The following is a 72,089-nucleotide window of genomic DNA, read 5'->3' on the forward strand; positions in this document are numbered from 1 at the left end:
GATCCACCCGACAGATCCGAAGAAAACGACGTCCATCGCAACAAACATGGACCTCGCATAGGAAAGCACGCTCGTCGAGTACCTCCGTGAGAACTGGAGAATCTTCGCATGGTGTCCAGCTGACATGCCAGGAGTACCCAGGGAACTTGCCGAGCACCACCTAAACTTGGATCCAATTGCGAAACCAATCAAACAACCTTTGCGGTGTTTTTCGGAACAAAACCGCAAGGCTATGCTGTCGGAAATCGATAGACTCAGAGAAGCTGGTTTTATCAAGGAATTACATACAGAAGCCACGTGGGTAGCTAACCCAGTGCTGGTGCCGAAGAAAAACACAAAAGTCCTTCGCATGTGCGTCGACTTCACATGTCTCAATAAACATTGTCCAAAGGATCACTTTCCCCTCCCAAGGATCGATCAAATTATCGACTCCACGGCAGGATGTGAACGTCTTTCCTTCCTGGATGCATACTCTGGTTATAACCAGATCAGATTGAAAGAAGAAGACGAGGTCAAAACAGCGTTCATCACACCGTACGGCGTGTTCTGCTATCGAACAATGCCCTTCGGTTTGAAAAACGCGGGAGCAACATATCAGCGGATGATGCAGAAGTGTTTGGCAACACAGATTGGGAAGAACGTACAAGTATACATCGATGACGTCGTCATAACAACAAAAAAGGGGGACACGCTAATCGAGGATTTGAAGGAAACTTTCGACAATCTCGATAAGTTCTGTCTCAAGTTGAACCCGACAAAGTGCTCTTTCGGCGTTCCTGCAGGAGAACTTCTCGGGTTCTTAGTTTCAGCAAGAGGGATCGAAGCAAATCCCGAAAAAATCCAGGCCATCGTAACGATGAGGAAGCCAACAAAGTTGAAAGAAATACAGCAGTTAACCGGGCGAGTCGCAGCTTTAAGCAGATTCGTCGCCAGGTTGGGAGAAAAGGCGTTACCGTTTTACGCCTTGATTAAACAGGGAGAGAAGTTCCAGTGGAATGAAGAAGCAGACAGAGCCTTTGAGTATCTCAAACGCAAAATTTCGACACCTCCAATCTTGGTTGCGCCTGATACGTCTCAAACGTATCTATAATTTCTTATGTTCCATGCTACTTTTATGATGATACTCACATGTTTTATACACATTATATGTCATATTTATGCATTTTCCGGCACTAACCTATTAACGAGGTGCCGAAGAGCCAGTTGCTGTTTTCTGCTGTTTTTGGTTTCAGAAATCCTAGTAAGGAAATATTCTCGGAATTGGACGAAATCAACGCCCAGGGGCCTATTTTCACACGAAGCTTCCAGAAGACCGAAGGGAAGACGAAGTGGGGCCACGGGGCGCCGCCACACTAGGGCGGCGCGGCCTACAGGGGGCCCACGCGGCCCTGGCGTGTGGGGCCCCCGTGACTCCTCCGACTCTGCCCTTCCGCCTACTTAAAGTCTTCGTCGCGAAACCCCCAGTACCGAGAGCCACGATACGGAAAACCTTCCAGAGACGCCGCCGCCGCCAATCCCATCTCGGGGGATTCAGGAGATCGCCTCCGGCACCCTGCCGGAGAGGGGAATCATCTCCCGGAGGACTCTACACCGCCATGGTCGCCTCCGGATTGATGAGTGAGTAGTTCACCCCTGGACTATGGGTCCATAGCAGTAGCTAGATGGTCGTCTTCTCCTTATGTGCTTCATTGTCGGGTCTTGTGAGCTGCCTAACATGATCAAGATCATCTATCTGTAATGTTATATGTTGTGTTTGTTGGGATCCGATGGATAGAGAATACTATGTTATGTTGATTATCAATCTATTACCTATGTGTTGTTTATGATCTTGCATGCTCTCCGTTATTAGTAGAGGCTCTGGCCAAGTTTTTACTCTTAACTCCAAGAGGGAGTATTTATGCTCGATAGTGGGTTCATGCCTCCATTAAATCTGGGACAGTGACAGAAAGTTCTAAGGTTGTGGATGTGCTGTTGCCACTAGGGATAAAACATTGATGCTATGTCCGAGGATGTAGTTATTGATTACATTACGCACCATACTTAATGCAATTGTCTGTTGTTTGCAACTTAATACTGGAAGGGGTTCGGATGATAACCTGAAGGTGGACTTTTTAGGCATAGATGCATGCTGGATAGCGGTCTATGTACTTTGTCGTAATGCCCAATTGAATCTCACAATACTCATCATGTCATGTATGTGCATTGTCATGCTCTCTTTATTTGTCAATTGCCCAACTGTAATTTGTTCACCCAACATGCTATTTATCTTATGGGAGAGACACCTCTAGTGAACTGTGGACCCCGGTCCATTCTTTTAATCGAATACAATCTACTGCAATACTTGTTTTACTGTTCTCTGCAAACAATCATCATCCACACTATACATCTAATCCTTTGCTACAGCAAGCTGGTGAGATTGACAACCTCACTGTTTCGTTGGGACAAAGTACTTTGGTTGTGTTGTGCAGGTTCTACGTTGGCGCCGGAATCCCTGGTGTTGCGCCGCACTACACTCCGTCACCAACAACCTTCAACGTGCTTCTTGACTCCTACTAGTTCGATAAACCTTGGTTTCTTACTGAGGGAAAACTTGCTGCTGTACACATCATACCTTCCTCTTGGGGTTCCCAACGGACGAGTGCTTTACCGTCACAAGGAAGCTACTTTCTGGCGACGTTGATCCCACGTCAACTCCCACGTCAGCAGCTCTTTTTCTGGCGCCGTTGCCGGGGAGATCAAGACACGCTGCAAGGGGAGTCTTCACAATCCAATCTCTTTACTTTGTTTTTGTCTTGCTTTATTTTATTTACTACTTTGTTTGCTGCACTAAATCAAAACACAAAAAAATTAGTTGCTAGTTTTACTTTATTTGCTGTCTTGTTTGCCATATTAAAAACACAATTTTTTTTAGTTACTTGCATTTTATTTTTGTTACCATGTCTAGTTCTGCACTTGTTACTTCTTCACCTGAAGAATTAGTCTTCACTTTTAAACAAGGGGATGAGGAGAGTTTTAAAGATGCTTGATCCAGAATTTTTACTTCTTATCGCAAAACTGAACCACAAATGACCCTAAGTTTACTCCTTAGTAACTTTTATTTTGGGCTTATGATTCGCTATAGATATGCTTTGGATGCTTTAGTGGGAGGAGATTTCCTTCATTGCAATGGGGATCAAGCTTTTAATGCCATAAAGAAGTTGGTTGCATCACATGATTCAGCTAATAACTTTGATTCAGCCCTTATTAGCATTTATAATAGATTAAATACTCTTGAGACAAGTGCATCTTGCTTGAATGAAAATTATAGATATGTTCGTAACCATCTTGATCAAGTTTTAGTGAACTCTGAACCTTCATTATGGGATCCTACTATTAAAATTGTTATCGGTGACCAAACTCTTCATGCCAATTGAGATATTATGTCTAAATTTTGCCTAATGCCTAAGAGTATTCATGAATCTTTGAAACTTTGGGATTTCGTCGAAGGGGGAGAAGGAATAACTCTTATTGATAACTCTGTTATAAACCCTAAGGGAATAGCTGCAGGTGTGCATACAACCATTCTTGGAAGAAAAATATCCATTGATTATCTTGTTATTGAATGTGTAGGAACAGGACAAATCACACTTGGAAGATCCCTGCTGAAACTATTGGGAGCAGTCATAGATATGGGAGAAGGCACCATGAAATTCACCTCTACACCAGGGGGAAGACATATATTCCCTAAAGCAAAGGGTAAGAAAAAGAACAAGAAAGGTAAGGGCAAAGCCCAAGGTAAGGTTGATACACCATCTCTTGATAATACTTGATACACACTTTCTGCGCCTAGCTGAAAGGCGTTAAAGAAAAGCGCTTATGGGAGACAACCCATGTTTTTACTACAGTACTTTTGTTTTATATTTGAGTCTTGGAAGTTGTTCACTACTGTAGCAACCTCTCGTTATCTTAGTTTTATTGCATTGTTGTGCCAAGTAAAGTCTCTAATAGAAGGATGATACTAGATTTGGATTACTGCACAGAAACAGTTTTCTTTGCTGTCACGAATCTGGGTCTAATTCTCTGTAGGTAACTCAGAAAATTATGCCAATTTACGTGAGTGATCCTCAGATATGTAAGCAACTTTCATTAGTTTTAAGTTTTCTCATATGAGCAAGTCTGGTGCCTGTTAAAAATACGTCTTTACGAACTATTCTGTTTTGACAGATTCTGCCTTTTATTTCGCATTGCCTGTTTTGTCATGCTTGATGGATTTTTCGATTCCATTGACTTTCAGTAGCTTTGTGCAATGTCCAGAAGTATAAAGAATTATTGTGTCACCTCTGAATATGTGAATTTTGATTATGCACTAACCCTCTAATGAGTTTGTTTTGAGTTTGGTGTGGAGGAAGTTTTCAAGGATCAAGAGAGGAGGATGATATACACTATGATCAAGGAGAGTGAAAGCTCTAAGCTTGGGGATGCCCCGGTGGTTCACCCCTGCATATATCAAGAAGACTCAAGCGTCTAAGCTTGGGGATGCCCAAGGCATCCCCTTCTTCATCGACAACATTATCAGGTTCCTCCCCTGAAACTATATTTTTTATTCCATCACATCTTATGTACTTTGCTTGGAGCGTCTGTTGTTTTTGTTTTTGTTTTGTTTAAATAAAATGGATCCTAGCATTCAATGTGTGGGAGAGAGACACGCTCCGCTGTTGCATATGGATAAATATGTCCTTAGGCTTTACTCATAGTATTCATGGCGAAAGTTTCTTCTTCGTTAAATTGTTATATGGTTGGAATTGGAAAATGATATATGTGGTAATTGGTAGAATATCTTGAATAATGTGATACTTGGCAATTGTTGTGCTCATATTTAAGCTCTTGCATCATATACTTTGCACCTATTAATGAAGAAATACATAGAGCTTGCTAAAATCTGATTTGCATGTTTGGTCTCTCTAAGGTCTAGATAATTTCTAGTATTGAGTTTGAACAACAAGGAAGACGGTATAGAGTCTTATAATGTTTACAATATGTCTTTTATGTGAGTTTTGCTGCACCGCTTCATCCTTGTGTTTGTTTCAAATAACTTTGCTAGTCTAAGCCTTGTATCGAGAGGGAATACTTCTCATGCATCCAAAATCCTTGAGCCAACCACAATGCCATTTGTGTCCACCATACCTACCTACTACATGGTATTTCTCCGCCATTCCAAAGTAAATTGCTTGAGTGCTACCTTTAAAATTTCCATTCTTTATCTTTGCAATATATAGCTCATAGGACAAATAGCTTAAAAACTATCGTGGTATTGAATATGCACTTATGCACTTTATCTCTTATTAAGTTGCTTGTTGAGCGATAACCATGTTCCTGGGGACGCCATCAACTACTCTTTGTTGAATATCATGTGAGTTGCTATGCATGTCCGTCTTGTCTGAAGTAAGGGAGATTTACCACTCATTTAATGGTTAGAGCATGCATAATGTTAGAGAAGAACATTGGGCCGCTAACTAAAGCCATGAATCATGGTGGAAGTTTCAGTTTTGGACATATATCCTCAATCTCATATGAGAACATCAATTGTTGCTACATGCTTATGCATTAAAGAGGAGTCCATTATCTGTTGTCTATGTTGTCCCGGTATGGATGTCTAAGTTGAGAATAATCAAAAGCGAGAAATCCAATGCGAACTTTCTCCTTAGACCTTTGTACAGGCGGCATAGAGGTACCCCTTTGTGACACTTGGTTAAAACATGTGTATTGCGATGATAATCCCGGTAATCCAAGCTAATTAGGACAAGGTGCGGGCACTATTAGTATACTATGCATGAGGCTTGCAACTTGTAGGATATAATTTACATAACTCATATGCTTTATTACTACCGTTGACAAAATTGTTTCTTGTTTTCAAAACCAAAACTCTAGCACAAATATAGCAATCAATGCTTCCCTCTGCGAAGGGCCATTCTTTTACTTTTATTGTTGAGTCAGTTCACCTATCTCTCTCCACCTCAAGAAGCAAACACTTGTGTGAACTGTGCATTGATTCCTACATACTTGCATATTGCATTTGTTATATTACTTTGCATTGACAACTATCCATGAGATATACATGTTACAAGTTGAAAGCAACCGCTGAAACTTCATCTTCCTTTGTGTTGCTTCAATACCTTTACTTTGAATTATTGCTTTATGAGTTAACTCTTATGCAAGACTTATTGCTGCTTGTCTTGAAGTACTATTCATGAAAAGTCTTTGCTTTATGATTCAATTATTTACTCATGTCATTTACCAGTGTTTCAAATCGCTGCATTCATTACATGTGCTTACAATAGTATTGATCAAGATTATGTTGGTAGCATTGTCACTAAGAAATTATCTTTGTTATCGTTTACCTACTCGGGACGAGTAGGAACTAAGCTTGGGGATGCTTGATACGTCTCAAACGTATCTATAATTTCTTATGTTCCATGCTACTTTTATGATGATACTCACATGTTTTATACACATTATATGTCATATTTATGCATTTTCCGGCACTAACCTATTAACGAGATGCCGAAGAGCCAGTTGCTGTTTTCTGCTGTTTTTGGTTTCAGAAATCCTAGTAAGGAAGTATTCTCGGAATTGGACGAAATCAACGCCCAGGGGCCTATTTTCACACGAAGCTTCCAGAAGACCGAAGGGAAGACGAAGTGGGGCCACGGGGCGCCGCCACACTAGGGCGGCGCGGCCTACAGGGGGCCCGCGCGGCCCTGGCGTGTGGGGCCCCCGTGACTCCTCCGACTCTGCCCTTCCGCCTACTTAAAGTCTTCGTCGCGAAACCCCCAGTACCGAGAGCCACGATACGGAAAACCTTCCAGAGACGCCGCCGCCGCCAATCCCATCTCGGGGGATTCAGGAGATCGCCTCCGGCACCCTGCCGGAGAGGGGAATCATCTCCCGGAGGACTCTACACCGCCATGGTCGCCTCCGGATTGATGAGTGAGTAGTTCACCCCTGGACTATGGGTCCATAGCAGTAGCTAGATGGTCGTCTTCTCCTTATGTGCTTCATTGTCGGGTCTTGTGAGCTGCCTAACATGATCAAGATCATCTATCTGTAATGCTATATGTTGTGTTTGTTGGGATCCGATGGATAGAGAATACTATGTTATGTTGATTATCAATCTATTACCTATGTGTTGTTTATGATCTTGCATGCTCTCCGTTATTAGTAGAGGCTCTGGCCAAGTTTTTACTCTTAACTCCAAGAGGGAGTATTTATGCTCGATAGTGGGTTCATGCCTCCATTAAATCTGGGACAGTGACAGAAAGTTCTAAGGTTGTGGATGTGCTGTTGCCACTAGGGATAAAACATTGATGCTATGTCCGAGGATGTAGTTATTGATTACATTACGCACCATACTTAATGCAATTGTCTGTTGTTTGCAACTTAATACTGGAAGGGGTTCGGATGATAACCTGAAGGTGGACTTTTTAGGCATAGATGCATGCTGGATAGCGGTCTATGTACTTTGTCGTAATGCCCAATTGAATCTCACAATACTCATCATGTCATGTATGTGCATTGTCATGCTCTCTTTATTTGTCAATTGCCCAACTGTAATTTGTTCACCCAACATGCTATTTATCTTATGGGAGAGACACCTCTAGTGAACTGTGGACCCCGGTCCATTCTTTTAATCGAATACAATCTACTGCAATACTTGTTTTACTGTTCTCTGCAAACAATCATCATCCACACTATACATCTAATCCTTTGCTACAGCAAGCCGGTGAGATTGACAACCTCACTGTTTCGTTGGGACAAAGTACTTGGTTGTGTTGTGCAGGTTCCACGTTGGCGCCGGAATCCCTGGTGTTGCGCCGCACTACACTCCGTCACCAACAACCTTCAACGTGCTTCTTGACTTCTACTGGTTCGATAAACCTTGGTTTCTTACTGAGGGAAAACTTGCTGCTGTACACATCATACCTTCCTCTTGGGGTTCCCAACGAACAAGTGCTTTACCGTCACAAGGAAGCTACTTTCTGGCGACGTTGATCCCACGTCAACTCCCACGTCAGCAGCGCCAAAAGAGAAGGAACCTCTGTTGCTATATATTGCAGCCACACCTCAGGTGGTAAGTACAGTACTTGTCGTGGAAAGAGAGGAAGAAGGAAAACTCCATGAAGTGCAGAGGCCAGTATACTTCGTCAGCGAAGTTTTATCGCCTTCAAAACAGAGGTATCCTCAGTATCAAAAGCTAGCATATGGAGTGCTTACAACAGCAAGAAAATTGCGACACCATTTTTCGGCACACCCGATAATAGTGGTCAATGAGGCACCCTTGTCCAATATACTCAACAATCCAGAAGCTAGGGTCGTGTCTCCCTTTGGGGAATAGAACTTTCCCCTCGGGACATCACGTATGAAAAAAGAAAGGCAATAAAGTCACACATTCTACCAGACTTCATCGCAGAATGGATGGAGCTACAAAACACAGGACCACCAGATCTATCGAGAACTTGGACCATGAATTTCGACGGGTCCAAGGGATTAGAAGGAGCTGGAGGGCGACAAGCTGAAGTACGTTTTGAGGATGACTTTTCCAAACGCATCTAACAATGAGGCAGAATACGAAGCCCTCATACACGGGATGAAGATGGCGAAAGCTTGTGGCGCAACTCGATTAAAAATCTTTGGCGACTCGCAATTGGTAGCTCAGCAAGTCATGAACCAATGTGATGCAGTCAACGATAGCATGATAGCATACAAGGAAGTTTACAATGAGCTCGAGAAGCTGTTTGATGGATGCGAAGTAAATCATATCAGCAGGCTGAGCAATGATGAAGCCGACGTTCTCGCAAACATCGGGTCACAATGCCTTGCAATTCCACCAGGCGTATTTTGGGAAGAGATAACAGAGAGGTCTACGAAGTCAACAAAACCAAAAAAGAAGGAGAAGGACAAGAAACCCTCGGGGGCTATCAAAGAAGCACCAGAGGAAGAAGAAGAAGAGGAACAAGACCTGGTTATGATGGTACAGATACCATGGATGCAGGTGTACATATCATACATCCTAAAGAAAGAGATACCCGACGATCCAGTTGAGGCAAGACGAGTTATTAGACGATCTAAAGCTTTCACTGTGGTCAAAGGGGAATTATACAAACGGAGTATTTTGGGAGTACTACAAAGGTGCGTCACACCCGAGGAAGGAAGGATGATCTTGAAAGATGTACACGAGGGAATTTGTGGTCACCACGCGAGCAGTCGAGCTATTGCAGCCAAGGTCTTTCGAGCTGGATTTTACTGGCTAACAGCAATCGAGGATGCGAAGGAGATAGTACAAACTTGCGATGCGTGTCAGAGATTTGCCGCGAAACCCCACTCCCCGGCAGCAGAGCTGATGCCAATACCATTGTCCTGGCCCTTTGCTCAATGGGGGCTCGATATGGTGGGTAAATTACACAAGTCCTGGCCAGGAGGAAAGGAGTATATGCTCGTAGCTGTCGATAAATTCACAAAATGGATAGAAGCGAAGCCAATAAACTCACCAGACGGGGCATCTGCCGTCAAGTTCATAAAAAGCATCGTCTTCAGGTTTGGAGTGCCTCATAGCATCATCACGGACAATGGTAGTAACTTCACATCCCATGAATTCAAGGATTATTGTGGAGAAGTGGGTATCAAGCTACACTTTGCGTCGGTTGCGCACCCACAAACTAACGGCCAAGTCGAAAAAGCCAATGGCATCATCTGCAATGGCATCAAGAAGCGCTTGTTAGCACCACTGGAGAAAGCTCGACACACCTGGCCAGAGGAGCTGCCCAGTGTGTTATGGAGTATACGAACAACACCAAATACAACGACACAAGAAACGCCGTTCTTCTTGGTCCATGGAGCGGAAGCGGTGTTGCCAATCGAAATAGAACACGATTCTCCACGAGTCGTGGAGTATGACGAAGAAGTGTCAAGAAAAGCACTAGAGGATGACGTCGATGCACTTGACGAAGCTCGAGATGAAGTACTTTCACGGGTAACCAAATATCAGCAGGACCTGAAGAATTACCACAGCCGATGTTTACGACCAAGATCCTTTCAGGTGGGAGACCTAGTTCTTCGGCTCACGCAAAAAAGTCATGAAAAGCTCGAGTCGCCATGGCTTGGCCCTTACATCGTCACAGAAGTAATCGGAGGAGGAGCATACAGGATAAAGGACAAGAAAACAGGGGTGGTCGAGCAAAACCCCTGGAACGTGGCGCAACTCAGGCAGTTCTACGCCTAGAGTCGAAATATAGTCCTTGTAAAAATACAATGTACTGAAACGCCCGCGAGTTTTCAGACGCACTCTTTTCCTTTTTCGGGGCACCGAGTGGGGCCGGGAAAGGTTTTTAATGAGGCGGGCTCGCGGTGCTGCAATATAGTAAAGATAGTTGAGATATACATTTCTTCGACACGCTCGGGGGCTTATGCCTCAGACTTGCAATATATATATTTCCAAAAAATATTTTGCCTTGGTGCATAAACACCTCGCAAAATAAACATAGATACAAGATAGCGATCAACAACAGAGACACGGGGGCTCATACCCGCAAATATAGCATACACAATATAACTTAGCTGCTTTGGTTCAAAACCTCGCACATACAATATAGAAATTCGCCACCACAACACCCGGAGGCATGATAAGGAAATTTATGGACTTTACAATATATAACATATTTACAACATACAAGAGACAATTCTTGAGAAAAATTCAAAGAAAAAGAGAAGTCAATGATGGCCCAGTATATTATCTATGGTCATCCGATTTGAAGTACGAGTGCTATGTTCAGCATAGCTGCCTTTCACGAAGAACTCAGAATCCAGCCGAAGAAGTTCGTCCATCATATCTTCGGCTACAGGGGTTACATAATCGTCAATTTTGCTAATATCCCTTTTCTTTTTCGCCATCTTCGCCAAGCACTTGGTGACAATTTGGCTCATATCAAACTTAGGATGGCAGATTTTGATCATAATCATAGCAAATCTGGCACCAGCAGAGAGCTGCGCCCGAACAAAGTCATGGATCTTCGGAGCATCTCGGAATTTCTCCATCAAGCCAAGAAGAGTATCGGGTGCTTCATTCCGAGGAAACATTGTTTTGAAAACCAAAGACAAGGTTCTAGTACAGAAATCCAGGAAATCGCGAACCTGACAGGCGCGGTCTTGAAATCTGACAATCTGTCGGGTCCTTTCTGGAGTGGCCCAGAACAAACAGCCATGGTCAAGGGAGAGATTGACGAGCAGGTTGGTCCTCGTGTTTACCCTGTCATCTTCAGCCGCAGCATCGAGAAAGGAACCTATTTGACGACAGCATAAAGATCTCAAAAAGGATACAACAGAAAGATAGAAGGAGCTTTGGTTCGAAATAAAATACCAGATATATCGGCAGCGGCCTCATTCATCAACTCAAGCATGGAATTCTCTCGAGAAGTTGCTTTTTCAGCTTCAGAAACGGCAGCTTCTTTGGCAGCCATGGCCTCTTGAGCTTGTTGAAGAGCAATTTTTTCAGCTTCGGAGGCCTTGCGAGATTTTTCCATCATTACAAGTGTTTGCCTCTTTGCATATTGAAGCTGATGTCGAAGTTCTTCCAAATCTTGCGACAAACTCTCACTCGAAGAATTTTCACCGAGTTCAGTATTAATGAGAACTTTCTTTCGAGTGAGAGGTAGGCAAAATATCGGAAGGAGCATGAGTTGGAGTATAGTTATCAAATATCAACTGAAATTAAAAAGATTCGACATCAATCGTCAAGCAAAATAGAATTCCATTGATCTTCAGAATAATTACAAAAGACATTACAAGAAAGCTAGCGGGAAAAGTGTCGCCAAAAGCTACTTTGGCGACAGCCTCAAAAGGAAAAAAGAAAAAGGAAAAAAGATAGGGGAGGAAAGACAATGCGATCTACTTGACCTCCGGCTTCGATGAACTTGGAGCTGGAGTTGGTTTGAATCCAAGGAAAGGCAAGGATTTTCTTTGAGTTGGGCTTGGCGGCCTTGATCAAAGACACCCATGTCTTCGTTTCCATTTTCGGCATGTCACCAACCTTGGCCCAGTCGACGTTTTGCTGGCTGCTAGCAACCAAGGCAATAGTACCTTCAACACCAACCTTCAAGCCTTCTTGTCGAAGGTTGTGCCCAAGATCCTCTTCAACATTGAAGCACTTGGCTAGTTCGCCGAAGGTCTTTGGCTCTTCTTTCTTCGGGAAGAAGAACGGAAATAGCTTCGCCAGGCTTGAGTCAGCATCTTCCATGCCTTGGTGCGCTTCATCTCCGTGAATCTCGAGGAGGGAGAGCGCGTCGAGGAGGGGGTCATTCTCAGGAAATTCGAGTTCATACGGTTGACGCGTCCTCCCTGATGGTGGAAAACATAGCTTGTCAAAAAAGGAATACCAAGACAATCATGAACAAAGAGAGTTAAGAGCACTTACTAACAAAATGTCGACTCTGCGACGATAAGCGCGAGATAATTTCTTTCTCTCGGGCTGTTTGTTGGGTGATGTGGTCACTCAGAGAGGTTTCCGCGTTGAGAAGTCTTTTTCGAAGATCTTCAACAAGGACGGCATTGGATTCAGCCTTCTTGCGAGCCTTTTCGCTCTGCTCTAGTTTTAGAGCAAGAGCATCAGCACGTTTGTTGGCTTCTGCAAGGTCAGCTGTAAAACAGGCGACAGTAACAATTGTCGTGTTAACAACCATGATACAGAAGATACAAGCAGGAAAAAATAACAAGATGGTACCTTTCAGCGAGTTTGAAAGATCACGGTACCCGACGAATTGGGTACCAAGGCGAAAAAATTTGTTCATCAAAGGCTGAGGAGAGAACCAGATAAAGAAAAATCAAATACAGTGCAAAAAAGAAGGGGTTGGAAAGCTACAAGCCAAAATAGATGTGCGAAGAAAAAGAAGGGAAGAAACTTACGTCATTTAATGAAGAAGTCGTGAAACCACCACTTAGTTGGGTGGGTTCTTCGACTGGCTCAACCCTTGCTCTCTGCGGTGAAGGGGCTCGGGGGCTTGCAGCTGGAGCAGTAAGTTCGATACCTTGTTGAGGTGTCGAAGTTTCATCTCCATCTGGTTGAGCTTCCGAAACGACCAAAGTGCGAGACGTGCTCGTTCGAGCAGTCACATCAATGGCGGGATTATCTCCCTCTTCATCACTGCAATAAGCAAGTTATAGTATAAAAGAGACAATATAGAAAAAAATTCGAGAACAAATATTAAAAGGAAACTTACGAGCTGATAAGGGTAGCTTCGTAAGGGTTTAAAGTTGTCCCTCCTTCAGTGGGAGCAACTTCTTCGGCAGCTTTGGAGGTGCCAGTGTCGACAACTTCAAGCCTTTTCCTTTTGTTTCCCAGGGAAACAGCATAAGGAAGGGATTGCGTCGACTCGCTGGCGTCAGATTCAACTTCTTTTTCAGAGGAAGCCGCAGATTTGCGAGAACCAGCGACTTCACTCTCAGGGAGAGTAGTACCCTGGTTGTCTTCAGCGACAATAGCTTGTTCTTCGACTTCTCCATCTTCAGGAAGAGGAGGAAGGGAAGCCAAAGTTGGATGGTTCTACAGAAAAATAGAGACAAGAAAATTTACAGAGATATCAATAAAAATTTACCAGTCGAAAAAAGCAGGAAAAGTTCAGGGAAAGACAAAAAATTGAGAAGACAAAATACCCGGGGGAGAGGATTGGTGGCGCTGTATGGTTCCACACGGCAAGAGGATGGAATAGGATCCTTCTTGCTGAGTGAGGAAATTCTTCGAATAAGCTTCTCCAAGTCCTTCACGGAAAGATCCTTGGAGAGCCAATTAGCATCGTTTGCACCAGCATAAGTCCAAAGGGGATTTTTGCGAGCCTGAAGAGGCTGCACCCTAATCCTAAGGAAGTAGGCGGTGATCTGGATACCCGACAGTTCCTTGCCTCGGGTATTTTGAAGCTGGTGAATACGGGACATGAGGGCCTTTGTCGCCGTTTTTTCTTCTTCGGAAGCTTCAGCATCCCAGGAACGGCGGCGAAGAATCTTGGCGCTTCCGTCAAAAGGGGTTATGTTGTGCTCGATAGAATTGGCACTTTCTTCGTGTATATAGAGCCACCTTTTGCGCCACCCTTGGACAGAGTCAGGGAATTTGACGTCGAAGTATTCAACGTCGGAGCGGACGCAGATAACAACGCCGCCTATGTTGTAGGTGGCGTTGTGGGAGCCATTGCGGCGGAGACAGAAGATGCGCTTCCATAGAGCCCAGTTAGGAGGGACCCCGAGGAAGCACTCGCAAAGAGTGATGAAAATGGCGACATGGAGGATAGAGTTGGGGGTCAGCTGGTGTAGCTGAATCCCGTAGATAAAGAGAAGGCCATGAAGGAAATCATGGATTGGGGTGGAAAGACCGCGGATGAGGTGGTCGACAAAACTAACCCGATACTCGATTGGCGGAGCAGGGTAGCTTTCTTCACTGGGGAAGCGGATGGCGCCCTCCTTCTTCATCAGTCCCAGCTTCTTCAGCATGTTCACGTCTTGGTTGGAGATTTTAGACCTCTCCCACTCGAGGTCTTTAGCGGCCATCTTCGATTCAGGAGTGTTGTGGCGAGTAAGTCGCGCGCGTGGTGGCATCAACGGCAACGAAGGAGCAAAGCTTGTGCGTGGGTGAGCTCAGAGAGAATTGGGCGCAATGAAGGTTTTTTGCAAAGGGGAGCAGAGGTGCGGCGTGAGCGAAGGTATGAACGGAGGTAGAAGAAGGGTTTATATAGGGATTTGGCGAAGCAATGCACCGTTGGATGGAGAAATCGTACGGTGGAAAATGATCTTGTAACTGAAGGGTAAACAAGTATTTTTACTGGGATGGAACGGAACAGGCGCTACAGTACGTGCGCCAGGAAAAGCGGAGGACGTGTGCCCCCCACTTGCACGACGTGTCAACATGGCAGAAAAAGAGGACCCACAAGGCAGGGAGAGAATAGTATTCAAGCTTTCTGGATGCAAAGGTCGTGGCTATCGTCAGTTATGAGGTCACTTTGACCAAGGAAGGAAATTTCGACATGAAAAATAAAAGAGAATTGGCGACAGGGAAAATTATTGAATACTTCGGGAGCCTTTGATCAAATACAAGTTTTTGCCCAAATGCTCGGGGGCTACTTTGAAAAAAGTAAAATTCGAGTATGACAATATAGAAATTGCGGGAGCCTATGATCAAACGCAAGCATTTGTTCATAGCCTCGGGGGCTACTCCCATCGGGAGCGCTGTTCGCGCACCCGATAGATATAAAAGTTCGAGAAGGAATGACAATATAGCGACACGACGTATTAAAGTGTTGAGCCTACAACCAAGCACTAGTTCTTGGCTGTAGCCTCGGGGGCTACTCCCATCGGAAACGCTGTTCGCGTGCCCGATGAAATTATAAAAAGAGAGAGAAAAAGAAGAAAAAGGGAGCATATTTCGAGTTATGAAAATAACTCTACATATACTCCCATCGGGAGAACAATATAAAGTCATCCGTTGACTCAATAAAATGTGCTATTCCAGCAGCCGAATAAGCACTCGACAATATATTCTCAGAACGCCAAAGTTGCGAACAATTTCTGAATGCCGCAAAACTTTGCGAAGGTAAGACCCCAGATCCGTTCTGTGTGGCGTGGCGCCGTCTCTGACGTCGGTTTGCTACTTTTTTCCGTATCAACAGATACGAAGAAAAATCCTAACGGACGCGTTGGGTACCCGATAAATATGACTGGGACTCGACAGAATGGTAAGACTTTAAGCGGCACCTGTCGAAGTTTGCACCAGTATCCCGAGATCATGTCCAGGGACGTGATCTTGAAGTAGGTTTTTGCGGATTGCCACTAGAGCAGTTAACTAGTACCTGATCCGTCAGATGAACTAGCCCCAATTACCATTATCCCTGTACAATATAGAAATTTATATGCAAAGATATATAATGAAATTCAAGGTTATTGAATAAATATAAAGGTGGAGATTTTCCTTGACTCTGTGATTCAAACAAAATCTCGGGGGCTACTGACATAGGCATCCCCAATGGGCCTGCCGAAGATGGTACCCGGGATTTATTCAAGGCCCACGACCCGAAAGATAAGAAGATTCGGAAGCCCAATATGTTGTTATGGAAAGATAGAGTTGTAATAGGAAGTGTAAAGTGTAATCTTGCGGGACGGGTCGGAAACCCTCTCGAACTCTGTAAACTTGTACATCACGAATCCCTCGGCTCCGCCTCCTATATAAGGGGGAGTCGAGGGACAAAGAAAAGATCGGATAATTGTTTTCTAAACCTTAGTTTTGCAATCGTCGAGTACTTTTCGGCTGAAACCTTCGAGATCTACTTGCCCTCTACATCCAACGAAACCCTAGTCTACTACTTGTAGACATTGACAAGTTGATACCTTGTCAGCAAGTTGGGCCAGACTTGGGCTGTGCCCCGGGCCAATTGTTTTATTTCAGAGATGTTAAGAAGGATATTTTGCTACGCCCCGGGCCATGGTCCTGGTTGCCATGGGCCTAGGTCCACCTCTGCACCCACCGATTCAACTAGTCCAGGGTTTTACCTCAGTGAATCCCCACTCAAATGGCTTTAATGTTTGAATTAGACCGAAATTAGATACTACCTCCATCCCAAGGCTTAAGGCCTATTTTTTTCTTCAGAAAGTCCAACTATGTTAAGTTTGACTAAGTTTTTATAAAAAATCATTAACATGTCAAATACAAAATTAATATTATTAAATAGATAATGAAATATATTTTCATGTGCTATCTACAAAATATCATATTTATCGATAGATTATTCTAAAATTTTGGTCAAACTTTAGTTGCTTTGACTTTTTCAAAAAAATATAAGCCTTAAGTTTTGGGATGGAGGTGGTAGTTGAAAGTGAAGACTTGGATTGGAAGTCGGTTCAATTTAGCTAGCCCCTACAAGGTCAAGGTTTATTTCTGGACTTCACTATGTTTAAAACTATATTTCATTCGTTCTGCATTTTAGGATGTTCTAGTTTTCCGGAATCGTATGTAGTTTTTATTGAAGGATTCTGAACATTTTATAATTCGGGACGTGGTAGTAGTTTAAGATATGTTGAAGAAAAAACTAAGGTAGTAAACAAACCCTTATTTGATTATGTTCTTCCGAAGGAGAGTGTTGGAATGAGCAAGCAAAAAAAAAAGCTAAATCTACTCTGGCTTTGCGTATATATGTAGCAAATTACGGAGTACACACAAATGGTCAGAAACGACCGTCTACAAGATATATCCATGAATGCGGCTAGCATGGGTGCGGATATCCCAAGTTGCCAACTGAAAAATGTATATCCCGCGCACCACGGCGCCGCGCCGGAGACGGGAGACGGAGATAAAAACTAGAAGGTCCTCGTCGTCGGCGACGTCCCGCGGCACCTCGTGCGTTCATACGAATTGAAGTACGCGTTGAGCTCACCCGCCCGAGCGCGCCGGCCTAGACACGCGGTCATGTCACCGTACCGTACGCCTCCTCTCCCTACCTCCTATAAAACTGGATAAATCCGCACCGCAAACCATCACTCGGCCACTACAGAATTTGACTTTTTCTCTCCCACTCCGAGCGAGCTGAACGCACGCACCCCCGGCATGGCCGCCCGACTCGGCCTCGGCCTCCTCCTGCTCCTCGCCGTCGCGGCGGCGGCCGACGGGCTGCGGTTCCGGCGAAAGAGCGGGACGTTCAAGGTGCTGCAGGTGGCGGACATGCACTACGCGGACGGGCGCAGCACCCCGTGCGAGGACGTCCTCCCGGCGCAGCAGCGCGGCTGCTCCGACCTCAACACCACCGCCTTCCTTTACCGCCTACTACGCGCCGAGAAACCCGACCTCGTCGTCTTCACTGGTCCGCGACCCATTCTTCTCCCAATCTTTCCATGCTTCGTTAAATACAGTACTAGTTCGATTAGCTGCTGTTTCGTCGGTGGCACTACTTCCTCTCTCCTCTCAACTTAGAATGTATATTAGTTTCAATTAAAAGTTAAACTTTATAAAATTTGATTAACTATTATATGAAAACACATTAACTTTTATAGTCCCAAATGCATGTAATATAACATGAAAATATACTACCTCCGTTCTTATATCATTTTCGAAAAAGTCAAACCTTCTAAAGTTTGACCAAGTCTTAACAAAAATACTTCAAGTTGCTGTTTCGTCAGTGCCACTACTTCCCCTCTCAGTAACTCACTTCTCTCAAATTAGAATGTACTATATTAGTTTTAATTAAAATTTAAACTTTATAAAATTTGATTAACTATCTAAATGAAAACATATCAACTTTTATAGTCCCAAATGCATACAATATAAGTATATAACATGAAAATAAACTACCTTCGTTCTTATATCATTTTAAAAAGTCAAACCTTCTAAAGTTTGACCAAGTTTTAACAAAAATACTTTAAGTTGTTCTTTCGTCGGTGCCACTACTTCCCCTTTCAGTTGCTCGCTTCTCTCAACTTAGAATGTATATTACTTTTAATTAAAAGTTAAACTTCATACAATTTGATTAACTATTATATGAAAACATATCAACTTTATAGTCCCAAATGCATATAATATAATATGAAAATATACTACCTCCGTTCTTATATCATTTTTGAAAAAGTCAAACATCCTAAAGTTTGACCAAGTTTTAACAAAAATACTTTAAGTTAATGTTTCATCGGTGCCACTACTTCCCCTTTCAGTTGCTCGCTTCTCTCAACTTAGAATGTATGTTACTTTTAATTAAAAGTTAAACATCATAAAATTTGATTACCTAATATATGAAAACATATCAATTTTTATAGTCCCAAATGCATATAACATAATATGAAAATATACTACCTCCGTTCTTGTATCATTTTCGAAAAAGTTAAACCTTCTAAAGTTTGACCAAGTCTTAACAAAAATACTTTAAGTTGCACTTCTCTCAACTTAGAATGTATATTACTTTTAACTAAAAGTTAAGCTTTATAAAATTTGATTAACTATTATATGAAAACATATCAACTTTTATAGTCCCAAATGCATATAATATAACATGAAAATATACTACCTCCGTTCTTATATCATTTTTGAAAAAGTCGAACTTTCTAAAGTTTGACCAAGTCTTAACAGAAATACATTAACATGTAAAATACAAAAAAATATAAAAAAATCAACACTTGTAAAGTTTGACCAAGTTTTATAGTCCCAAATGCATGTAATACAATAATATACTACCTCCCTTTTTATATTATTCTAAAAAGAGTCAAACCTTGTATTGGTTGATCAAGTTTTTTTAGAAACTATTTTCGTACGATGTCTACTGAATACCATATTTGTTGATAGATTTACTAAATGTTTAGTCAAACTTAATTCAGGTTGACTTGTTCAAAAAAATATAATCCTTACAAAGTTGATGAATGTATATTTTTCATGACAGTTCTAATAACACTAAGTTAATGATGTAGGTGTTAATACTATTTTCTATACATTTAACTAAAACTTACAAAGCTTAAATTTAGCTGAAACATATAGGCATCTTAATTTAGAAAGAAGGGAGTATGAATTATTGAATTCAGCAATTTAGAAATGCTGCACGTGCAATTTAGCAATTTCGAATCCAGCAATTTGTTCCGGTGCACAATCAAACCTGGACCGTATAAACACTTCCCTTTGTTTCCGTCGTCGTGTTGTTTTTATGGGCAATCTTTGCTGATGTTCCCAAGGCTGCAATTTTGGCAACCGACTTATTTAGATTTTTTTTAATTTTTTTTTAGATTTTGCTACTCTTAGAAAAGGAATGTGAATGCATTTGGAGACATGGTAATTGTGCATAGATGAGTTTGCTTTCAAGCAAAGCATGACAATAAAAAACTCTATCAAGTAAGGGTTTGTTTATGTCATAGTTGACTGAGTTCTTAAAGAGAAAAATGCAACCGCAGTTTGAATTGTAGTATCTTTTTAGGTGATTGAGAGTTAAAAAAAAAAATCGCACTCAACCAAGATATAGCAAAACTGATCAGATAAAGAGATTTGCTTAGGTGATTTCATCGTCAGTGTTTCTTGTTCAGGTGACAACATCTATGGCCCGGACTCAACCGACGCGGCCAAATCGATGGATGCGGCGATTGCTCCTGCCATTGCCATGAGACTGCCCTGGGCTGCTGTGATGGGTAACCATGACCAGGAGAGCACCCTGTCACGTGAGGGCGTGATGCGACACCTTGTAGGCATGAATAACACCCTTTCACGCTTCAATCCAGAAGGGCTAGAGATCGACGGCTACGGAAATTATAACCTGGAAGTTGGCGGGGTTGAAGGAACGCCGATGGCTAACAAATCAGTGCTCAACTTGTATTTCCTTGACAGTGGCGATTATTCTACTGTGCCGTCGATCCCTGGTTACGGTTGGATCAAGACTTCACAACAAGCTTGGTTCAAGCAAACCTCTGCGAGTCTCCAGGTGAATAATTTGGCGATTTGTCGCCATCTTGGTTATATAGTACTCGTACTTTCTTCTGCCATACTGAGTATTGTGTCCCTATATTGACTAGTACTATTTTCTATTAGCCACAACACATTAATTATCTGTTGAGCCATCTTAATTCTGCAAAATTCGTCAATAATTTATTCTGAAGATGTAAGTTTAAAAAACGTTCATGCTGTGTCAGCATAGATGATATACATCTGTTCTCTCGCACTGTATTTCTGAAGTTTCTGGATACAGTTCGTTGCAAAATGTTTTGCTGTTAAGTTGGATATAGAGAGATAAAAGAACTTGATGACTGTAATTCTGGTACGGTAAGCTCATTTTGTTGGTGCTATACTGCTATGTACATATCCTCCTATGTTAGAAAATATAATAACAGAACTTACAAAATGCAGGCAAATTATACGAACGAACAACCCAAACAGAAGGAGGCAGCACCTGCTCTTGCATACTTCCACATTCCATTGCCAGAGTTCGGAAGCTTCACAGCATCCAATAGGACAGGAGTAAAACGGGATCCTATCAGCTCAGCGTCAATCAACTCCGGCTTCTTTACCAGCATGGTGGAAGCTGGAGATGTGAAGGCGGCCTTTGTAGGACACGACCACTTAAACGACTTCTGCGGGAACCTCACCGGCATTCAGCTGTGCTACGCTGGTGGGTTCGGTTACCATGCGTACGGGATGGCCGGATGGTCAAGGAGAGCAAGGGTGGTGTCTGTGCAACTTGACAAGACACAAGACGGCAAGTGGCAAGGGGTGCAGTCTATCAAGACATGGAAGAGGCTTGATGATCGGCGTCTCACCACAATCGACACCGAGGTCCTATGGAAAAGAGGCTCTAATTAATGGTAAGTCCCTCTTCATGATGCTAATTCTGGCAAACATAAACATACTCCTGAGTAGCTGTGTTAGTACAGTATGAGTGATCTGGAAGGACATGTCTCATAAAACAGACTGGAAACAACAAGTAACATGATCCACTCTCTTGCAGTACTATATATGAAACAATTATATATCTTGATTGAGCGAACATATGTTTTCAGAACCCGCAACTTATCTGAGTGTTGCCAATTGACAGGGAGTCACAAGAAGTATCGTGATGGAAGCTGAGTTCAGGATGGGAATCTACACATAACACATCATGTACACTGTTGGTACTCAGCTAACATACGAAGGTTGTAACTATGTAAACGAACACACATATAGTACGCCACTTGTATACAGGCCCGGTCCTGAGGTTTTGAGGGCCCGGGGCGAGACAAAAAAACCAGGGCCCTTTATACATACTTAATGTTATAACACTTGTATCCGAAAATATTAATACAAAATACTATGATATATATTATATTAAAAAATCGAACATAACTAGAAGAAAACTCATTGATGATGGTATATAAATATTACTCTTGTCGATTATCATAGTGACTCTGCGTTTAGTCGTGCCGTCATTATTCGTGATGTGCTGAACTCGATCGGAAGAGGCCGATTCAGCGGAACTGTTTTCGCGTTGTTCCGTAATTTGTGGGATGTCGAAGTTTTGAGTGAGATTTTTTTCTAGACAATGGGTGTGGGAGATGGTTCAGTGGAAATCGTGGGTGGGTAGAAAAGATGATTCTACACCGTGCGATATGAGTCGATTGAGGGCCGAGATTCAATTTTTCAACGGCGCTTCGTGCCTTTATAAGTAGTAGAGATAGAGATTAGAACAACTAACCAAAACACTAGTAAAATAATCAGCGACGTGAAAAGTAAAATAAATTTTTGTTAGGCAAAAATGAGTTGATTGTCTGCACTCACCGGCCCCATCCCACTTAATATTCTGGTAGCTAACATCAAAGAAGAAAAAGTTGGCCCAAAACAAAATAGGCTCAAGCAACAAAAGAAGTAAAGCCCAATTATCGGTCCACTTAGAGAGCAGCCTGTTGGTAACGATTCATCCTTTCTTCTACCTGAAACATACGAGAAAACACATCTGGACCTGCTCTAATGGTGGTGCCCCATGAAATCTTCCTCTATACTGGCTACTGCCTATGTCACACCTAACGGGCCCCTTTGATCCCAGGGCCCGGGGCGGCCGCCCCGCTCGACCCCCCTCAGGGCCGGGCCTGCTTGTATACACAGGTTTTCACCGGTGTAATTGTTCTCATTAGGCTAAAAGTGGATCATGGATTTGTTGTAGTTAAGTACACATGTCATTCTTTGCAAATGGCATCAATTGTCAAAATAAAATAAAATAAGAATACTGATTATGCTAATGTGGCTTCTCTTTTCTCTCATAGGTTTATTACCTGCAAGGTGTTTCAGTTGTTCAATAGAAACAAGAATCCATGAATTATTTGTGTCATGCTGCTTGAGTGTACTTACAAAATGTTTTCATTATGTTACACTTATGGAGGCTTTTTCTTTGAGTGTGTGCGCGCTGATACATGCATTTTGCATCATCATCGTCATTACTGGATCACGTGTTTAGGATGTTAATTGAATTGATCTTGAGTTATTTTCCCATTTTTAGACTACTTACGAGATTGTCTTCCAAAGTCGATTTCTATTGGTATTTAACTCTAGGAGGCAGAAAAACATATTTTCGTATTTCGCCACTTGAAAGAACTTACAGAACTCAAATAAACCGAGGAAAACTGCATAGAAAGTTTTTCACGAGGACCAAGGATGTCAGCACTGGAGGGCCACGAGAAGAACCACGGACCTTCCATGCCGTGCATTGGTTCCCCCGGTTCCCCAAGTATCGTCTCACTTTCTCCTTTTTATGTAGCTCTCTATCCTGAAGAAAGTCCTCCTTTTTCTCATGAGAGGGCATATCATGCTATCTCGCGGCCACCACGGGTGGGAAATCAAAACCATCGTAGGATGGGGCCCCTCTCCATTGAAATCTTCACTGTCTCCACCATCAACACAATCACCATTTTTGAGATTGGTGTCACCCCCCTCGTAGTTTGTGTAGATGGAAACCCAGCACCTCTTTGGTGTCTTGTGCATGAATGTACTTGGCTTATTGAGATTTTTCTATGGTGAATATAATTTTTCAGATTGTGCTGTAATCAATATGGTGATCATGTCCACGTTTTAACATTGTGAGTATTTTCCCATGTTTGTGAGGGCATAGGATAACTTATCCATGATTTTTATATATCATGCTCTAAGTATTTGGATAAATTTATATATTTTGTGGTTCCATGATTGTAATACACGAACGTTTGATTGCATGTTACTTCATCTCTGTGGGATCATAGGACTGCACCTTAAAGTAGGGAAAAATAGGAGGAATGGTTGGAGTTGACAGAAACCACATTCCAATCCTTAGACTTGCAATAGGGGATTGTCGATCACGGGCCCTAAAACATAAAGCGGTGGTTGGACTTTTGTCTCAGTAAATTATATGATTGCTCACATAAATGGCCTTAGGATCAATCACTAGCTAGAGGTGTACTTACTCATATGTATGGCATCACATATTCTAGGCTCCGTACATTCAAAATAAAATTTACAAGATATTCATCTACAAATCTATGTGCTTAATAACTCAATGTTGTCCTTAAGAAGGTTTGACTCACATGAGTGAAAATCAAGCTTGTCCTCTTTGTTGCATAGATGATTGTGATTTTTCTAAAAAGAACAATATATTTTAGCACTTGTATTTTACCTTTCTTGTGTTTTATTTTTTTAGTAACTTATACATCAAAATAGTAAATTCTTTGCATCTTTTATTGTTTACATTTGTCAATCTACTGAACCAATTCCTTCATATTCTCGTGGGTTTGACCCTCACCACTGATCAGAAGGTACTATAATTGATCTCGTATAATTGTGGGTCAGGAAGATAAAAAAAAATTATCATCGTTGGGGAACACAATGCTTTTGGTAAGTTAATTTCGTAAGGTTGCATAAAAGCTATTTTATTGTTTCTATTTGTTGTTTGTTTAAGTTGTTATGGCAGCGGCTTGAAAAGTCCCCAAGTCATTTGATGTCCTTTCATTCCTCTTCATGTCGTGAAAGATATTATGAAAGATCGGTTTTCAGGTGATGAAAGTGAGGGACCAGCGGGTCATTTACTAAAGATTGAATCAATGTGTATTCTATTTGAACTCTTGGGAATTTCTCACGATGAAGTAAAGAACAAAATATTCTATCTATCTATGAAGGGTGAAGGTAGAAATTAGAATCATTCTTTAAATCATACATATAGACTTGATTGGGAATATCTTAAAATCTTTTTTTTTTTGCGAAACATGGTATAAATGCAAACACCCACAAGATACAACCATACACTCATTGCTATGTACAGAATCATACACCCTACTTCTACGAGCACCTTAGAGAGTTTGAACCCGAGAAACTGATCCGACAGATCTTGAGATTGATGAAGAAACTGATCATATGAATCTTGAGATTGATGAAGTCACCATAGAGGCCTCGTGGTTGGCGGAACGTCGCCTTCCAGTGGAAAAATATTTCACATGTATGAGACATCAAAGCGTCAAACCTAGAATTTGATCCATGTCACTGTCCTCGTAACCATCCAACCACAATTTAGATCTCCTTAACAACACATTTTATGTGAAGTATTACTCACATTTGAAATTTGAAAGCTTACGATGATTGTTTACATATATAACTTTTGGCCCTATTCTGGATAGAGTATTGCTCGACCTTAGGGAGATTAAAAGGTCTTCTTCCGAAAAATCATTCTCGTGGTTTCTCAAAAAGTGTTATGTTCACAAATTTACATGCGAGGAAAGTGTTATGTTCACAAATTTACATGTGAGGTTTTCTCAATGTGATAAAGATTTCTTCTTTTGGAGATAGTTTCATGAATGGATCGTAGCGACAAGAGGGGGGTGAATGACGCTACGACAAGTTTTAGCCTTTTTAAATTTTAGCGCAACGGAAGGTAAAGGTGATAGCTTTAGCGATAGCGGTGTTCCTACAATGATACTAGGACAAGTGCAACAAGTAAAGGAAACAACAAGATAGTAAGAGTAAGGAGCGAGACAACCGGAGGGCGCGGAGACGAGGCGAGGTTTGTTTACCGCAGTTCCTTCCACAATAGGAAGTACGTCTGCGTTGAGGAGGTGCTAGTCTCACACAAGAGACTAGACGGCCACACCACGAAGGAAGGCCTCACCTTCTTCCTCGAGAGAGCTCCACGAAGGTGCTCCCCCTCTTCCGCTAAGGCACCGGTCGAGGCGGTGATTCCTTCACAAGGTTGGGGCGAGCTCCACACACAAGGATGCTCCCAACACCCTATGGAGCTAGTACATCACCAAGCTAGCTTCCATAGCTCCACATCTCCAATGTTCCACCATAGGAACTCTACCACCAAGATCCACTAAGGAGTACCACGAATTTGCGAACTTTCTTCCAGTAGAATGATAGATCAGGGTCTCCTCCACCACTCCTCAAAGTATGGGCAAGATTGGTTGGATGGTTGGAGAGATCCCCTCACTTTGAGCTCAGCAACAATGAAGGAGAGAGAGAGAAGAACTAAATTGGGTTGGAGAAGAAGGGGCCCTTTTATAGGTCCCTCCAAATCCAACCGTTATGTGCTGCTTTTGCCTAAGCGGTACTACCGCTTCTGGGAAGCGGTACTACCGCTCTGAGTTCGAATTCCCACAGAACTTGTCCACGTGGACACATAGCGGTACTACCGCTTGCGGTACCGCAACAGGGTCCAAACCTTACTGGACTCGAAGCGGTACCGGAGCGGTACCACAGCGGTACTGCCGTAACGTGTTAGGGTACTTGAGCGGTACCGTGGGCGGTACTACCGCTTGCAAGTGGTACTACCGCTCAAGGTACCACAAAGGTACCGTAACCTGGTCTGTGGGTCAATCTGATGTGCAATCCTCAGAGCGGTAGCTCGGGGCGGTACCTGTAGGGGTAGCGGTACTACCGCTCCTGGTACCGGTAGTACCGCTATGGCTAAAGCAGCTTTTTCCTCTTTTCCTCTCCTACCATGTTACCTCGCGACACACACAAAAAACCAGAAAGCCTAAAAACTACGCTTTGGTTTTCTGATCATAATGTGTTCGGCGAGGGCACCGTACACCTTGCAAACCTATCAATGACAAACTTTGTGCATGGTTAGAATTGTTCGAGTGTTGTTATCAAACACACAAAACACGGGATATAGATCTTGCTCTTACAATCTCCCCCTTTTTGGTGTTTGATGACAACACACGAATTTGCAATAATTCATAGGATATTATGATAAGGTATTTGGTTTGCAAGAGTAGATGAAACTCCCCCTAGATGTGTGCATATTTAGAATATGCATTTGTATACAAATGCACATATCCTAGAGAGAAGCTCCCCCTAGATTCTACAAACCAAGCACAAGTGCTAAGAAGAACATATGACAAGATCATGTAGCACAAGCACACTATGGAGGCAAGTATAAGTGCATATAGGAGAGTTTGGGTGAACCTTTTCATACCTTTGCCTTGAGAAAACCCAAACTCATAATAATGAGAGCCTCCATAGGATTGATGTAGCCAATCAAAGGATAAATAATGGAGACCATTAAGCTATGAACGATTAAGTCTTAATACAAACCGGGGGATCGGGAGATCCACAAATAGAGTAGCAAGCACACATACGAATTAAGTTCCAAATAACTATGGGAAAGTTTGATGCCAAGGCCGAAAGAACCAAAACGAAGCACCAAGCCCTTGGCATCCCCATGCAAATTCCCGTCCTAATAGATCAACTTCTCCCCCTTTGGCATCGAGACACCAAAAAGGGAGAAGGAGCATACTAACGCCCCAAGGGAATCACTCGTCATCATCATCCTCACAGTCGTCATCTTCATTCTCGTCACCCTCATCCTCAACGTCCTCCTCCTCTTCATACTCGCCTTCATCATCGTCTTCTTCTTGGGGTTGATGGTGCTGCGGTAGATGCGATTTATGATGTCATAGACGGGGAGGAGGTTGTAAGCACTCCCACACAACATCCTTCCTGGAATGTAGAGGTCGGCCATCTTCTCTTTGGCCATTGGCTTGGGCTGTAGGTGGATCTTGAAGACATTGGTGTCATAGCCGTGAAGCTCATATCCAATGCCTCTAGCAAAGTCCTCCCACGTGGCCTCCATCACATGCTCCCTAGTCATCCATTTCAACGAGCGAAAGCCTCCTTCATCCTCAAGGAAAACAGCTGTGGCATAGAATTGGCATATCACCTCCTTGGAGTAGTTGTGAGAGAAGGTCATCAGAGGTATCAGCCCTTGTTTATCACAAATCTCAAGAGCTTCTCCAAAATACTTGAGGTTGGAGTTGAGATTATCCATGCTGATGGAGTATTGGGGACAACAGTTGAATTCCTTGGCCCCATAGACATCGTTGTAGATCCTTTCCTTATTGACATGATGGAAGTAGGAATTGGGGCATTGACGGGCATTCCTTGGCACTAAATACGGATTGGCCCCTCGTATTTCCAAGAATTGGGCTTTCTTGACACCAACCATTGATTTCTGAGGGCCTTGGGCGGTTATAGCTGCTGCCTCCCTCTGTCTCTTGGTGGTTCTTGCCGGTACGATCTCCTCTTGCTCGTCTTCATCTCGATGATGACGAGAGGATGGCTTAACCTTGCCACCACGGGTCTTAGGTGCTCCTGTGAATAGCAAAGATTTGGGAGGGAATAGGGGATAAGTGCACAAGCCATGAATTGAAAGATCAAAAAGGACACTAACAAGCAACATTGGTGATACTAGTCAAAGCGGTAGTACCGCTTGGACCGGTAGTACCGCTCGTGAACGAGCGGTACTACCGCTCAAGCTCAGCACATCTAGATCGAGATTGAGGACATGGCAAAGTAGATTCTAGTGTCACACATTGTTGCTAGCTAGTATCCCCGCACATGTAGAGCTTCCAAGAAGGCTTCTCCACCATAAATCTCCATCAAACCCTAGCCTATGCATCTAGGGAGTTCAACACACCCTAGAGAGAGAGATTAGGGTTCATACCGGAGGACATGGCAGAGAAGGAGGTGGGGAAGCTTCTCCATGGAGAAGATTTGGCCGGCGGCGGCTGGAGGAGGAGATCGGGGCCGGTCTCCTCGAGGTCTTGAGGTTGGGGGCTCCTTTGGTTCGAGGTGGGCAGGGGATTTGTGGTGATTTGGGGAAAAACGACCTGCCCGGTACCTCTAGTCAAAAGACGCAAGCGGTAGTACCGCTCGTAAAAGCGGTAGTACCACTTACCGGTACTTACCCGGTACTTAGGGCGGTAGTACCGTTCTGGGGGTAATGTTCAGTTTCGTCAGATAACTGCCCCAGAGCGGTAGTACCGGCCTGAGAAGCGGTAGTACCGGCCTCCAAACTCAAAGACACTCAGATTTTGGTGTAGACTTGTGCTTTTAGACTGAGTTGGCTCAAGAGATAGATGATGGCTTAGGATTAGATGACGGAACTGTTAAGGTACTACCCAACCAAGCTCGCAAGAATCAAAGCAAGAAAAGCCAAGCTTGGGTGGATCTCCCATGAAGAAACAAAGACAAAAGAAGAAACAAAAAAAAAAGACAAGAAGAGAAAAGAAAAGAAAACAAGAACAAAAACTCCTCAAGGAGGAGGTTGGTGGCCGAAGCCACAGTGTAAGAGTTTGGTAGTGTGAGGTCGCGTAGAGACCTAGGACTCACGACTACAACTCAACATGAAGCTCATAGTCACTTGATTGACGAATAGCATATGCTTTGGGTTTCTTTATGCATCATGGGGGGAGGGATAGCTCAATAAATTTAAATCGCACCCCCCATATGTTCATGCGTGCTTTACATCTAGACATATGACACAAGAGTGGTATAAGTATCCACTTTTGACACAATGTCCGGATGAGAAGCACAAAGGTAGAGAGGCAAACCTTGACGATTATCGATAGAGAGTGTGTCCATTGTCTTGTCGGACTCATTAGTTGATCCTTGGGGTTGCTATACCATTGGACCCCCTCATATCTTGCTCTTGAGTGTGTCTTGTACTTTGCTTGAGTTATGAAAGAGTCTTGATGCTTTAGCACCCCCGGCGATAATGGACCAAAAGGATAGGTTCTTGTGAGGTCCCTTGATCTTCATCATGATTTGGGTCCTCGCCATGACCTCATTATTGTTGATGCCGAACTTGAGGTTGTGGAAGAGGTGATCTAGCACTTGGTTGTCCAATGGAAAAGACTTGGCCTTGTGGTGTAGATGGCTCCACATAGGTGGAACTTCGTCCTTCCCCGGCACTCATAGAAGGTAGCTTTTGAGATCGGCGAATGCCAACACCCATCCTTCCTATGGTAACCGGGGGAATTGCATCTCCTTTCTCACAAGAAGCACTTCGTCTCCTCCAAAGAACTATCATATCCATCGAAAGGTCTCATCACTCAATACCACAAACCACACAATAGACTCATACTCCATCATCATGTTTGAGTGTCTTCTTAGGTTTGTCTTTCACTTCCGGCAACCCTATGAGGTTAGGGTAAGAGTATGACTGGGAGCAAATAGTGGATTCCTTCTTTGCCAATGAAAACATCCAAGATCTTGAGCACAAACTCCATTCCATTGTTGCTTCTTCTTGCAAGGATTATGTCATAGAATTTGTATTTAAATTGTTTGAGACACTTCATCATGGTTCATTTCCTTCAACACAATTCCTACAAAACACAATCTCTACACAAAGAAGCAAATTCCATTAGTCCTAGGACGTGGCCTCTTGAAGAGACTAGCTCCACAAGAGAACCACTACATGTTCATAATAGTAGGTACAAAGACCCAAGAGTGTAAAGCAATGAACAAAAAGAACATATGCAAGAGTCTTGACAAGGTAGGACTTGATCACCACCTTGTCAAGGCTCCAATACCTTTAAGCTTGTTTGTGTTGTCGTCATGAGAAAGATAGAGATGAGTGACTTGATGAAGACAATGAATTCCTTGCTTCCGGACATAAGACTTGTGGCTTCAAGATTAACCACCCAATAGGCACCTCCGAAAGCAAGGACTTCCATGGATCAAGAGTTGGAAATAGGAGCCCATTTTTCAATGGGCCCTATCTTCATATTCTTCGCTTCATTGATCCTTCTTCCTCTCTCGATATTCTTTGGCATGATTGCCACTTCTCCTTCATTGCATAGGTCCTCATAGGCTTCAATGACTCCTACCAAGAATTGGATTTGGATTTGGAGACTCTCAATCTCGGACTTCAAGTTGTTAGCTTCATCTTCACGATCCAATATAGCTTCCTCAAGAAGAGAATTTCTTCTCAAGAGTGAATGCTTGTGTATCTCCAAAGTGGCAATGTCGTCTTCATGATTACGACAAATGTAATCCTTGGTTGAGCGTTTGTATTCTTCTATGGCTTCATCTTGAATAAGCTTGATCATCATAAGTTTGTCCTTGCTTCTCTTAAGATACGCAATTTCATCCTCATGATTACAACAAGTGACATTTTCTTTGCTCAAACGGATCCACTCCAACAAGGATTCATTTTGCCTTTCATTCACTTCAACTAGCTTGGCCTTGTGTTTCTTTAGAGTGGCAATCTCTTCTTCATGATCACAACATTGCACCTTCTCTTTACTCAAGCGATAGTATTCATCCAAGGCCTTCTCTTGAGTTGAGATGACTTCTAAGAATTTTGCATTGTGTCTTCTCAAGAAGCAAACTTCGTCAAGGGGCTTGTCGCAACATGAATTGGGACCTTCATCTTCTTTCTTCTTGGCAAAGGTGCAACATCCTCAAGCGACCATTCATGATTTTCTTCAAGATAACACTTCTTTGCCTTGAGCTTGTCCACCCAACCAAGAGCATAGTCTCGGTCCTTGATGAGTTGGGAGATGAGAGAATTGTTGAAGTCTTCAAGAATAAGAGCACTATCTTCAAGAGTCATGCGCATGCACACTTCTTCCTCATAAGCTTAGGTGAGGGAGAGAAGCTCTAATTCCTTCTTCTTTTCAAGCCTTTCATTTACCATCCTATGGTCTTCATCTCCAAGCATGTTAGTTCTAGGCTTCTCGATGGAGGAGATCTTGGTGACGTCGTTGTTGAAGGATAACTTGGAGAGCCCTTTGGGGAGAGATCTAAACTTGCTCTTACGAATGAGATATCCACCATTTAAGTCCCTTCTCTCGTAGATACAATCCGCAACGAAGTGACTTTTGTCGCCACAATTATAGCAAGAGTTTCTTGGTCTTGAGTTTCGTTTCTTGTTTCCACTCCAAGGAAGGAGAGCAATGTAGAACTTTTTCTTGATCCAAAGGTCATCCACAAATGTCGCTCCAAGATCTCACATTTGCATGGCGAGAGCAATAAGACGCCGGTACATCTCTTCGGGCGATTCTCCCTCTACCATGACAAAGTCGTTGGCCATCACTTCACTAAAACGAGAGCATTGGATGCTCCCATTTCCAAGGAAGAGCTTGTCAAGTTCGTCCCAAGCTTCCTTGGCGGTCTTGAGCGAGCGGATATGAGCGCGGTCCTTGGGAGTAATGGCCAAGTGAATCATGTCGATGGCGATGGCGTTGAGTTGGTGGTCCACCACTTCCCTTCTTGTCAAGTTCATTGGGTCTTGTGGTGAATATCCCACTTCAATGATACGCCAAAGCTCGGTAGAGGCGCTGCGCACATGAGAACGCATTAAGAACTTCCAATCATCAAAGCTATTAGATTCAAGTAATGGTGGTAAACCATGAGTCACACCGCAAGGCATGGGTATTGGGACATTTACGGCATGATCACTTGGTGGAAACACCGTGATACGCGTACAACACACGTCCGTTGGGAGCCCCAAGAGGAAGGTGTGATGCGTACATCGGCAAGTTTTCCCTCAGTATGAAACCAAGGTTTATCGAACCAGTAGGAGCCAAGAAGCACGTTGAAGGTTGATGGCGGCGGGATGTAGTGCGGCGCAACACCAGGGATTCCGGCGCCAACGTGGAACCTGCACAACACAACCAAAGTACTTTGCCCCAACGAAACAGTGAGGTTGTCAATCTCACCGGCTTGCTGTAACAAAGGATTAGATGTATAGTGTGGATGATGATTGTTTGCAGAAAACAGTAGAACAGGTATTGCAGTAGATTGTATTTCAGTATAGAGAATTGGACCGGGGTCCACAGTTCACTAGAGGTGTCTCTCCCATAAGATAAACAGCATGTTGGGTGAACAAATTACAGTTGGGCAATTGACAAATAAAGAGGGCATGACCATGCACATACATATTATGATGAGTATTGTGAGATTTAATTGGGCATTACGACAAAGTACATAGACCGCTATCCAGCATGCATCTATGCCTAAAAAGTCCACCTTCAGGTTATCATCCGAACCCCCTCCAGTATTAAGTTGCTAACAACAGACAATTGCATTAAGTATTGCGCGTAATGTAATCAGTGACTATATCCTCGAACATAGCACTAATGTTTTATCCCTAGTGGCAACAGCACATCCATAATCTTAGAGATTTCTGTCACTTCCCTAGATTCACGGAGACATGAACCCACTATCGAGCATAAATACTCCCTCTTGGAGTTACAAGCATCTACTTGGCCAGAGCATCTACTAGTAACGGAGAGCATGCAAGATCATAAACAACACATAGACATAACTTTGATAATCAACATAACAAGTATTCTCTATTCATCGGATCCCAACAAACGCAACATATAGAATTACAGATAGATGATCTTGATCATGTTAGGCAGCTCACAAGATCCGACAATGAAGCACAATGGGGAGAAGACAACCATCTAGCTACTGCTATGGACCCATAGTCCAGGGGTAGACTACTCACACATCACTCCGGAGGCGACCATGGCGGCGTAGAGTCCTCCGGGAGATGATTCCCCTCTCCGGCAGGGTGCCGGAGGCGATCTCCTGAATCCCCCGAGATGGGATTGGCGGCGGCGGCGTCTCTGGAAGGTTTTCCGTATCGTGGCTCTCGGTACTGGGGGTTTCGCGACGGAGGCTTTAAGTAGGCGGAAGGGCAGGTCAGGAGGCGGCACGAGGGGCCCACACCACAGGGCCGCGCGGCCACGGCAGGGATCGCGCCGCCCTAGGGTGTGGCCACCTCGTGGCCCCACTTCGTCTCCTCTTCGGTCTTCTGGAAGCTTCGTGGCAAAATAGGACCCTGGGCGTTGATTTCGTCCAATTCCGAGAATATTTCGTTACTAGGATTTCTGAAACCAAAAACAGAAAACAAAGAATCGGCACTTCGGCATCTTGTTAATAGGTTAGTTCCAGAAAATGCACGAATATGACATAAAGTGTGAATAAAACATGTAGATATCATCAATAATGTGGCATGGAACATAAGAAATTATCGATACGTCGGAGACGTATCAGCATCCCCAAGCTTAGTTCTGCTCGTCCCGAGCAGGTAAAACGATAACAAAGATAATTTCTGGAGTGACATGCCATCATAACCTTGATCATACTATTTGTAAAGCATATGTAGTGAATGCAGCGATTAAAACAATGTATATGACATGAGTAAACAAGTGAATCATATAGCAAAGACTTTTCATGAATAGTACTTCAAGACAAGCATCAATAAGTCTTGCATAAGAGTTAACTCATAAAGCAATAATTCAAAGTAAAAGCATTGAAGCAACACAAAGGAAGATTAAGTTTCAGCGGTTGCTTTCAACTTGTAACATGTATATCTCATGGATATTGTCAACATAGAGTAATATAATAAGTGCAATATGCAAGTATGTAGGAATCAATGCACAGTTCACACAAGTGTTTGCTTCTTGAGGTGGAGAGAAATAGGTGAACTGACTCAACAATGAAAGTAAAAGAATGGTCCTCCATAGAGGAAAAGCATCGATTGCTATATTTGTGCTAGAGCTTTGATTTTGAAAACATGAAACAATTTTGTCAACGGTAGTAATAAAGCATATGTATCATGTAAATTATATCTTACAAGTTGCAAGCCTCATGCATAGTATACTAATAGTGCCCGCACCTTGTCCTAATTAGCTTGGACTACCGGATCATCACAATGCACATGTTTTAACCAAGTGTCACAAAGGGGTACCTCTATGCCGCCTGTACAAAGGTCTAAGGAGAAAGCTCGCATTGGATTTCTCGCTATTGATTATTCTCAACTTAGACATCCATACCGGGACAACATAGACAACAGATAATGGACTCCTCTTTTATGCATAAGCATGTAACAACAATTAATAATTTTCTCATATGAGATTGAGGATATATGTCCAAAACTGAAACTTCCACCATGGATCATGGCTTTAGTTAGCGGCCCAATGTTCTTCTCTAACAATATGCATGCTTAACCATAAGGTGGTAGATCTCTCTTACTTCAGACAAGACGAACATGCATAGCAACTCACATGAAATTCAACAAAGAGTAGTTGATGGCGTCCCCAGTGAACATGGTTATCGCACAACAAGCAACTTAATAAGAGATAAAGTGCATAAGTACATATTCAATACCACAATAGTTTTTAAGCTATTTGTCCCATGAGCTATATATTGCAAAGGTGAATGATGGAATTTTAAAGGTAGCACTCAAGCAATTTACTTTGGAATGGCGGAAAATACCATGTAGTAGGTAGGTATGGTGGACACAAATGGCATAGTGGTTGGCTCAAGTATTTTGGATGCATGAGAGGTATTCCCTCTCGATACAAGGTTTAAGCTAGCAAGGCTTATTTGAAACAAACACAAGGATGAACCGGTGCAGCAAAACTCACATAAAAGACATATTGTAAACATTATAAGAATCTACACCGTCTTCCTTGTTGTTCAAACTCAATACTAGAAATTATCTAGACCTTAGAGAAACCAAATATGCAAACCAAATTTTAGCATGCTCTATGTATTTCTTCATTAATGGGTGCAAAGCATATGATGCAAGAGCTTAAACATGAGCACAACAATTGCCAAGTATCACATTACCCAAGACATTATAGCAAATTACTACATGTATCATTTTCCAATTCCAACCATATAACAATTTAACGAAGAAGAAACTTCGCCATGAATACTATGAGTAGAGCCTAAGGACATACTTGTCCATATGCTACAGCGGAGTGTGTCTCTCTCCCACAAAGTGAATGCTAGGATCCATTTTATTCAAACAAAACAAAAAACAAAAACAAACCGACGCTCCAAGCAAAGCACATAAGATGTGATGGAATAAAAATATAGTTTCAGGGGAGGAACCTGATAATGTTGTCGATGAAGAAGGGGATGCCTTGGGCATCCCCAAGCTTAGACGCTTGAGTCTTCTTGATATATGCAGGGGTGAACCACCGGGGCATCCCCAAGCTTAGAGCTTTCACTCTCCTTGATCATGTTGTATCATCTCCCTCTCTTGATCCTTGAAAACTTCCTCCACACCAAACTTAGAACAACTCATTAGAGGGTTAGTGACAATAAAAATTAACATGTTCAGAGGTGACACAATCATTCTTAACACTTCTGGACATTGCATAAAGCTACTGAACATTAATGGATCAAAGAAATTCATCCAACATAGCAAAAGAGGCAATGCGAAATAAAAGGCAGAATCTGTCAAAACATAACAGTTCGTATTGACGAATTTTATCGAGGCACCAGACTTGCTCAAATGAAAATGCTCAAATTGAATGAAAGTTGCGTACATATCTGAGGATCACTCACGTAAATTGGCATAATTTTCTGAGTTACCTACAGAGAAAACAGCCCAGATTCGTGACAGCAAAGAAATCTGTTTCTGCGCAGTAATCCAAATCTAGTATGAACTTTACTATCAACGACTTTACTTGGCACAACAAAACACTAAACTAAGATAAGGAGAGGTTTCTACAGTAGTAAACAACTTCCAAGACACAAAATAAAAACAAAGTATTGTAGTAAAAACCATGGGTTGTCTCCCATAAGCGCTTTTCTTTAACGCCTTTCAGCTAGGCGCAGAAAGTGTATATCAAGTATTGTCGGAGGGTGGTACTTCTACAGCGGGGTGTGGATTTTTCTCAACCAAGCATAGTATATTGGATACATAAGTTTTAGCGTCTCCCTTTTCATTAGTCTTGGGCTTGCTACTCTCATCAAACAAATTTTCGGGAACAAGCCAAGCATAGTTATTTTCTAGTGCATCATTCATAGCTAGGAGTTTACATGGTATTGGTGCTTTGATCTCCCCTCCATCATCAATATTATTAGTGTACCTTATTCTATCCATGTCCATCTTTTCAAGGAGACTAACAAAATTGGTATAAGAACCAAGCATATTAAATTTAGCAAAGACCTTTCTAGCTTCTCTTACTAGACCACCAAATTCTCTAAGAAGGGTTTCTAAAACAAAATCTTTCTTTTCCCCCTCTTCCATATCACCAAGTGTAAGGAACATATGTTGGATTATAGGATTGAGATTAACAAATTTAGTTTCCAACATGCGAACTAAAGCAGCAGCAGCAATTTCATAAGTAGGAGCAAGGTCTACCAAGTGTCTATCTTCAAAATCGTCAATGGTACTAACATGGTTGAAAAATTCCTCTATATTATTTCTCCCAACTATAGACCCACGTCCTACCGGTATGTCTTTTGTGGTAAAATTAAAAGGAAACATGATGAATCAAGTAAAGTAAATGCGAGTAACTAATTTTTTTGTGTTTTTGATATAGCAAACAAGATAGCAAATAAAGTAAAACTAGCAACTAATTTTTTTGTATTTTGATTTAGTGCAGCAAACAAAGTAGTAAATAAAACTAAGCAAGACAAAAACAAAGTAAAGAGATTGGGATGTGGAGACTCCCTTTGCAGCGTGTCTTGATCTCCCCGACAACGGCGCCAGAAAAAGAGCTTGATACGCGTACAACACGCGTCCGTTGGGAACCCCAAGAGGAAGGTGTGATGCGTACATCGGCAAGTTTTCCCTCAGTATGAAACCAAGGTTTATCGAACCAGTAGGAGCCAAGAAGCACGTTGAAGGTTGATGGCGGCGGGATGTAGTGCGGCGCAACACCAGGGATTCCGGCGCCAAAGTGGAACCTGCACAACACAACCAAAGTACTTTGCCCCAACGAAACAGTGAGGTTGTCAATCTCACCGGCTTGCTGTAACAAAGGATTAGATGTATAGTGTGGATGATGATTGTTTGCAGAAAACAGTAGAACAGGTATTGCAGTAGATTGTATTTCAGTATAGAGAATTGGACCGGGGTCCACAGTTCACTAGAGGTGTCTCTCCCATAAGATAAACAGCATGTTGGGTGAACAAATTACAGTTGGGCAATTGACAAATAAAGAGGGCATGACCATGCACATACATATTATGATGAGTATTGTGAGATTTAATTGGGCATTACGACAAAGTACATAGACCGCTATCCAGCATGCATCTATGCCTAAAAAGTCCACCTTCAGGTTATCATCCGAACCCCCTCCAGTATTAAGTTGCTAACAACAGACAATTGCATTAAGTATTGCGCGTAATGTAATCAGTGACTATATCCTCGAACATAGCACTAATGTTTTATCCCTAGTGGCAACAAAGACATCCATAATCTTAGAGATTTCTGTCACTTCCCGCATTCACGGAGACATGAACCCACTATCGAGCATAAATACTCCCTCTTGGAGTTACAAGCATCTACTTGGCCAGAGCATCTACTAGTAACGGAGAGCATGCAAGATCATAAACAACACATAGACATAACTTTGATAATCAACATAACAAGTATTCTCTATTCATCGGATCCCAACAAACGCAACATATAGAATTACAGATAGATGATCTTGATCATGTTAGGCAGCTCACAAGATCCGACAATGAATCACAATGGGGAGAAGACAACCATCTAGCTACTGCTATGGACCCATAGTCCAGGGGTAGACTACTCACACATCACTCCGGAGGCGACCATGGCGGCGTAGAGTCCTCCGGGAGATGATTCCCCTCTCCGGCAGGGTGCCGGAGGCGATCTCCTGAATCCCCCGAGATGGGATTGGCGGCGGCGTCTCTGGAAGGTTTTCCGTATCGTGGCTCTCGGTACTGGGGGTTTCGCGACGGAGGCTTTAAGTAGGCGGAAGGGCAGGTCGGGAGGCGGCACGAGGGGCCCACACCACAGGGCCGCGCGGCCAGGACAGGGGCCGCGCCGCCCTAGGGTGTGGCCACCTCGTGGCCCCACTTCGTCTCCTCTTCGGTCTTCTGGAAGCTTCGTGGCAAAATAGGACCCTGGATGTTGATTGCGTCCAATTCCGAGAATATTTCGTTACTAGGATTTCTGAAACCAAAAACAGGAGAAAACAACAACTGGCACTTCGGCATCTTGTTAATAGGTTAGTTCCAGAAAATGCACGAATATGACATAAAGTGTGCATAAAACATGTAGATATCATCAATAATGTGGCATGGAACATAAGAAATTATCGATACGTCGGAGACGTATCACACCGCATGAATATCTCTTAAATGTCCCGCAACCGGAGATTCATCCTTCCCTTTTGATGAGGTGTCAACGTCCTCAAGATCCTTTTCCCGAGGTGGATTTGTTGATCGCTCAACAATTCCAACACAAGGAAAAGTGTTAACTTGTGGTGGGGAAACATCGACACCTCTCTTAGTATCTATGATGGGGTTTGATTTTGGAGTAATCAACTCCATCATCATAGCCTTCAATTGAGATACAATGGATGACTCCAATTCCTTGAGGTCATCCAAAGTAGCCAGAGTATTATCGGCACTTGATGATGGAGATGATTGCTCACGGGGAAGGACTCCATTCACAACCACCTCTTGTTCGGCCATTTCTTAGGCGGTAAAGCCCGAGCAAGACAACCTTGCTCTGATACCACTTGAATGGATCGTAGCGAACAAGAGGGGGGTGAATGGCGCTACGACAAGTTTTAGCCTTTTTCAATTTTAGCGCAACGGAAGGTAAAGGTGATAGCTTTAGCGATAGCGGTGTTCCTACAATGATACTAGGACAAGTGCAACAAGTAAAGGAAACAACAAGATAGTAAGAGTAAGGAGCGAGACAAACGGAGGGCGCTGCTGTCTACTGTTGGCTTCTTTTCCTGTAGACAGTGTTGGGCCTCCAAGAGCAGAGGTTTGTAGGACAGCAACAAGTTTTCCCTTAAGTGAATCACCCAAGGTTTTATCGAACTCAGGGAGGAAGAGGTCAAAGATATCCCTCTCAAGCAACCCTGCAATCACGATACAAGAAGTCTCTTGTGTCCCCAACACACCCAATACACTTGTCAGATGTATAGGTGCACTAGTTCGGCGAAGAGATAGTGAAATACAAGTAATATGGATGTATATGAGTGGTAATAGCAATCTGAAATAAATATGGCAGCGAGTGAACATGCAACAGAACTTGTTGGAAACGGTGTTTCAATGCTTAGAAACAAGGCCTAGGGATCATACTTTTGTAGGGATTCGTTGCATAGAAAACAAAAAATTTCCTACCGCGAACACGCAATCCAAGCCAAGATGCAATCTAGAAGACGGTAGCAACGAGGGGATTATCGAGTCTCACCCTTGAGGAGATTCCAAAGCCTACAAGATGAGGCTCTTGTTACTGCGGTAGACGTTCACTTGCCGCTTGCAAAAGCGCGTAGAAGATCTTGCTCACGGCGCCACGAACGGGCAGCGCCTCCGTACTCGGTCACACGTTCGGTTGTTGATGAAGACGACGTCCACCTCCCGTTCTAGCGGGCAGCGGAAGTAGTAACTCCTCTTGAATCCGACAGTACGATGGCATGGTGTCGGTGGTGGTGGAGAAATCCGGCGGAGCTTCTCTAAGCGTGCGGGATGTGGTGGAGGAGAGAGAGCCGCTAGGGTTTGGGAGAGGGGGGCGCCGGCCTCAAGGGGTGCGGCCACCTTGGTGGTTGTTGGGGTGCGGCCAAGCTATGGCTCTGTGGTGGCCGGCCCCCTCCCCTATGCCCCTCATTATATAGGTGGAAGCCCCAAGAGTTGTAGTCCAAGTCTTCGAATAAGACCCCAACACCAAAACTTCCCAAAAGTGGGAAACCTACTCAAGGAGGGAGTCCTACCCAAGGTGGGACTCTCACCTTTTCCTTAGGTGGGGTGGCCGGCCACCATGGGTGGAATCCACCTGGGATTCCTTCCCCTTAGGGCTGGCCGGCCATGCTAGTGGAGTCCCTCCGGGACTCCACCTTCCATAGTGCCATTCTTCCGGACTTTTCTAGAACCTTCTAGAACCTGCCATAAATGCACCGGATCATTTCCAAACTTGGAATATGACTTCCTATATATGAATCTTACTCTCCAGACCATTCCGGAACTCCTCGTGATGTCCGGGATCCCATCCGGGACTTCAAACAAAACTTCGAACTCCATTCCATATTCAAGTTCTACCATTTCAACATCAAACCTTAAGTGTGTCACCCTACGGTTCGCGAACTATGTGGACATGGTTGAGTACTCTCTCCAACCAATAACCAATAGCGGGATCTGGAGATCCATAATGGCTCCCACATATTCAACGATGACTTCAGTGATCGAATGAACCATTCACATACGATACCAATTCCCTTTGTCACGCGATATTTTACTTGTCCGAGGTTTGATCATCGGTATCACTTTATACCTTGTTCAACCTCGTCTCCTGACAAGTACTCTTTACTCGTACCGTGGTATGTGGTCTCTTATGAACTTATTCATATGCTTGCAAGACATTAGACGACATTCCACCGGGAGGGCCCAGAGTATATCTATCCGTCATCGGGATGGACAAATCCCACTGTTGAACCATATGCCTCAACTCATATTTTCCGGATACTTAATCCCACCTTTATAACCACCCATTTACGCAGTGGCGTTTGATGTAATCAAAGTACCTTTCTGGTATAAGTGATTTACATGATCTCATGGTCATAAGGACTAGGTAACTATGTATCGAAAGCTTATAGCAAATAACTCAATGACGTGATCTTATGATACGCTTAATTGGGTGTGTCCATTACATCATTCATACAATGATATGACCTTGTTATTAATAACATCCAATGTTCATGATTATGAAACTAATCATCCATTAATCAACAAGCTAGTTAAAAGGCATTACTAGGGACTCTTTGTTGTTTACATATCACACATGTACTAATGTTTCGGTTAATACAATTATAGCATGGTATATAAACATTTATCATAAACATAAAGATATATAATAATAACCACTTTATTACTGCCTCTAGGGCATATCTCCTTCAGTCTCCCACTTGCACTAGAGTCAATAATCTAGTTTACATTTGTAGAGATATAATACCTTGGCCTTCCGGTGCTTTATTATGTTTTGCTCACGGGAGAGGTTTTAGTCAACGGATCTGACATGCTCAGAACCGTATGTATTTTGTAATTTATTTGCGTCTAAACGCATCACTCATTTCCAAATGAGTCGGCATTAAATATGTTTTGGTCTTCTGGTGGAACCTTAATACCGCGGTCTGAAATATGTCACTAATATTGTCACACACAATATAGCTTCAAAGTTCTGACTCTGTCGGAACTACACCAAGTTCTAAAAGAACCTCTTGACTTAACATCCTTTGTCATTGTCAAAACAATGACATACTCTGCCTTCTTTTGTAGAATCCGTCACAATATTTAGAACTCTTCTAAATCTAGCATAGATAACTTCTAGCTCATTGTGCTACCTTTTAAACAACACTTAGTCTAATTTGAAATTGAAATTTTATTTTCATATGTGACAAAACAAATATCGGTGCAACACTTTACAGCGATTTGTTTGTCATTTCTTCATACAAAAACTATATATATATATATTCTTGGTTCTTCTTAAGTACTCAAGAATATTCTTACAGTTTTTCAATGATCATCACATGAATCATTCTGGTATATGCTCCTAACTTTTTAGAGCACAAGATATCTGATTATGTACATATTATTCATGATCTAAAATCACTCATGTGTTTTTACTCATCAAGTGTCAGATACACTCAAGTCTTGTTAAACCTTCACATGACAAGAACATTTTCTTAATATTTCTATATTGAACTACTTCAATATCCATTCTATGTACTTTGACTTAAACTTATTATGTGTTTCAATCTATCTTCATAGATCTTGACACTAAATTTGTTTTAGTCCATATCCTTTCATTGAAGTTAATTTCTCAATGAAACCTTTTTAATCAAGTATATAATTACATCATTTATAACCAACTATATGTCATCTACATAAAGTATTATAAATATGTCTCAGCGCTCCCACTTAATTTCTTGCAAATGCAAGTCTCTTCATCGTCTCTGATGAAATCAAAAAACTCTTTGACTATTTCATCTGGTGAAGATTCTAACTCCATGATACTCACTTCATCCAATTGAAGTTTGTATACCTATCTAGTATTCCACGAACTAGCAAAACAATTGGTTGTATCTTATATACACCTTTAATACACACGTCTGATAAGTAATGTATTTTGCCATCCTACTATCATATCTCATAAAAGAAATATGTAGTGATTTACTAGAATAATCCACATAGACTATAAGCATTGCTACGGAAGATCTAATCTTATCGTAGTCAACTCTTTGAACTTTGTCGTAAACAACTTTTCGACAAGTCAAGCTTCTTCAAGGATATTTCATCCAAGTCCATCAATTTTATAGATCTATTTACTTTCAAAAAGTATTTATCTATCTTGGATTTCATGGCGTATAGCCATTTTAACGGAGTCAGGGCCCAACATAACTTCTTTGTTTGTAGTTGGTTTATCATTGTTCAAAATCAATCCTTTGTCCACAAATCATTTATTTGATCACAAAGTAAACCATACCTACAAGGTTCAATATGTACTTCGATCTCCATGGCTAAAACACTTTGTAGTCATGGGAGCCATGATCGTTGTGGCCGCTTCCGAAACTAATTCCGATGCTGCGCTACTCTGATCATTATGCTCAGGTTCATAAACTTTATCAAGTTCTATTGTCCTCCCACTCAAATACTTCGCTAGAAACAATTTCTTGGAAATAAGAAACATTGACAAACACTTTTGTCTTTGTCTACATAGTGGGAAGAATTCCCAATCAATTATCTGGGATAACCAACAAAGACATTCATCCGATTTTGGTTGTAAACTTATTTACTTATGCTATGCATATCAAAATTTTAAGAAAAGACTATTAGGATTCATACCCATGCCATAACTCGTATGGTGTCATTTCAACGGATCATGATGATGCTCTATTAAGTGTAAAAGCGGTAATCACTAAAGCATAATCCACAAAAAATATAATGGCATCAATATTTTATCTCATCATTGATCCAACAAGATTTGGATACATCTCTCGGATACTATATCATCATTATGATACTCCAAGAAATGTGAGTTTTAGAACAATTTCATGACTCTCTTAGATGTTCGCTAAAACTCGTAATTCAAATATTTTCCCAATGATCCAATCATAAATATTTGATTTTTCTATTATGATGATTTCCGCTTCATGCTGAAATTTATTTGAATCCATTCAAATGTTTCAAACTTCTTCCTTATCGAATATATCCACATATATATACTCAATTTATTGTTGGAAGTTTTCATGAAGTAGAAGAATCTCCCGCACACAACTATGCCTAGTGAACCACATATATTATCATGTATGTTTTCACTAAGTTAGTTGCCCGTTCAACTCTTGGCCTATGAACGGTATTTTAATCATTCTCTTTAGAAAAGATTTGCAAGCGCCAAATGATTCAAAAATCAAATGACTCCAAAAATCCATTTGCATGGAGTTCCTTCATTCGTTCCTTTCTAACATGACCTAAATGGCGGTTCCACAAATAAGTGGAATTCAAATCATTTGCCTTATGGCATTTTAGCGTCAGTGTTATGTATGTGTGTTTCACCATTTATAATAACTTATCCATCGTATATGGAGTAATGTCATAATTTGAACAACTCATTGTTTTCATTTGACCAGAGCAAAATAACAATTATTAAGTTCTTTATTATAAATTCTAAGGGCTAGATAGAATGCTAATGACGAACATAATAACACTTTATTTTGTTCCAGTCGTGCATTCCTATCATATTCCTTGTTAGTCACTTAGGCCATTGTATTCTTGTATTGCGTTATTTTGTATGACACTTCATACCAACCAATATGGTACAAATACCCAAGAATTTCATTGTGTGACCTAACTAGGAATATAACCATAACATGTATATCATTTATATACACCTGAGCTAGACATTCTAGTCTTTTCTTTCTTTCTGCCAATAATCTTTTATAGTTTCTCTTTTAGCTTTCCTCATTATTCAGAAAAACACATCAACTTCAATAACTTCTCGGTTTGTTAGTCAAATACCAATAACCTTGAGAAGTTTATCATCATATGACAAGTGTTCCGGATTTCATTATTAGTAACCTTGTAATATGATGAACAATTTCACTCATAATTTTATCCATTGTATCATGATGACTTTCTGAGACCATGTCTGTACATGCTAGGCTCATAAAGTTTTAACCTTGGTATTCGCATGTGCAAATCTGGCTTGCACCCGTTGTATGCACATGTAGAATCTATAACACCCGATCATCACGTGATGCTTCGATACGACGAGTCTTAGCAACGGTGCATACTAAGGATGATAACTCCATGGATATGCGAATATTGTTAGTGCCCCAATAGTTGGAGGATTGGGACGCCTTGCGTCTTCAACCTTCGTACATTCCCATAAAACTTATGAGTTTATGTAGTCTCACCAAATTATATTCTATCATCTTGCAATAAGGTCTTAGATATCACATATATCTCATACCTTGATTATTTCTGAAAACTAAATTTTCAGCTCCTTACTTTTCAAACAGATTTGAACGGAGACAAGATAACTTTAGTTACTAATTGAAAACATAGCTCTTTGAATCAACAATGTGAGGTTAACTAAAAGTTTGCAATAGGACTTAAACAATTCTTGATTCTTAACAATACGGTACCAATCCGTAAAGTTTCTTGTCAGATTTTAACAGTATTTCTATCTCAATTACAAGACTAGCGCATAGTAGTAAACGGATGCCAATACTAAAAAATTAATTCAAAATACTACTCAGACTAAGTTTATGATAATTAGTTCATGTTTTAATCTAATTACTAATAAACTCCCACTTAATACAACATCCCTCATAGTTGTTAAGTGGTACACGATCCAAATCCACTACACCAAAACCGATCATCACGTGAGATGATGTAGCTTCAATGGTGAACATCAACATGTTGATCATATCATCCATATGACTCATGTTTAACCTTTCGGTTTCCGTTGTCCCGAGGCCATGTCTGTACATGCTAGGCTCGTCAAGCAAACCCAAGTATTCCGCGTGTGCAACATGGCTTACACCCGTTGTATGTGAACGTTGAGTCTATCACATCCGATCATCACGAGATGCTTCGAAACGACGAACTGTACAACGGTGCATACGAGGGGAGAACACTTTATTATCTTGATATTAATGTGAGTGATCATCTTATAATGCTACCGTCGCGTTCTAAGCAAAATAAGATGCATAAAGGATTAACATCACATGCAATTCATATGTGATATGATATGGCCCTTTTGTCTTTGCGCCTTTGATCTTCATCTCCAAAGCACGGACATGATCTCCATCATCAACGGGCATGATCTCCATCATCGTCGGCGTAGCGTCAAGGTCCATGGCGCCGTCTTCATGGTTGTTCACCTCATGTAGCAACTATTACAACTACTTTGAAATACTACTCAACATGAAAATTAAAGACAACCATAAGGCTCCTGCCGGTTGCCACAATACAATAATGATCATCTCATACATATTCATCATCACATTATGGCCATATCACATCACCAAACCCTGCAAAAACAAGTTAGACGTTCTCTAATTTGGTTTGCATATTTTACGTGGTTTAGGGTTTTCGAGAGAGATCTAATCTACCTACGAACATGAACCACAACGGTGATACTAGTGTTGTAAATAGAAGAGTAAATTGAATCTTCACTATAGTAGGAGAGACAGACACCCGCAAAGCCTCTTATGCAATACAAGTTGCATGTCGAACGAGGAACAAGTCTCATGAACGCGGTCATGTAAAGTTAGTCCGGGCCGCTTCATCCCACTATGCCACAAAGATGCAAAGTACTCAAACTAAAGACAACAAGAGCATCAACGCCCACAAAACCATTGTGTTCTACTCGTGCAACCATCTATGCATAGACACGGCTCTGATACCACTATAGGGATTCGTTGCATAGAAAACAAAAAATTTCCTACTGTGAACACGCAATCCAAGCCAAGATGCAATCTAGAAGACGGTAGCAACGAGGGGATTATCGAGTCTCACCCTTGAAGAGATTCCAAAGCCTACAAGATGAGGCTCTTGTTGCTGCGGTAGACGTTCACTTGCCGCTTGCAAAGGCGCGTAGAAGATCTTGATCACGGCGCCACGAACGGGCAGCGCCTCCGTACTCGGTCACACGTTCGGTTGTTGATGAAGACGACGTCCACCTCCCGTTCCAGCGGGCAGCAGAAGTAGTAGCTCCTCTTGAATCCGACAGTACGATGGCGTGGTGTCGGTGGTGGTGGAGAAATCCGGCGGAGCTTCGCTAAGCGTGCGGGATGTGGTGGAGGAGAGAGAGCCGCTAGGGTTTGGGAGAGGGGGGCGCCGGCCTCAAGGGGTGCGGCCACCTTGGTGGTTGTTGGGGTGCGGCCAAGCTATGGCTCTGTGGTGGCCGGCCCCCTCCCCTATGCCCCTCATTATATAGGTGGAAGCCCCAAGAGTTGTAGTCCAAGTCTTCGAATAAGACCCCAACACCAAAACTTCCCAAAAGTGGGAAACCTACTCAAGGAGGGAGTCCTACCCAAGGTGGGACTCCCACCTTTTCCTTAGGTGGGGTGGCCGGCCACCATGGGTGGAATCCACCTGGGATTCCTTCCCCTTAGGGCTGGCCGGCCATGCTAGTGGAGTCCCTCCGGGACTCCACCTTCCATAGTGCCATTCTTCCGGACTTTTCTAGAACCTTCTAGAACCTGCCATAAATGCACCGGATCATTTCCAAACTTGGAATATGACTTCCTATATATGAATCTTATTCTCCGGACCATTCCGGAACTACTCGTGATGTCCGGGATCCCATCCGGGACTTCGAACAAAACTTCGAACTCCATTCCATATTCAAGTTCTACCATTTCAACATCAAACCTTAAGTGTGTCACCCTACGGTTCGCGAACTATGTGGACATGGTTGAGTACTCTCTCCAACCAATAACCAATAGAGGGATCTGGAGATCCATAATGGCTCCCACATATTCAACGATGACTTCAGTGATCGAATGAACCATTCACATACGATACCAATTCCCTTTGTCACGCGATATTTTACTTGTCCGAGGTTTGATCATCGGTATCACTTTATACCTTGTTCAACCTCGTCTCCTGACAAGTACTCTTTACTCGTACCGTGGTATGTGGTCTCTTATGAACTTATTCATATGCTTGCAAGACATTAGACGACATTCCACCGAGAGGGCTATATCTATCCGTCATCGGGATGGACAAATCCCACTGTTGATCCATATGCCTCAACTCATATTTTCCGGATACTTAATCCCACCTTTATAACCACCCATTTACGCAGTGGCGTTTGATGTAATCAAAGTACCTTTCTGGTATAAGTGATTTACATGATCTCATGGTCATAAGGACTAGGTAACTATGTATCGAAAGCTTATAGCAAATAACTCAATGACGTGATCTTATGATACGCTTAATTGGGTGTGTCCATTACATCATTCATACAATGATATAACCTTGTTATTAATAACATCCAATGTTCATGATTATGAAACTAATCATCCATTAATCAACAAGCTAGTTAAGAGGCATTACTAGGGACTCTTTGTTGTTTACATATCACACATGTACTAATGTTTCGGTTAATACAATTATAGCATGGTATATAAACATTTATCATAAACATAAAGATATATAATAATAACCACTTTATTATTGCCTCTAGGGCATATCTCCTTCAACTTTCACTAGTGGACACTCTCAACATTGCAATCATAAAGGAATATAAATAAGCACTTCACTATGCTATTCTGAATTACTCTCTGGCAAGATAACGAACTCTAATTCATCATGTAGGCAAACCTTAAAGATGTATTCCCAAGTACTAATAAACACCCCACGCTGTCACTGTGAGCATTCATAGGAGGTACTAACACACCACAATTTCATAGAGACATCCAACTCAAATCATAACTCAGTGAATAAGTATTCTGTGAAATATAGCCTAAGAGACCCACACGGTGCACACACTGTCACCTTTACACACGTGGGACAAGGAGTCTCCGGAGATCACATAAGTAAAATCCACTTGAATAGCATAACGACATCTAGATTACAAAGCTCATCATATGGATCTCAATCATGTAAGGCATCTCATGAGATCATTGTATTGAAGTACATAGGAGAGAGAGATTAACCACATAGCTACCGGTACAGCCCTTAGCATCGATGGAGAACTACTCCCTCCTCATGGGAGACAGCAGCGGCGATGAAGATGGCGGTGGTGTCGATGGAGATGCCTTCCGGGGGCACTTCCCCGTCCCGGTGGCGTGCCGGAACAGAGACTTCTGTCCCCCAGATCTTGGCTTCGCGATGGCGGCGGCTCTAGAAAGTTTCTCGTACCGTGGCTTATTCGTTTAGGGTTTTCGCGATGGAGTCCTTAAGTAGGCGGAAGGGCGGCCTCGGAGGGGCCCTGTTGGGGCCACACAATAGGGGGGCGCGCCCCACCCCTTGGCCGCGCCGCCCTGGCGTGTGGGGCCCCCTGGCTCCCCTCTGGTCTCTCTCCGGTGTTCTGGAAGCTTCGTGGAAAAATAAGATACTGTCGTTGATTTCGTCCAATTCCGAGAATATTTCCTTACTAGGATTTCTGAAACCAAAAACAGCAGAAAACAGGAACTGGCACTTCGGCATCTTGTCAATAGGTTAGTTCCGGAAAAAGCATAATAATGACATAAAGTGTGTCTAAAACATGTGTGTATCATCATAAAAGTAGCATGGAACATAAGAAATTATAGATACGTTGGAGACGTATCAGGCGCGGAGACGAGGCGAGGTTTGTTTACTGCATTTCCTTCCACAATAGGAAGTACGTATGCGTTGAGGAGGTGCTAGTCTCACACAAGAGACTAGACGGCCACACCACGAAGGAAGGCCTCACCTTCTTCCTCGAGAGAGCTCCACGAAGGTGCTCCCCCTCTTCCACTAAGGCACCGGTCGAGGCGGTGATTCCTTCACAAGGTTGGGGCGAGCTCCACACACAAGGATGCTCCCAACACCCTATGGAGCTAGTACATCACCAAGCTAGCTTCCATATAGCTGCACATCTCCAATGTTCCACCATAGGAACTCTACCACCAAGATCCACTAAGGAGTACCACGAATTGGCGAACTTTCTTCCGGTAGAATGATAGATCGGGGTCTCCTCCACCACTCCTCAAAGTATGGGCAAGATTGGTTGGATGGTTGGAGAGATCCCCTCACTTTGAGCTCAGCAACAATGGAGGAGAGAGAGAGAAGAGCTAAATCGGGCTGGAGAAGAAGGGGCCCTTTTATAGGTCCCTCCAAATCCAACTGTTATGTGCTGCTTTTGCCTAAGCGGTACTACCGCTTCTGGGAAGCGGTACTACCGCTCTGAGTTCGAATCCCCACATAACTTGTCCACGTGGACACATAGCGGTACTACCGCTTGCGGTACCGCTCGAGGTACCGCAACAGGATCCAAACCTTACTGGACTCGAAGCGGTACCGGAGCGGTACCACAGCGGTACTGCCGTAACGTGTTACGGTACTTGAGCGGTACCGTGGGCGGTACTACCGCTTGCAAGCGGTACTACCGCTCAAGGTACCGCAAAGGTACCGTAACCTGTTCTGTGGGTCAATCTGATGTGCAATCCTCAGAGCGGTAGCTCGGGGCGGTACCAGTAGGGGTAGCGATACTACCGCTCCTGGTACCGGTAGTACCGCTATGGCTAAAGCAGTTTTTTCCTCTTTTCCTCTCCTACCATGTTACCTCGCGACACACACACAAAACCAGAAAGCCTAAGAACTACGCTTCGGTCTTCTGATCATAATGTGTTCGGCGAGGGCACCGTACACCTTGCAAACCTATCAATGACAAACTTTGTGCACGGTTAGAATTGTTCGAGTGTTGTTATCAAACACACAAAACATGGGATATAGATCTTGCTATTACATTTCACTTATATTATTATTTTTTGCCGGAGAATGTTTCTCTTATAGTGTTTGATGAAGCTTGAAATTTACTAGGTCGAGCTCACCCGCCCGCCGCTTCACGACCACATAGTCTAAGGTCTAGACACGGCTACGTCACCCGACGCCACATGGATGCAATTGGATTTTTCTTATACCATAACTTTTACCATTATTTTCTCGGATTCGGATCGGATATTGATAGGTCTTATATTCGAATATGGATATACCGGACTATGAATTCGAATCAAAATGGATCGGACTCGGACCGAAAACAAAGATAGTTAGATATATGCTCTCATTAGTAGATAGTTATAGTTGTAGATAGTTCTAGTTCTTGCAAACCTTGAGAGATAATTAAAGTTTCATTCTTATGTAGTTAAGAAAAACAGACATAAATACCCTAAAACACAAACAATGATAGAAATTTTGAGATAAACATAATCGCCAAATAAATTTAATAATTCAACAACTACTTACCTTGCAAGAATATCCTTTAAATTTTAACTCAAAAATCAAGTTATCCGATTAAAAACCTTCAGATAATTCAACTGGGGTATGATTCACTATTTCCCTAATGCTACCAAGGTCAGGAGATCGCAGAAGGCATACTATTAGAAAAGGTTCATTTCACGTGATATTTTCTATACCATATCATATAATGTATCTGGAGCATCATTTCGAAATTGAATATCCTTATCTAGATTCTATAAAATTGGATATGGATACTTTAAAATAAATTCGACACTGATTTCGATGTATAAATTGTTCTATCCGTTTACATCCCAAGCCAAATCCCTACCAAAGCCTCCTCTCCCTCTTAGAGCATCTCCAATCGCGTCCCCCAAAGCGCCCCCCGAATCGTGCTGGATCGAGCGTTTGGAGGACATTGTTGCTTGGTGTCACTGCCCAGTCGTCCCCCCATTTAGAGGCCCAAAAAAATAACATGCACGAAAATAAAAGTTTTCATTCAAATTTGATTATATTTTACAAATTTGAATGAAAAGAGCTATATCATCTAAACCCTAGCCTACTATCCGTCCGGCGGTGCGTTCGACGGCGCCGCCCCGTGGTTGCCTCCCCTCCGTTGCTGCTTGTGCGCCATGCGCCGCCTCTCCCTACGGACCGTGGCGAGAAGATGTCATCCCACCGCGTCGTCGCCTCCCCTCCGCAGCTGAGCCTGATGGAGGGAGAGTTCGATGCCACGGCAAACCCGACGATCGCATGCTGCTGTGCGCCTACTCCTCCGGGTCTAGCCCGTTGTTAGATTAGTCGAAGTCGTCGTCCTCGTCGTTGTCGTCCTCCTCCCCCTCCACGTGCACCGCCTCCGCCAACGTTTCTGCCTCCCAGGGCCGCTTCCGCTGCCGTCGCCTCCTCTCGCAGCTGCTGCTATAGCTCCTCCTGCCACTGCCTATGATGGAGGTCCCACAGCCGCTCCTGCAGCTCCTCAATGCGTTGCCCCTCATGCAGCTCGTCTGCACGTTGCTGCTGCAGCTGCTCTGCACACTGCTGCTTACCCATCTGCTCTGCACTGCAAAGGCGCGTCTCTTCGGCCATGGTGGCGTCAAACGCCTCTATGGTGGCCACTTGCGCCGCTTCCTCCCACGCTTCGTTGTTCAGCTCCGGGTCAACGTCGTACTCCGGTGGTGGTGGAGATGGAGGTGAAGGTGGAGACGGTGGTGGAGGCAAGTGGCCACCGCCACGACGGCTCATCATTGCGTAAGTGGTGCGCAGCGACGAAGCATGTGTTGCGGTGGAGAAAGGGATGTCGGCGGCTGTAGTGGCGTCTATTGACTGGAGGAGGCCTTTTATAGGCGCCGACATAATACTCCGTACATATAGACACAACGAATAAACCGCGCCGCAACCATCACTCCAATGATATAGTAATCAGAAATCCCCGGATTTCTCCCTCCCACTCCCAGCTGCACGCACGCACGCACCCTCGGCATGGCCGCCCGCCACGGCCTGCTCCTGCTCCTCTTCGTCGCCGCGGCGGCGGTGGCTTACGCCGGGAAGGGGAAGGGCCACGACGGCGGGGGCACCGGCGGGCTACGGTTCAGGCGGGAGGGCGGAACGTTCAAGGTGCTGCAGGTTGCGGACATGCACTACGCGGACGGGCGGAGCACCCCGTGCGAGGACGTGCTGCCGGCGCAGGACCGCGGCTGCTCCGACCTCAACACCACCGCCTTTCTCTACCGCGTCCTCCGCGCCGAGGACCCGGACCTCGTCGTCTTCACCGGTACGGCCAACTCTTCCCTCCTCAGTCCTCGCTCTCCTCTTGACCTCTTCCTTTCCCCTGATTTGTCAGTACTCCGATTAGCTAGGGCTTCGTCGGCGCGCGGAATTTGTTCGAGTGCGTCGTCTCGGATTGGATTTGGAACTCTGAACATTATTGACCAATCACTTCTTCAGTCGCTAGCTGAATCGATTGGTCCAGGACGACGATGAACTGATCTGATTCTGATGATGACCACCGTGTCCACATGGAGCTAAATGCCTAACTAGGGTAAAGTACAAATGTAGCCGCCTTTGGTTACTATTCTTGTTTTCGTCGTGTTGTTTCACGGGCAGCCTTTGCCTTGGTGATGTTACCAATGCTGCAAATTTGGCAAACCGATCTTTCTTCACAAAAAGAACACCGATTACTACACGCATGTGCGCACACTACCTTTGCTGGCGAAAAAACAGCAGTGTGATGAAATTGTTGCATATTCTGCTATTACTAGAAAATCATGCACAGATAAGTTTGGTCTCAAGCAAAGCAAGCCGTAACAAGACTTTCCTCCAAAGACCCGCGGACAGATGATTTCATCATCATCGTCGGTGTTTCTTGTGCAGGTGATAACATCTACGGCGCGGACTCGACCGACGCGGCCAAGTCGATGGACGCGGCAATTGCTCCAGCCATTGCCATGAGACTTCCCTGGGCAGCTGTGATCGGTAACCATGACCAGGAGGGCACGCTATCGCGGGAGAGCGTGATGCGACACCTTGTAGGCATGAAGAACACCCTTTCGCGCTTCAATCCACAAGGGGTAGAGATCGACGGCTACGGAAATTATAACCTGGAAGTTGGTGGAGTTGAAGGAACCTTGCTGGCCAACAAATCAGTGCTCAACCTTTATTTTCTTGACAGTGGTGACTATTCGACAGTGCCATCGATCCCTGGTTATGGTTGGATCAAGGCCTCACAGCAAGCTTGGTTCAAGAAAACCTCTGCGAGTCTCCAGGTGAATAATTTTCACCATCTCGGTGTTATTTATACTCCTTCCATTTTCTTCAGTCAAACTGAGTAGGTAGTTTGGATGCTCTTTTCTATCAGTCACAACTCACAACACATTATTATATGTTCAGTCATCTTATAACTGCACAATGTTGTCGATAATTTATTTTGAAGATGCAAGTCAAGAAAATTATGCTATTTTAAAATGGATGGTACATCTGTTCGCTCGGAGTGTAACTCTGAATACAATTAGTTTCAGAAGTGTTTTGTGGTTAAGTTAACTATAGAGAGATAAAACAAGTTGATGATGTGTACATATCATATGTTAGAAAATACAATAACAGAACTTGTAAAATGCAGAAAAATTATACGAATGAAGATCCCAAACAGAAGGATCCAGCACCTGCTCTTGCATACTTCCACATTCCATTGCCAGAGTTTGGCAGCTTCACAGCATCCAATATGACAGGAGTAAGACAGGAGGGTATCAGCTCAGCGTCAATCAACTCTGGCTTCTTTACCACCATGGTGGAAGCTGGAGATGTGAAGGCTGCCTTTATAGGGCATGATCACTTAAACGACTTCTGCGGGAAGCTCACTCGTATTCAGCTGTGCTATGCTGGTGGGTTCGGTTACCATGCGTACGGAAAGGCTGGGTGGTCAAGGAGAGCTAGGGTGGTGTCTGTGCAACTTGAGAAGGCGGAGGGCGGCGAGTGGCAAGGAGTGAAGTCTATCAAGACGTGGAAGAGGCTTGATGATCAACATCTCACCACAATTGACTCAGAGGTCCTATGGAACAGAGGCTCTAATGGTAAGTAACTTACCTGTTCATGTTCATGATGCTAATTCTGGCATACATAAACATACTCCTAAGTAACTGTATTGGCACAGTACTAGTGATTTTGATGGATATGTGTCATAAACAGACTGAATGGGATAAGTAACATGACCCACTATCTTGTACTATATATGAAACTATTATATATTCTTTTTTTTCAACAAAGGGGATATTATTATATATCCTGATTGAGCGAACGTATGTTTTCAGAACCACAACTTATGTGAGTGTTGCCAATTGACAGGGGGACGCAGGAAGAATGGTGATGGAAGCTGAGTTCGGGATGGGAATCTACCTCTACATATAAAACAACATGTGCGTTGTTGTTGGTGCGCAGCTATCTCATGAAGATTGTAACTATGTAGATGAACAAACAGATTTTTTTTTCGATAAAGGAAATATATTAATATTAATAAGATACCAATTACACCCGGCCTTTGTAACAACGCAATACCCTAATGATAGTAGGGATGCATCCAGCCAAAAAGTAGATAGTATGTCACTTGTTTACACAAGTTTTCAAGGTTGTAATTGTTCTCGTGAGGTCAACAGTTGATCGTGGATTTCTTATAATTGAGTACAAATGTCACTTTTTGCAAATGGACTTGAATTTTAAAATAAAAAAATACTGAGTATGCCAATTTGGCCTGTATTTTCTCATACGTTTATCAGCTGCAAGGTGTTTGTTCAACAGAAACAAGAATTCACGAATTATTTGTATCATGCTGCTTGAGTGTTCTTAAAAATGCTGACAGCAAGTAACACATACAAAGGTTTTTATTTGTATTTCTATCCAGGTTTTACAGGCATATTACACTTGCACTGGGTTTTTTTTTTTATTTTGTGTCTGCCCAATTTTTATCAAGACTTAAGTGAAATTCTCCCATAAAATTTTAGGAAGGACCATGGTGGTTTTGGCAAAACCTTGCACTCGCTTTTGTTTGGTTGGGCATATTTCTGGTTTTTTATTTTGTCTTATATAATAAGCCAAAGAAGCACCTAGCCTTTGGGTTTTATCTGGATATTGTTGCATGATAACATAAGCCAAAATAAAAAACAAATACTATTTAGGTGCTTTGTGGATTATAAGCCAAAAATCAGAAAATAAGCCTAACTAAACACCCTCTTCCCTTGTGAGGCTTCTAAGTGGCACGTTGTGTAACCCTATGTAATGACCTAGCCATTTGTGCCGGAGATCAATGGCGTCACCGCCCACCTACCTTCGCCTAGCTCTGGCCAAGCAACAATTGCGCACCACCTCCCCCGCGCCTGCCTCTGGTATAAAACGGGGTGCTCGGGGCATCAGCTCCTCCTCACATAAACCCTAGCACCGCCCGTTCGCCACCCACCAACTCCCCAAGCGCTCCATGGTTGGTTGCACGGGCCGCGATCGCGGTGGCGGTCACGGCCGCCGAGGCAGAGGCCAGGGTGCAAGATCCCTACCCATGAACGCTGGTCATCGCCGGACTGCTTCCCCGGGTTCTTCGAGTTCATCCTCCTCATCAGGAAGGACCCTTTGGGTAAAAGGATCCCGGAGAAATTCGTGCAATATCTCGTCGGCCGGGATCCGGCTAGCGTGCACTTGCGGGATGCGAGCTGCTGCTTATGCCGGTGGCCTGTCGAGGTTTTGTTCGATGGGGAAGGGCCACATGCTCTCCACACTAGCCGAGACAAGTTTTCCCGCGCCCACAACCTAACCCTAACCCTAATCCACATCCTAACCCTAACCCTAACCCACAGCCTCGAGGTCGGCTGCTTGGTGAACATCAAGTGGGAAGGCGACGTCAAGCTCAGGGTGAAGGTGTTTGACGACACTTCGTGTTGTAGGCTCTACCACAACGACATCAGCAACACCGATGAGTAGGTTTCAGGATGTTCTTTCTTTGCAATGAAAATGGCAATGGCCAATTGAAGCTACTAGGTTAGGTTTATGTACGTTATTCCTCTGCAGCGATGAATAGGTCCCCTACTTTGGGTGACTGGGTGTTATTTCTTGCAGCGAAGAAGGCGAGGACTATCACCAGCCTTTAGTATAGGTTTCATCGATTTTTCAAATGCTACAATTATGTAAAATGAAGCCTATGTAGTAATATTTTTCTGTCTCAAAATAAAGCCTATGTAATATTTCTATCCCGATAAAAAAAATATTGTTTTAAATGTTTTTTATTGGGTCATCGGTGTGTGCAACCGCTTTCCAAATTGGAGAGCTTGTGTTGGTGCCCCCGTAGTGCGGTGCCGGTACCACTGCTGACGTCTATTTGGAACGCGCGCCAATGGAGATGCTCTCAGTAGCAAATCTAAAATGGAAAACACAAGTTAAAGAAGAGCAAAACCGAATATGCGACGGCAGGATGGAATAAGCTGCGGCGTCCTTTATTTTTCACAGTCGATCCGTCCCTCGCGCGCGCAACCAACGCATTCGACGCACGCACGGACGCACGGTATCCCAGCTGAATATTCCCCGGCATGCCGGACCATATAAAAGAAAAGTCGCCGGCCGGGATCCTCCATATCGCCGTCGATTCGCCGCCCCTGCCTTGTCGCCATTCCCGCCGCTTCACCGATCCCGCAAGTGAACTGGCACGCAGTCACACACAAGCCAAATCATCCAAGTTGGATGATCCAACTATAAACCACCACAGCCGTCACCCCGGAGGCCCGGATTTGGATTTCTCGCTCCACTCCAAACTCCAAAGCCCGAACCCTCATCGTCGACCATGGCCCGCCTCGGCATCCGGTGCTCTCTGTCGCCGCTGGTCCTCCTCCTCCTCCTCTTCCTCGCGGCGGCGCCGGTGAACGGCGATGCTGACGGCGGCCTGCGGTTCCGGCGGGAGGGCGGGACGTTCAAGGTGCTGCAGGTGGCGGACATGCACTACGGGGACGGCCCGAGCACCCCGTGCGAGGACGTCCTCCCGGCGCAGCAGCGCAGCTGCTCCGACCTCAACACCACCGCCTTCCTCTACCGCGTCCTCCGCGCCGAGGACCCTGACCTCGTCGTATTCACAGGTCCGACACCCCTTCTTCATCCCGTCCCCGCCCATCTTCTCCCTGCTCTGTTATTGACTAACTAGTGTCTAATGATTAGTCGATGTCACCAATTCTCCCAATTTCCAATTAAACTGTTTAGAAATGAAATGGCAGGCATTGGTTTCTACACTTCCCCTCAGATTGTTTCTACACTTTCAGTGCAGCTCGTTCTTCAGACCGGGTTGGGTGATTCTGGTCACGCCCAATCACTCAATCAATAAAGCCCCAGTTGAGTTCATCCATTGGTCCAAAAGATGGCAATATGGGGGGAAATTGTCTACAAAAATTAAGTGCTTCTTGCAGAATGGAGCAACTGAATCTCAAATCCACATATAATATTCATCTACTACTCTACAGACATTTTGCTTGCCGAAAGCACTTGCGAGGTCTCCCTGGTTTATAAATAAATAGAAAATCTAGACCGTAGGGATTTTTCCCTATGGTTACGTTGTAAGAAAAAAGCACTTAAGAGATCCCAAGTACCATTTCACATGTAAATTAAGAAAGTACCAAAATTATTACCTAATGCAGTGACTCATCGAGCTTACTTAGAATGGACCGCATAATTCGTAAAGAAAACCTCTATGCTCTATCTAATATAAGAAAATACAAACTTTAAAATCGAGAAGGAAACTAATTGTCAAGGTCTAGGCCCCAGGACAAAGAAGTAGGACATGCTTGTCATGCCTAGGATACTGTTCTTGTTTTCGTCGTGTTGTTTTACGGGCAACCTTGCAAATATTACCAATGCTGCAATTTTAACAAACTTATTTTTTTTTAGAAACACTGACATGCATATGCGCGCACACAACTGTGCTGGACAAAAACAGCATTCTGATGAACTTGTTTTTAGACTGTGCTACCATTGGAAACGTAAAATTGTTGGACAGCACATTTGCAGTCAGACATGGTGATTGTGCATTGATACATTTGCTTTAAATCGGACCAGGGCAGTAAAGTTTTATCTTCGGTGTTCCCTGGGCAGGTGATAACATTTTCGGCGCGGACTCAACCGACGCGGCCAGCTCGATGGATGCGGCGATTGCTCCAGCCATTGCCATGAAACTCCCTTGGGCTGCTATCCTCGGTAACCATGACCAGGAGGGCACGCTGTCGCGAGAAGGTGTGATGCGCCACCTTGTAGGAATGAAGAACACCCTTTCATGCTTCAATCCAGAAGGAGTAGAGATCGATGGCTACGGAAATTACAATCTGGAAGTTAGTGGGGTTGAAGGAACCCTGCTGGCTAACAAATCTGTGCTCAACCTTTATTTCCTTGACAGTGGTGACTACTCTACCGTATGGTGGATCCCCGGTTATGGTTGGATCAAGGATTCACAGCAAGCTTGGTTCCGGCAAACCTCTGCAAATCTCCAGGTGAATGATTTATACCATCTTTGCTTGCGAATTTATTGTTGCTTTTCTCTTTGGGCCATCTTTCTCAATGTAGGAACGATGCTCTGGCGAAACACTCAACTGAGTTAAGCAAACTAACTGAAACTTGAAAGTAACACATGCTTGCCACATATTTGCAATCGCTGATTTTTTTGAAATCGCGAGTCCGGAAATTCATGCTAATTCAAAATAGATGATATATGAGTCTGCTGGTGCCATAGTTCGCTTCCCAGAAGTAGTGGTATCTAAGTTCTGCTTTTTTTTTGGCTTATTACAACATGTCCCATGTGGTGTTTCTAAATGCTTTGCTGACTCGGATTATATGTAGGAAAATAGAACTACCCAAATGTTAGGTGATGACACTAATTCCTGTACGATAGGCACATTTTGGTTTCTATCTATGGACATATTTTCTTATGCTAGAATAATAGAACTTCTAATAAAATGCAGAAAAAATATACCAGTGAACAGCCCACACAGAAGGAACCAGCACCGAGTCTTGCTTACTTCCACATCCCATTGCCGGAGTTCAACAGCTTTACGGCATCCAGTTTCACCGGAGTAAAGCAGGAGGGTATCAGCTCACCATGGATCAACTCCGGCTTTTTTACCACCATGGTGGAAGCTGGAGATGTGAAGGCTGCCTTTATAGGACATGATCACGTAAATGATTTCTGTGGGAAGCTCACTGGCATTCAGCTGTGCTACTCTGGTGGGTTCGGTTACCATGCGTATGGGAAGGCAGGGTGGTCAAGGAGAGCAAGGGTGGTGTCTGTGCAGCTTGAGAAGACAGAGAGCGGTGAGTGGCAAGGAGTGAAGTCTATCAAGACATGGAAGAGGCTTGATGATCAAAATCTCACCACAATTGACTCCGAGGTACTATGGAACAGAGGCTCTAATGGTAAGACACCCACCTATGCACGTTCATGGTGCTAATTCTGGCATACATAAGTAACTGCAATAGTACATGTAATAGTACAGTATGAGTGACTTGGATGGATATGCTGTAAATCAGAGTGAACAGCATAAGTAACATGATCCACTCTCTTGTAGTGTATATGAAACTATTATATATCCTGATTGAACGAACATGTGTTTTTCAGAACCGGAACTTATCAGAGAGTTGCCAATTGACAGGGAGGCGAAGGAAGAGTCATGATGGGAGCTGAGCAGGACGGGGGACCCAATGCTGCATCTGAGTGTGCTGTTCGTTCTCAGTAAATGAACAAATAGATAGTACCATAGTTGTATACACAAGTTTTTGCCTTTTGTAATATTCAGATCGGAAGAAAGCGAGTCATGTTACATGTGTACAAATGTCACATTTCCTAGATGGGATCGAATGTCAAAAGAAAATGAGAATACTGATACAGTGATGATCATGCAGGCTGAATAAGATTATTATTTGTGAAGTGTTCAATAGAAACAAGAGAATCCAAAAATTAGTTGTGACATGTTGCTTGAGTACTGTTCTTACAAATGTCATCATCATTCGTTCTTGTTTGCGGGAAAAAGTTATCAGCATGTTACACAATTACAGGCGTTTACTGTTCTTTCTATACAGGCTTTACAAGCATGATATGCTTACAAGACAACTACAGACAGTAGGTTAATTTTTCTTATTCACAAATGAATGCAACTATATTATGCTTTCTGAACACTGGAAGAACTTGGTATGTAAAATTAACAGTAAGTGGCGAGATGTGGAGATGGTTTTGAGCAATTAAAACTTTCAGCTTCTCTTACTGCTGATAATCAACATGAAAGACCAAATTGCCAAGCTTCACACTGGCAATATTCAGAACACTTTGAAGTGTTTTCGTTGCCGAATACACATCCCACCCCTTCAGGTTGCTGTGTCATCTAATTTGCATCCTCTTGAGTGACACAACACCGTCATCATCATCGGTAACCTTCTTTGAAGGGCAAAGTTTCCATAAGCATGGAGTTTAGTCATCCACCCTATCCTTCATGTGCAATGATCATCCGCAAGGTGTTTTAACTGTTCAATGGAAACAAGAATCCAGAAATACTCTGTGTCGTGATGCTTGAGTGTTCTTACAGATGGTGTCAGCAAGTTGCACCTACACAGGCTTGTATTCCTCTTTCTATCCAGATCCAGGCTTTACAGACATGTCACACTTAGAGAGGGTTTCATTCTTTTTGCCCTAACAAATCTTGAGTTCTCCCGCACCCCACCCTCCCAGTCCTAACCGCCGCCGCCGGGGCAAAGACCCACGGGGCGTGGCGGCGGCGGGAGCCATTCCTTGTCGATGCGTGGTGGACGGCGGCCGGATCTCCCCTCCTCGACGCATGGCTGACCGACAGGCACGGATGGGATGGGCGGCGGCAGCCTGCGCTACGCCCCCTTCTCCCGTCGGCTCTCCCCTGGTGGACCGGCCGGCGCGGATGGGATGGGCGGCGGCCTGCGCTGCGGTCTCCCTCCTCCCGTCGGCTCTCCACAGCACTCCGGCAGGGGCTGGTGGTGGGCGGCGGCCAGGCCCATGGCCTGCGCCAATCCCCCCTCCCCCCGCCTCTCGTCGGTGAGTGGAGGCGATCTCGGGCTTCACCCGCGACACGAGGCCGCCCGGGGCAGCAGCCTTGGGTACGACGGTGGAGGTGGTCCCCTTCTTCGACGGAGAGGGTCGGCCTGCGGTTGGTGGTGGTGGATCTATCTATCTATCACCGCGTTCCGGCGGCGAGATGGAGAAGCATGGAAGCCGGCGACGGTGTCGCCGGTGGAGGGTTGGAGTGGCCAGCCCGGGATGGTCGCCGACGTGGGGGTCCGACCTGAATAAAGGCGGTGGTCCTAGGGTCTCTCTTGCGTGAAGAGGAAGACCTACCGGAGGCCTGGACTCGTGATCTGGCCGGAGTGTTGAGTTCCGGAAGGCTCCACCGGCGAATGTAACAGTGCTTTTTGCCTGGAGTTTGCTGGATCGGTGGTATTCGGTCGTGCGCACCCATGCTTTTATTCCGACCGATTGGTTCTGAAGGGAGCGGCGCGAAGCTCTTTTTCCGTGTTAACATCAAGTGACTATGGATCCATGATGAAAGTCGGAAGAAGAGAAGTTCATGAAGGCCGGAGGGGAGAACTAGCTAAGGGAGGTTCAAGTCTCCGCGCTGTTGAGGGACTTGCTTGGTGTTCCGGGCTTCATATCAACGGTATGAAAGTGAGGGCGATAACACAGGTGAAGTTCAGAGTCCTACCTTTCAGGGTGAAAACCCAAGGTCTAGCCTTAACTGGTTGTGCCTGGCAATGACCTTGTTGGAGGCATTGTTTTGAGAGCGGGGACTATCTTCAGGGTGAAAACCTAAGATCGTTGATCGGGCGACGACGGTGTTAGAGCATTGTTCCCTTCTTGGAGGCGTCGTTTTTGGAGAGGCTGTATTTCAGGTGTTGTCTTGGCGGTGGATGTATTGTTGTTGTTAGGCCCGAGAAACTGTAGCGGAACTTTTGTTTCTTAGTTTTTTTTTTTTTGGTTGTGTGTATCCGTAGTGTCATTAGGGTGGTGCGTTGTTGCAGAGGCTGGGTGTAATTGGTATCTTTTTTATATTGATATATTCCCTTTATCGAAAAATGTCACACTTACAGGGTAATTACATGTATATGTTATTGTTTTCCTTGCTTACAAATGAATGAATGGAACCACTACGCATACTGGACACTGAAAGAACATTTTATGTACAGTAAGTGTCAAGACGTGAAGTTGTTTTTGAGCAAGAAAAAGTTTAAGCTTCTTTTCCTGCTGATAATCAACAAGAAAGACCAACTTGCCAAGCTTCGTACTGCCAATATTCCAGAACCCTTTGAAGTGTCTTCGTTGCCGAATATTTCCCCCAGACCCCCACCCCTTCGTGCTACTCTATCATTTAATTTGCAGCCTCTTGAGACTTGAGTGACAGAACACTGCCGTCGACAACCTTCTTTGAAGAAGAAAGTTTCCGTAAGCACAGCGTTTGGTCTGCCAAAGCCGATGCGACTGTCGAACCATCAGGACCCTGCAGAAAACAGTAGGATCTTCAGTGGCGAGGGTAGCATCTCCGGCCAAGTCAAAGTATGTTCCTTATTCAGCTTACTACCTGTCTGAGCTCAAGAACTCTCTTTTTGTGATAGTTTATATCTGCAACTTTCTCCATGGAAGGGTAGGACCACACGCTTAGCTCGTTATTGCTATAACCATGAGCGCTCACGGTCTCGTTCTCGTGCCGGTTCCACTCCAATCCGCAGACCTTCCAGTGAGCATCAATGTACACTATAAGGGATTGGAGCAGGTGTTTGGTGAGCATCCGTATCCATACCGTGTATACTGCATTAAGATTCGTGCAAATTCTTTTTATTCCCCTCTCAAACAATTTCTCATTTTTGTATCTCTCACACCACACATTGTTTGAACAAAATAATTTACAGACCACTTAAACATAACAATTGAAACATGAGAAAAATATTTTGAATTTTTTATTTCATTGTGTATATATATATTTCAAGAATTTATTTTGAATTTTAAATAATTTGAAATTGCACAAAAAAATTACAAACTATGTTTTTCCTATTCCATTTGTTATTTTTAGTGACTCGCAAAAAAATCAAATCAAAGTAGTACATAATCTGAGAGATATAAAAAAGAGAAAGTCAAAAAATGTGAGGGGGCGCAGAGCGCACCACGTGCTCTCTCACACTTTTCTCACGCTATAAACCTCCACACTGCTGATACATGCAGTAAGAAGATTGCCAGACGCATATTGAACCGTAAGAAAATTGCTAGACGCATTAACTGAGAACCCGTTTTTATGGTTTTCGCGCAAGCTCCATTCTCGGTGTTCCAGATTTTGATGCATCGATCAGCAGTTCCGCCGCCAAAAGCAAGCCTACTTGATTAGGAAGGACACCAGGCGAGGGCTCTCAGTGCTGCAGTGTGCTCAGCTAATATGTGAAGGAACCTAGTCGGTCCCATGTTTAAGGAATGCCACACATAAACAACATCGTCGTTAGCACCGCTGGCGAGCCGCGTTCCATCTGGATACCATCTCATACCGCACATCGATCTCAGAGATGTGTCCTTTAAGATGGTACACACCCAAGCCAGCTCTGACTGAAGTTACACAAGAAAACATATTCATGAGACAAAAAAGGAGAAGTATTGTTGTCTTTTACATTGAACATATTAATGCAGGGTTCAAGATAAAGTATAGTCGCTGTCTGCATCCAATAATGAAGGTAATGCAGCATACTCTGGCCAAAAGAAGCCAAATTGCCAAACTAAAGATTTAATTTAGTACCCGAGCAAAGGGAGGAATTCGTACCATCGTAGCTGATTATATATTTGTCACGGCTTCCTGATGTCAGAATGTTGCCATTCCAAGAGAGGCTTCCCACTCTGGCAGTGTGGCCTTCAAAGGTTCTTATCTGCAAGCGCATGGTACCAGAGCATGATGTCCATTTGGTACTACCATTTTCATTCACTCTTTCTAAAATCTGGTCAAAATCTAAAAGTAGAAAAATCTCAAGCAAGCAAGTGATTTTTTCTTGAATTGTGGTTCACGTAATCATGTTACACGGAAAACTACTAAAGCGACTCACATTACAAAATCTTTGCAAAAAATAAACATTGGAATTAAGAGGATTATGGGAAATTCTTATACCCGATGCATCGCATGGATACCCCAGACTTCAATCTTGGAGTCTGCACACCCAACAGCTAGCCTTTTGCCATCGCAAGACCAAGAGAACGCTCGTGGGGGGCGTGCTGCCTATATATGTATGTTGCATCATTGACGATTTTCCACTGACTCGCCGTGCTCCATCTTCAGATATACATCAGAAGCGAGGGACATTGCCAGCATGTTCTCCTTCCCCCAGTCCATCAGCCATCCCTGGTGCATCTAATACTTTTACTGGGTACTACAGTCTACAGGAGAATTTAATTCAGGTACATTTGGGAAATGATCCCTCCACATTGCATCTGTCAAGGAAGCAAAAAAGGTGGAGAAAACGCTTGCAGAATTTCATCACTTATGATCTACAAGAGAATTTTGTCACTTCAGCAACGTTTACACTCTGCCTCCTACTGCTCATATATGGCACATTCAGTGAAAGAGAGAACCCATTAAGCCAGTCTATGAATATATGTAAATTATTATTATCTTATCATGGATAAACTGGATCGGAATCCGGTTAAAGCATACCAGAGTTGTACTCTTCTAACATCACATCTTTATTTTCCTGCTTCACCATGTATGGTCAACTGAAGGAAAACCATGAAGAAAAGATTCAGGTCAGGTACAAGAACACACTAATTTCATTCTAATAGAATGTGACTATTCCACGATGACCAAACCAATGCTGCTCGTCCTAACGCTCGCATTGCGATGATCTTCACGTGTTTGAATCGAAATCAGTAGATAACAGTAGAGGAAAAAAACAGGGGTTGAAATGCGCAAGAAGCCAAGAACCACAGAAAGGGGTTGAAACGAAATCACGCAGGCGTAATCTAGGAACGAGATGATGGATGGGTTTTCGTACCTTGGGATGCGGCGGCAGCGCGCCAGGCTGGTACAGTGGTACCGAGCTCGTTGGCCTCCTCGAGAATGCCGTCGACGAGGCGCAGGCTCCGGCGGCGCAGGCGTCGCAGCCGCGAGGGCTCCTGAAGGGCAGCATCCGGAACGGCTTCCCGTCGCCCCCTGCAGCTCGCAGCCACCTCCTGTATTGTTCCTGCAACGCACGCACGCGCAAGAACGGCCGCCGCCGCCACGGTCAGTGGATTGCGGGGGAGCAGGCAGGCAAGCAAATCGACGAACAGCACGCCTACGAGGGACGGCGCCACCACCGGGATGAAGGTGGGGGCGAGAAAGGCGAACGGATACGTACCCTGCCGGCGCCGGGCGAGGTGGTGGGCGGATCTTGGCGGCGCGCGTGGAGGAGGGAGTCCCGGGCGAGGTCGAGGTCCACGAGGGCCCGGGTGGGGATGAAGCGGTCGGCGTGGGGCTCGGACGGCGGCGAGTAGAACTCGCGGTCCCGGAGGTGCGTCAGCGGCGACGGCATCGTCGCGACAGGTTGGTTGGTTTCTTGATGTGGAGGAGGGAGCGGAGGAGGAAGGGCGGGAAGCCGCGGGACGTAAAAAGTCCAAACTCTCCCAGGACCTGTTTTCACTCTTTTCGCGCATGCATGCTCTGTTCTCGGTGTTCCAGATTTTGATGCAGACAATGAGTTCGTCCCGCGATCTATTTCCGGGGTCGAACGGGGATGAACATGTACTCTCCGTATATTTCATCATCGAATTATGGTCACAAGTCCCTCACCTCACCTATATACAAATCTATGATCAGGAATCAAAACTCCGACAGAGTTCGAAAAAGATACTATACATTTTCTCTTCATATTTAACTAAGATTAATAAGATATCCTCTAGACTCTATTGTGATATTTGTTAGATATGTGTGCTCTAGTCTTCCAATACCATGTTATTCGAAGAGTCTAAATTGCTAAGAACATACTATATAAATAAAATAGTGTATGTCACATATATACTAACCGAGTAAAAAAATATGATTTTGATGTAGTACTACTTTCTTAAATCCAAGGAATTTACCTCAACAAAAAGTTTTCTTAGCAATGACTCGATAGAAACAAAAATTAAAAACATAACTTAAAAAGTTGTTGTTACACTGTGGTGTATCTGCGAAGATAAGGACTTGTAAAACTAGAACATTGTACCTTAAAATTTGGTGTCGCCGTGATGTGGCTAATTATGCCAGCTATAAGAAACAAAAAATTAGTACTCATATTTGATTTTGTATAAGTAATAAATTAAGTAAAAATGTTTGATATAAATTACTTCACTTTTTGCTAGATGCTATACCCAGAAATATCTTAAACAAAACGTTGCACTCATGTTAACAAGTCACTGGTTGACATTGACATTTCGGATTCGGCACATTGCACTCCCGCTGCGAGACAAAAGTGATCCAACAGTTTTGCTAGGAAACATTTTAAAAAGATCATCGAAGGCTTAATGGTCAGCAAGTGATCCAAGGGGGAAAGAAGGCGTGCGCGAGCCTCATTTGCGTGTCCTCCCTCTCCCTCTTGGAAAGCTCGCGACCGCTGCCGCTGGGCTTCTCCTTCTCCCTCTTGGAAAGCTCGCGGACGCTGCCACTGCCCTTCTTGGGTGCCATGGAAAAGGATGCGAGATGCGTGAGGCAGGAAGCTTTTTCTGCGGAAGGAGAACACAGAGAGCGCAAGGGTAAAGAAGAAGTGAAAGGAGAAAAAATACTGCGGTGCAGCAAGGGGAGCGGCGCGAGGGAGATGGTTAAATGGACTTAAATGCCCTATGTGCATGCAGAAAGTTCATGGGAAGATGGCATATATTAAGAGTGAGTAGTTACGTACATGATGAGAAACTGCAGGTGCATTTACACGATGAGGATACGCAATCACTCACATAAAATGCATTTGATTTCGCCTTTTACTAGTAGTAGTTGGAATCCCCAAAGTTACAACAAAGATATATAGAGGAATAAACGGAACTGAACAATTAATCAAAGACATGGCAGGTAGCTAGTACTACCAAAATTTGATGCGATTCAACATGAAGTAGACACATTTGGAGCAATGGTGGTGGGTAGAAAAAGCGGTTCCTTTTTACTCGCCGGGCTCCTGTCGTGTCTATCTCTCTCTCTCCTTCTCCTTTGCATTTACAGTAGGATGCACCCCTCCGCTCCGCACGCAAACGCAGTTCCCGTTCCGGGCAAAGAGAGAGGATGAGGCCGTCCTTTGCCCGTATGTACTTGATGACCTACAAGTATAGGGGATCGCAACAGTCTTCGCGGGAAGTAAAACCCAATTTATTGATTCGACACAAGGGGAGCCAAAGAATACTTGAAAGCCTTAACAGCGGAGTTGTCAATTCAGCTGCACCTGGAAACAGACTTACTCGCAAGAGTTTATCAGTAGTAACAGTTTATAGCAGTAGCAGTAGTGAAATAACAGCTGCAGAGTAACAAAGACAGCAGTAGTGATTATAGTAAACAGCGGAATTAAAATATTGTAGGCACAGGGATGGATGACGGGCGTTGCATGGATGAGAGAAACTCATGTAACAATCAAAGCAGGGCATTTGCAGATAATAATAAAACGGTGTCCAAGTACTAAGCAATCCATAGGCATGTGTTCCATATATAGTCGTACGTGCTCACAATGAGAAACTTGCATAACATCTTTTTTCCTACCAGCCGGTGGCAGCCGGGCCTCTAGGGAATCTACTGGAAATTAAGGTACTCCTTTTAATAAAGTACCGGAGCAAAGCATTAACACTCCGTGAACACATGTGATCCTCACATCACTGCCTTCCCCTCCGGTTGTCCCAATTTCTGTCACTTTGGGGCCTCGGGTTCCGGACAGCGACATGTGTATACAGTTTGCAGGTAAGATCATAAAACAATGCATATCATCATGAAACAATAACATGTTCAGATATGAGATCATGGCACTCGGGCCCTAGTGACAAGCATTAAGCATAACAAGTTGCAACAATATCATCAAAGTACCAATTACGGACACTAGGCACTATGCCCTAACAATCTTATGCTATTACATGACCAATCTCATCCAATCCCTACCATCCCCTTCAGCCTACAGCGGGGAAATTACTCACACATGGATGGGGGAAACATTGCTGGTCGATGGAGAGGCGTCGATGATGATGATGGCGATGATATCCTCCACTTCCCCGTCCCGGTGGAGTGCCAGAACGGAGTTTCTGGTCCCGAGACGGAGTTTCACGACGGTGGCGGCGTACTGGATGGTTTCTGGCGACTTCGACCTCCCTCCTCATGTTTTTAGATCGAAACCCTTAAGTAGTCCAGAGGGGGGCGTCAGAGGCTGGCCGAGGCGCCCACACGCTAGGGCGGCGCGCCCCCCTACAGGCCGCGCCGGCCTAGTGTCTGGGGGGCCTGGGCCTCCCCCAGGCCTGCCCTTCTGGCTCCGTGATTCTTCTGGAAAAATAGGCCCTTCGACATAAATTCCGAGGATTTTCCTGAAAGTTGAATTCTGCACAAAAACGAGACACCAGAGCAATTCTGCTGAAAACAGCATTAGTCCGTGTTAGTTGTATCCAAAATACACAAATTAGAGGCAAAACAATAGCAAAAGTGTTCGGGAAAGTAGATACGTTTTGGACGTATCAACTCCCCCCAAGCTTAGCTTATTGTTTGTCCTCAAGCAATTTAGTTAACAACTGAGTGCGATAAAAGAACTTTCACGAACACATTTGTTCATATGATGTAAATATTCTCATGACATGGACAAGTACTTAGGCAATTCATAATAAGATACATGCAAATAAGATCATCCAATAGCTATGTCAATCATGGAAAGGTACCAACAAATTAATAATAAGCATCATGAATCATGTCTATCAGCAGGATTGCAATGTTCATAAAAGGATATGATAAAGTGGTATCTCGCTTGCCCGTATTTGAACAGCAAAACATAAATGCTCAGGCACCTCTGAAGTTCATAGAAAGACTAGAAATAGAGATTGTCAAAGATAAAAGCATCAAAGTTATACCACTGTCAATCATATTTTGGGACAAGCATATTATACTAAGAATGACAGTTGTGCTCTCAAGAAAGTGCTCAAAGAAAGGATGGCGAGTCAACATAAAAGTAAAAGATTGACCCTTCGCAGAGGGAAGCAGGGATTAACATGCGCTAGAGCTTTTCATTTTTTAAACAGGAGTAAAATTATTTTGGGAGGTGTTTGTTGTTGTCAACGAATGGTAATGGGTACACCAACTACCTCGCCAACCAGACTTTCAAGAGCGGCTCCCATGAAGGTCGTTATTTCCACCAGCAAGGTAGATCATCCATCTTCTCTTTTGTTTACACACGTACTTTAGTTTTATTATGGGTGACACTCCCCCCAACCTTTGGTTACACAAGCCATGGCTAACCGAATCCTCGGGTGCCTTCCATCAATCTCATACCATGGAGGAGTGTCTATTTGCAAAATTAAGTTGCTTACTGATTTGCCCATGCTATAGACTGGAGGGTAGTCTTAAAGGGAATCCATTCTCAAAAGCGTGGCCAAGTACTTCCTCGATGCGCTTCACGAGCAGAATCTACCGGTGGCATAAGCAGATGCAAGTCAGCAACAAACATTGTAAAGGACAAATTACATCCAGTGAGAAACAGTTGCAACGTAAATGCTTGCTATTCTATATGCTTTAGCCCAGGATGATAGCAGAAACTTCTAGAGTAGATATTTTGGGGGGTTGAATAATTCATGCATCATACATATCATGAAAATGTATAAATGCAGAATCAAGTTAGTGCTAGACTGCTAATAGGATAGAGTGTATCCTCAACAATCAAACTACTTGTACATAATGTAGCAGCTCTGAGCAAATCTTGAGTTCCAACTAACGATAATCAATCACATACCTCTATGCCAGAGAGAATGGGAGCTGGAATCTCAGCCAAGTCCTTCAAGTTCCTTTCTGGCAATATTACCCTCTTGATGCCATATCGATGTGCCGCAAGTACCTGAATGCCAGTGAATTATCGAAGTTAAATATAGTTAAAGAGCACCACGTGAGAAGGATTCACCCTTGAATCTTTTTCATTTCACCAAGAAATACAGAAAATATCAGGAACATATATGGTGGTACCTTGTCCTTAACACCACCAACTGGCAACACCAGGCCCCTAAGAGTCATCTCGCCCGTCATCGCAGTGTCTGCTCTGACTTTTCGGTTACTGAACAATGACACCAGAGATGTTACCAATGTTACTCCTGCAGAAGGACCATCCTTTGGCACAGCACCAGCAGGAAAATGTATGTGAATATCACGACTCTCCAGTAAGTTAATATCAGAATTGGGTGACAGATTGAGGTCAGCAGCTCTTGCTCTAACCTGCAAAAACAATCAAAATCCGAGTTAAAGAGGAACAGAACGTTATTGAACCTGATATGTACTGACAAGAAAAATAAGCATAGTGGAGCTGATGATGCTTAATATAAACAGTATTTCAACTACGCACCATGCTATTAGAAAACAACTTCACATGGCAACAGCAGGTTCTGCCAACTGATGAACCGAATGTATATAAATAAATAAATAAATGCATATGTAAGGGGAGATAGGTGAGAGGAAAGGAAGATGCTTACCCATGTCAGAGCTAACTGTGCTGACTCCTTAATTACATCGCCAAGTTGTCCCGTCAAATGCAAGTCACCCTTACCCACCATGGCTGTAGCCTCTACAAATTGAACTTCCCCACCAAAAGTAGTCCAGACAAGCCCAACAGACACTCCTGGGGACGCCACACGATCTGCGGCTGCTGTGCCATCTAATTTGCATCCTCTTGAGTGACAGAACACCGTCATCATCATCGGTAACCTTCTTTGAAGAGCAAAGTTTCCATAAGCATAGCGTTTGGTCATCCACCGTCTCCTTGTGCAATGATCATCTGTAAGGTGTTTCAACTGTTCAATGGAAACAATAATCCAGAAATTCTTTGTGTCGTGATGCTTGAGTGTTCTTACAGATGTTGTCCTCAAGTTGGACCTACACAGGCTTTTATTCCTCTTTCTATCCAGATCCAGGCTTTACAGGCATGTCACACTTACAGGGTAATTACAGGTGTAGGTTATTGTTTTCCTTATTTACAAATGAATGGATGGAACCACTGTACTGGACACTAGAAGAACATTTCATGTACAGTAAGTGTCGAGACGTGAAGTTGTTTTTGAGCAAGAAAAAGTTTAAGCTTCTTTTCCTGCTAATAATCAGCATGAAAGACCAACTTGCCAAGCTTCGCACTGCCAATATTCAGAACACATTGAAGTGTCTTCATTGCCGAATATTTCCCCCACCCCTTCAGGCTACTGTGTCATCTA

General features: G+C 43.6%; 4 protein-coding genes across 5 annotated transcripts; 3 read left to right on the top strand and 1 right to left on the bottom strand.

Moving 5' to 3' along the window:
- The first annotated feature begins 17,544 nt into the window (after window positions 1–17,544).
- LOC127302602 (probable inactive purple acid phosphatase 29) lies at window positions 17,545–21,686 on the top strand. The gene is made up of 4 exons (XM_051333099.2): window positions 17,545–17,858; window positions 20,053–20,444; window positions 20,867–21,321; window positions 21,552–21,686. Exons 1-3 carry the CDS (start codon window positions 17,606–17,608, stop codon window positions 21,317–21,319), a joined length of 1,098 nt encoding a protein of 365 aa, XP_051189059.1. The 5' UTR covers window positions 17,545–17,605; the 3' UTR covers window positions 21,320–21,321; window positions 21,552–21,686.
- A 30,877-nt stretch (window positions 21,687–52,563) lies between these two features.
- LOC127302601 (probable inactive purple acid phosphatase 29) lies at window positions 52,564–55,371 on the top strand. Its single transcript, XM_051333097.2, has 4 exons — window positions 52,564–52,949; window positions 53,549–53,940; window positions 54,294–54,744; window positions 55,016–55,371. Exons 1-4 carry the CDS (start codon window positions 52,658–52,660, stop codon window positions 55,045–55,047), a joined length of 1,167 nt encoding a protein of 388 aa, XP_051189057.1. The 5' UTR covers window positions 52,564–52,657; the 3' UTR covers window positions 55,048–55,371.
- A 1,844-nt stretch (window positions 55,372–57,215) lies between these two features.
- On the top strand, window positions 57,216–60,645 carry LOC127302600 (probable inactive purple acid phosphatase 29). Of its 2 annotated transcripts, none has more exons than XM_051333096.2 (4): window positions 57,216–57,777; window positions 58,784–59,175; window positions 59,644–60,094; window positions 60,331–60,645. In XM_051333096.2, exons 1-4 carry the CDS (start codon window positions 57,489–57,491, stop codon window positions 60,360–60,362), a joined length of 1,164 nt encoding a protein of 387 aa, XP_051189056.1. In that variant the 5' UTR covers window positions 57,216–57,488; the 3' UTR covers window positions 60,363–60,645. The 2 variants fall into 2 exon arrangements, with proteins under 2 accessions (XP_051189056.1, XP_051189055.1); XM_051333095.2 differs by having other exon boundaries at window positions 57,218–57,777; window positions 60,297–60,645.
- A 9,567-nt stretch (window positions 60,646–70,212) lies between these two features.
- Window positions 70,213–71,538, bottom strand: LOC127302603 (lon protease homolog 2, peroxisomal-like). The gene is made up of 4 exons (XM_051333100.2): window positions 71,358–71,538; window positions 70,858–71,103; window positions 70,631–70,732; window positions 70,213–70,308 (listed from the first exon to the last, which is right to left on the bottom strand). Exons 1-4 carry the CDS (start codon window positions 71,436–71,438, stop codon window positions 70,225–70,227), a joined length of 513 nt encoding a protein of 170 aa, XP_051189060.1. The 5' UTR covers window positions 71,439–71,538; the 3' UTR covers window positions 70,213–70,224.
- Window positions 71,539–72,089: the final 551 nt, after the last annotated feature.

The sequence above is a fragment of the Lolium perenne genome, chromosome 5, assembly GCF_019359855.2.
Source record: "Lolium perenne isolate Kyuss_39 chromosome 5, Kyuss_2.0, whole genome shotgun sequence".
NCBI classification, from domain to species: Eukaryota; Viridiplantae; Streptophyta; class Magnoliopsida; order Poales; family Poaceae; genus Lolium; species Lolium perenne.

Coding starts and splice junctions, on each gene's coding strand:
- LOC127302602 (XM_051333099.2), top strand. CDS start 17,606: ATGGCCGCCCGACTCGGCCTCGGCCTCCTCCTGCTCCTCGCCGTCGCG. Junction 17,859..20,052: donor CGACCTCGTCGTCTTCACTG/GTCCGCGACCCA, acceptor TTTCTTGTTCAG/GTGACAACATCTATGGCCCG. Junction 20,445..20,866: donor AAACCTCTGCGAGTCTCCAG/GTGAATAATTTG, acceptor TACAAAATGCAG/GCAAATTATACGAACGAACA.
- LOC127302601 (XM_051333097.2), top strand. CDS start 52,658: ATGGCCGCCCGCCACGGCCTGCTCCTGCTCCTCTTCGTCGCCGCGGCG. Junction 52,950..53,548: donor GGACCTCGTCGTCTTCACCG/GTACGGCCAACT, acceptor TTTCTTGTGCAG/GTGATAACATCTACGGCGCG. Junction 53,941..54,293: donor AAACCTCTGCGAGTCTCCAG/GTGAATAATTTT, acceptor TGTAAAATGCAG/AAAAATTATACGAATGAAGA.
- LOC127302600 (XM_051333095.2), top strand. CDS start 57,489: ATGGCCCGCCTCGGCATCCGGTGCTCTCTGTCGCCGCTGGTCCTCCTC. Junction 57,778..58,783: donor TGACCTCGTCGTATTCACAG/GTCCGACACCCC, acceptor TTCCCTGGGCAG/GTGATAACATTTTCGGCGCG. Junction 60,095..60,296: donor ATGGAACAGAGGCTCTAATG/GTAAGACACCCA, acceptor TGTGTTTTTCAG/AACCGGAACTTATCAGAGAG.
- LOC127302603 (XM_051333100.2), bottom strand. CDS start 71,438: ATGGTGGGTAAGGGTGACTTGCATTTGACGGGACAACTTGGCGATGTA. Junction 71,104..71,357: donor CACAGTTAGCTCTGACATGG/GTAAGCATCTTC, acceptor TTGTTTTTGCAG/GTTAGAGCAAGAGCTGCTGA. Junction 70,733..70,857: donor TTGGTGGTGTTAAGGACAAG/GTACCACCATAT, acceptor ACTGGCATTCAG/GTACTTGCGGCACATCGATA.